The 61,907-nt window shown below is 34.0% G+C and overlaps 3 protein-coding genes across 6 annotated transcripts; 2 read left to right on the forward strand and 1 right to left on the reverse strand.

The window, feature by feature from the left end:
• The first annotated feature begins 9,208 nt into the window (after positions 1 to 9,208).
• LOC112035567 (tetrahydroberberine oxidase) lies at positions 9,209 to 10,865 on the forward strand. The gene has a single exon (XM_024068393.2). The coding sequence runs from the start codon at positions 9,209 to 9,211 to the stop codon at positions 10,796 to 10,798; it is 1,590 nt and encodes a 529-aa protein (XP_023924161.1). The 3' UTR covers positions 10,799 to 10,865.
• Positions 10,866 to 13,533: 2,668 nt separating this feature from the next.
• Positions 13,534 to 15,548, reverse strand: LOC112005344 (cytochrome c6, chloroplastic). 2 transcript variants are annotated; one of them, XM_065768479.1, is made up of 7 exons: positions 15,356 to 15,548; positions 15,123 to 15,264; positions 14,500 to 14,597; positions 14,383 to 14,414; positions 14,121 to 14,184; positions 13,873 to 14,029; positions 13,534 to 13,792 (listed from the first exon to the last, which is right to left on the reverse strand). In XM_065768479.1, the coding sequence occupies exons 1-6, from the start codon at positions 15,422 to 15,424 to the stop codon at positions 13,889 to 13,891; spliced, it is 546 nt and encodes a 181-aa protein (XP_065624551.1). In that variant the 5' UTR covers positions 15,425 to 15,548; the 3' UTR covers positions 13,534 to 13,792; positions 13,873 to 13,888. The 2 variants fall into 2 exon arrangements, with proteins under 2 accessions (XP_065624551.1, XP_023893364.1); XM_024037596.2 differs by having other exon boundaries at positions 13,534 to 14,029.
• A 2,178-nt stretch (positions 15,549 to 17,726) lies between these two features.
• On the forward strand, positions 17,727 to 39,814 carry LOC112035564 (peroxisomal ATPase PEX1). 3 transcript variants are annotated; one of them, XM_024068386.2, is made up of 18 exons: positions 17,727 to 18,103; positions 19,852 to 20,025; positions 20,454 to 20,553; positions 21,907 to 22,392; positions 22,695 to 23,432; positions 24,205 to 24,296; positions 25,075 to 25,148; positions 25,337 to 25,559; positions 27,722 to 27,815; positions 27,929 to 28,083; positions 31,940 to 32,170; positions 34,249 to 34,449; positions 35,737 to 35,862; positions 35,941 to 36,002; positions 37,410 to 37,527; positions 38,344 to 38,628; positions 38,726 to 38,810; positions 39,165 to 39,814. In XM_024068386.2, exons 1-17 carry the CDS (start codon positions 17,915 to 17,917, stop codon positions 38,762 to 38,764), a joined length of 3,387 nt encoding a protein of 1,128 aa, XP_023924154.2. In that variant the 5' UTR covers positions 17,727 to 17,914; the 3' UTR covers positions 38,765 to 38,810; positions 39,165 to 39,814. The 3 variants fall into 3 exon arrangements, with proteins under 3 accessions (XP_023924154.2, XP_023924156.1, XP_023924157.1); XM_024068388.2 differs by having other exon boundaries at positions 17,990 to 18,103; positions 19,871 to 20,025; XM_024068389.2 differs by lacking the exons at positions 17,727 to 18,103; positions 19,852 to 20,025 and having other exon boundaries at positions 20,454 to 20,549.
• Positions 39,815 to 61,907: the final 22,093 nt, after the last annotated feature.

Consider the following 61,907-nt stretch of genomic DNA (forward strand, 5'->3'; position numbering starts at 1 on the left):
AACGACTTAGCAGCAGTGTGGATAGAGGGAAATTTCAATATTAAAGGCAAGTAGAGAAATTTTAATCATAGTAGTAGAATAAGCAATATCCACTTCCAATGAGCTATTTCAAGCTCCCAACGGTGTTGTGTGATTAGTTAAACTTAATGATATGTACATTTTGGTGGGGACAAAAAACAATGAAAGAGGAGTTCATTAAAGGGGTAAGTTGTGTGATTCAAAAGACGAAGGGAGATGTGAGTTTCAGAATTTATAAGCAACCTAACATTATTAGTGAGAAAAGGACGGAGACGTATACAAAATACTCACTCTTGTATAGAGTATGTAAAGTGAAATATTATTATCATTCGACTTCATGAAAGCTCTCACCTAAGTGACAACATTTCTTTTGCATGGAAAAGTATTATGAAAGCAAAAGGTGATCAATACATGAACCGGATACCTACACGTACCATCAGTGTTTAGAGTTACCTCTCTAAGAAGAGTACTAAATAAGGATGCAAGGGTTGAAGTTCTTATTGACTTAGAGACAATAAGATGGAAATCGGAGCTGTTCGTGGCCCAAGATGACCAAGATTATTTGGATTCCCTAGTAGCGAATCTCATGACAGAAATCCTACTACAAAAATGTCCCTCCCAAATTAGGGGTCTTATAATGAAGTCATCACTTAATTTGTTAAAAAAATAATAAAATAATAAAAAAAAAAAAAATAGTGTGTGTTTGGATACTAATGAAAAATTAAAATTATTTTACTATTTAGCTTATTTTTGCTACTAATCAGGGGTCCACTGCACTTTTTAGTACTTTTTATGGGCTCCGCTGTACTATTTCAACTAATTTTTACTTTTATCTACAGTACTTTCAGTAATAAGTTTTCAGTTTCAACAAAATAAACGGTATCCAAATAAACCCATAATTTGATAGTTGGAATGAGAGTATTTAATTCTAGATGTTTCTGTTGAAAAATAACAAGAAATGCTAGTTGAATAACAAGACTTTTGGTACGAGTTAAGTTCAACTGAGAAAACTTGTCAGAATTGTATTAACATTTAACAAGAAAGAGTTAAATGTAACTTTTATCATAAACTGGATTATGGAATGAGAAAAAGACTTTCTCCGATTATATGGTTTATGATTCTATAGAAATTTCTTATGGGACAAGTAATTTTATGACCTAAAAAAGTTCAATAGAAAAATAAAAATAATTAAGGGGAGAATTTAAATTTATAAAGTTCTAAACTATTTGAAATTATTTTTTTCCATGACATGGGAAAAATAAATAAAAATTGATATTTTATAAACTTTTGAGAATAATAGAGAGAACATGAGAGCTTGTAACTCACAATTATAAAAGAGTTTTAAGAGCTCTAAAGCTCTTTTTGGAAGGAAAAAAAATTGTAAAATTGGGGGTAATCCGCTAAAAAAGAACTTAAAAAACTCCTTAAAGTTAGAGGTTAAAACTGAAATTTGAAATTTTTAAGAAAAACCAAAAATAAACTCTACAATTTACTATTCATGATTTATAAATCCAAATCTTTAAAACACTATTAACTGAAATTTGCCAAATACTTAAAACACCGAAGAACTTTTCAATTAAAATTATATATTGAAAGCTCTACCACTAAAACTCTACATATAAAACTCTATTTCCTACAACAATGCTAAAAAATAGTTAACAATACCTATGTTATTTTCTTTTCTTAGAGGCGTCAATTCGCCCATCAACACCTCTATAAAAACTAAAACAATCTCTTTGTCAATTAGCAATTTGTTGTAGAGTAGATTGTCCCTTCCTTTGCATTAAAAGTTGTGTCTTTTTGTAGTAGGATAATTAAAGAATCTGATGCCCTCATTAAATTGACTTGAAAAATTCCGTGTACAATTTGGAAAATTTTGAATACACAATGTGAAGAAGATTACCGTATTTTTCTTATCTTTGGATGCATTAACAAAACTCTTAAGAACTGCTACAATTTTCAAGTTTGTTCTTTAGTCATTGTTGTAGACTGCTTTAGACGGGTCTGCTTTGGACACCTTATTTTCATTAACCTTATCTTGCTTAAAAAAATGGTCAAAATATAGCTGTAAGAAAAAAAAAAAAATGAGACTTTAATAAGCAAGGACATAAGGATTTTTAAGTTTATATATATATATATATATTATGGGGATAAAAGCCCAAATTTATATATTGGGCTTTGGGCCTTATTTGAAGATATGGATACATTCGAGGAGGAGCAAGTGATTGGAAAAGGCCTCGAGCTGAAGAACCATGCAAGGAAGTGATGAAAGAGTATAGTCCGAGGAGTACATCATTCTTGGATATGAAGAATATTGGTGAAGCAAATATCTAGGGGGCTTGGGCAATCTTCCAAGAAATTCCAACGATAAGAATGAGCCTCATACACGTATAAAGACAATAAGAACAGAGAAATATCTAAAGAAAAAACTGCTACTACCGTATTAAATGCACTGCAGCAACTTTTCTAATCGCATTAATGTGGAGAATACCCCTGAATAGTGCAGTCTCAACCACCATCATTCACAGAGAGCCAAAGAAAATGCCTGATGGGACATATACTCGAGTGAAGGATTAGATGATTAACAAGTGTATAATCAAGATGTTTTGAAAGGGAACTATATAATGTAAAAGACCTCTCATAAGAGGGGGATCGGATGATATAGAAAAATAGGAGAGAAAAAGATTTACTGTACCTCTAAGAAGTATATAAACAAAAGTTGGTCTCCTCGGACAACAATTTATACAAGTTTCAAGCCTATTCTTGCACTTATTTATCTGTTAAACCTTGATTAACTGTTGTTTAATTCACAAATAGCTCAATTCTTTTACCCACTCTCTACAAATTCATTGTATTGGACTTATTGGGCTCATATTCCATACTTCTTGGGTTTGGGCCACAGATTTTGACCCTACATATATATATATATATAAGTATTTTGTATCAAATGATACCATGTCATCCGTATCAAAATCCAATAAACGAGAGGCATGTGTGCAAAAATAACTACTTACTAATATATATCTTTCAATTGTTAATGGGTTAGTTATTTTTTGTTGACATGTCTCACACTTACTAGATTTTGATAACACTGACATGGTATCATTTGATATCAAATACCTTCTCATATATATATATATATATATATGTTTTGGTTCAAGTTACAATTGGTGTAACTCTAAATACATTATACATCCAATAACTTATTATAGCATTTACATTTTGAAAATCCTATCATTGAATTATACGTTTTATATGTTCTTAACATGGATGTCAATTTTCATGTCAATCGGATGTAATTTGTCATCTGATCCATAAACTCATCTTTTATGAATTATTTTAAATTACAAAAACTTGAATTTAAGCAATTGATTGATGACATGTCCATTGATCTTTGATCATCTTTAAATTTTGTAAGCATGGAAAATATATGAAGATAATTTAATTTAGTGATAGATTTATCAAAATTCACATTTAATTAAAAAATATTAGATGGTGTAACTTATTTGAAATTTATGGTGTTCACTCCATAATAATTGTTTTTTATTATCAAGCTAAGATATCAATAGATTTGTTTTTAGTGTAAGCGGAATTTTGAGCCCAAATCCAAAGAATGAGATTTTAAAGCTTGATCTAATTGGAACTTGTGAATTTTAAGCTTATTTTAACACACCCTTTCTTACAAAGAGTTAGAGCATTCGCATCCAGGTATCTAAATGCCATATCTAAGCATATTTTAGCATTAAGGCATTAAAAGTGTGCAACATTTGGACTTGTAAAATTGCAAAATTGTAAAAAAATTTACAATTGTGCCATAGTACCATCTTAATGTAAGATGGTACTGTAGCTCATTTCTAAAAATAATATATTTTTTTTTATTCATCTTTTCCCTGATTCATCACATCACTCTTTCAGCACTCTCTCTTCACTCTTCACCATTTTTTTTTTCTCTCGTCGCCTACCCATCTTCGCCGACTTGTTGGTGGTTATGGGTTGTTTGTCAGTTTGGCTGGGTTTTGGGTTTGATGGGTTTCAGGGTCTAATGGGTTTCAGGATTGGGTCTAATGGGTTGATGGTTGTTGATGGTTTTGGTTGCAAAATCGGTGTGGGTCTGGTGCGTTGGTGGTTGCGAGATCGAAGTGGATTGGCATGGGTGGTGTTGGCCGTGGGTGATGGGTTTTGGTTGTGGGTATGGGCGGTGTTGGGTTTGCTTGCTGATGGGTTGGGTTTGCTTGCCATGGTTGATGGGTTTGCTTGCCGTGGGTGGTGTTGGGTTTGCTTCTTTCTCTTTTTTCTTTTTCTGGTGATGGTGGGTTTGATGAGTGTAGATGTGGTTGGGTTTGTGATTGATGGTGGTGGTTTTAATGGTTGTTGATTGCTTGCTAATTTGTTGTGGTTGTTTAAATGTTTAATTTAGCTGCTTGAAAGTTTAGTTTTTAGGCAATGATGTAGTGGTGATTTGTTTCAGTTTGGTAGCTTTTATTGGGTTTGTTCGTGGTAGGCGTGGCAAAAGTTGGTGGTTGCAGTGGCAGGGGAAGAGAGATGGGAGAGAATAGAGATAGATTCAGGATATATTATGTTAATATATTGTATGGGAAAATAAAAGTTGGGATGTTGAGTGTGTTATAAAATGGTATGGTATAAACAATAAAGTAAGTTTTGAGGTGATAAAATAGAATAGTTCTAAAATACCGGATGCGAATGCTCTAAGAATAGCTCCCGCTGTCCTAAGCTTGAATTAGGCTTAAAATAACAAATTATGTTAGGATTGAGAGGTTTTGACACGATTATTTAATGGGTCTAGTTAGAATTGACACATGTAGTCAAATTCTCTTGCCTCACATTACACAAACATGACCCTCTAATATGAATTGTCACCCCACGGGATTGGGGGGTGGGGCCTAGGTGATAGAGAGATGCAAATGTACAAATAGTAAAGAATATGTGTCTTCAACACTAAATGGACATCTACCATATTTACAACTCAATGTCTAACTATGCTTATCTAACTTTTTAACATTTGTGTAGATAGCTTTTTGACTATATTCTCATGTCTATCTACTGTGAATAATTATTTACATGGCAAATGACAATTATGACACTTGTAAATTACAAGGGTCCACCAAGCTTGCTGCATAAGGGTGAAAGGCGGTTTTGGGTTTGTGAGAGAGAGAAAGAGAGAGAGGTTTCTATTATCTCGAGGTTGGAATTGTTATACATTTCCTGAAAAAGGAAAGTGATTTTGGTTTGATCACGTTTTTCAACCATGCAGCCCAAATACCTAAAACTGATGAAAATATTCTCCAAAGAATGTTTTGTGACGAAACAAACATAACTTTCACATATGGAATTTTACGTCTACTTAAGGCTTGAGCGATGTTTCTTATCTAAAAAAAAAATGTTAAGCCATGGTAATGGTGCTTCTTATCCTCTTTGTCATTTTACTGAATTTCTTTGTGAAATTACAATGTAAAATTCATGAGTAGTCTATGTCCCTTCGAATAGAATTCAAAATTTATCACACTATTGTGAATCATTTGAAGAACACTTAAAAAATAATTTACTTTTTTATTTCTTAAAATAAATTGTAGAGAAGGGATTCAAATCCAAAATCCAAATGTTGACTGTTGAGCCACAAGACCCGTAGCAAGAACTTATGGTATACTTTACTTCCAAAGAAATAATGAGCATATTAAATCTAGAAAAAAAAAAATCATGAAATAAGATAGATAGATCTGCTGTATTTGCTTTTGGCGGAAGCAACAAAGTCTTGCTGAATAGAGCAGGAAGAAAACCAAGAAATGGAAATTCACTAGTTTGCTGCTATTAGTGGGATGATTAAATATTGGGAATTTTTTATTAAAAAAAAATTAATTAATTTTTGTTATATCACTAATCTTTAAAACTTCACCTTTTTTCGGTATAAGTAACTATAATAAACTTTTTAACAAAAAACAATAAGCAAACTAAATAGGTTGGTGTCAAACAAAAATGGGAGGTGTATTCTTATATTAAAAGTATGTGATTCCCAGTTCCCACATAACATCTGAAATGAGTGTGCTATTAGTTTTTTCTTTTTATTTTTTTAACATATTTGTTTATGTACCATTTTTTAAAGTCTCACTTTTTCTAAACATAATTATAGACATAATTATACTTTAAACAAATAAGTAAGAAACTGCATCAAAAAGCACACTTTCATGTAGGAATTAATTATGAGTACACCCGTAGGAAAGAATGTCATATCTCTTTGACTATTATGAGTACCAGATAATTGAGTGAGCTCCCTTGCGTATTTGACAAGGGCCATAGGATGACCGGTTGGGAGGAAACACTTTCATGTAGGAATTAATTATATCACCTTAATTATCACTCTGGTTAATAATGCATCTTAATCACTCTGATTAATGCATCTTAATCATTATCTTGGATTGAAACAACATGTTTGCCATGGTGAAAAAGCCAAAGTACCATTAATTTTGATTATAACATGATTAACATAGGAAACAAAGAAACATAATCACATTAGATGGACCCGCTATTTGTTAAATGTAGAAAATTTGATTTTATTACATAACTAACATAAGCACGTGTACTTCACTTTCAAATCTCACATTAAGATAATGGGTTCTAATTAGTTTAACTCGTAAAATCTCTTGTTATTGAATAAGAAATTTAAGGTTTGATTCATGTTTACACAAAAAACCAATTAGTGTATCGGTCTGATAATAAAGAGCGTTCATCAAGAGCGGACTTCATAAGTTGAAACAATTTCTATAAAAAAAAAAAGTCTCACATTAAGATCACATTAACCAAAATAAAAGTCTCACATGGAAAGGTTGTATTATAAAGTCTTAATATGATTAAGTTTAAAGGTTCTTTTCTTATACTAATACATTGTTAATTGGTTCAATCTAACTTGTGAACGCATAATTAGCTACAAAATTCCTAAAACTGATAATTACTAAAATTAGGCGCATAAAACATAATAAGAACCACTATATTAACATAATCATATCCAAAAAATAAAATATATTGTATCTAATCTAATATTATAACTGTAAAGAGGAATCATTAGGGCTTTTTTTGGGACATCCTCTTGTGTTGCCACATAAACTTTTGAATGTTTGTGTTTCTTTAAATCAACAGTTTAGTTCTTTAAGTTGTAATAAAGACTATTAAATTGTTGCACATAAGTTTAAACCAAGAAGAACAGCTCATCTACAACATGTTTTATTGACTAGGTTGAGTGGTTAAATCCTTTCCATCATGTAACTTAGTCTTTGAACCTAAACTGGGAGACATACATTGGGTGACTTATTGGCAATTTTTTTTTTTTTTTTTTTGCTTATATTGTAATTAAGTAGGATCATAGCGATGTAATTTTTATTTCTTTATTAGTTGTAATTAGAATTTAATGCCATGTAAACTGTCATTTTTGTACCAATATAGTTAATTTTCAATTTAATGAAGTTGAGGTTTTCTTAGTTGTTATATTATATTAAAAAAAAAAAAAAAAAAAAACAAATAACAGACATTTTCTCTCAATAAAGAAGAAAAGTCATGTTATCATAAAAATCAATGGCCCTTCTGTCCAAGCAAAACCTTTAAATAATAAAATGGTAGTAAATAAAAAGGCCCTCGAAGCATTCCCCCACGTGTCACATAAGAAGCATAAGATTTATAAATTAAAATGGCAAGATGAATAGGAACTTACATCTATGTCAAATGGCCCAATCCAACATCAGTTTACCTAAGCCATTGATTTGACTATTCTAACTTGGATTTGACTATTCTAACTTCTACGCCTAATTACTAATCCCGAAAAACAAAAAAACATAAAAAAAAATTGTTTTAGTTTGACAAGGTCTTTTACCGCGAACATGGTTTAAATCTCAACTATACCAAAAAGAAACCAATTAACTTTTTAATTTGACAATAAAAACTAAAGAATAATTATGATTAGTAGTAAAAATAAGTTGAATAGTAAAATAATTTTAATTTTTCATTAGTATCCAAACATACACTATATATTATATTTAAAAAAAAAAAAAAAACAAATAACAGACATTTTCTCTCAATAAAGAAGAAAAGCCATGTTATCATAAAAGTCAATGGCCCTTCTGTTCAAGCAAAACCTTTAAATAATAAAATAGTAGTAAATAAAAAGGCCCTCGAAGCATTCCCCCACGTGTCACATAAGAAGCATAAGATTTATAAATTAAAATGGCAAGATGAATAGGAACTTACATCTATGTCAAATGGCCCAATCCAATATCAGTTTACCTAAACCATGGATTTGACTATTCTAACTTGGATTTGACTATTCTAACTTCTCCGCCTAATTACTAATCCCAAAAAACAAAAAAACAAAAAAATTGTTTTAGTTTGACAAGGTCTTTTATCGCCGAACAAGGAACATGGTTTAAATCTCAACTATACCAAAAAGAAACCAATTAACGTTTTAGTTTGACAATAAAAACTAAAGAATAATCATCATGGAGTAGCTATTGAAATTTTTAAATCCTTCTGAATCTATTATTAAAAATAATAATAATAACAAGACCCTTAAAAATCCAACACATTTCCACTGCCAACTCATGTCTAGCTTCTAGATGCCTTCACTTTTTCTTAGAGCTGTATTTTGACCAAACTAATTTCTAAAGCAAGATAAAAATAAGGCATCCCACAGAATGCCTGAAGGACAAAGTTGAAAATTGCAGCAATTCTAAGAGTTTCGTTAATGCATCCCAAGATAATTAAAAAAACCGAAGACTATATTTGCGGCCAAGAATCTTCTTCGCATTGTGTATTTAAAATTTTCCACATTGTGCATAGAATCTCAAGTCAATTTAGCGAGGGCAACAGATTCTCTAAATATCCTATAAGACACAAACTTTCAATTCAGGCAAGGGGCACCATACTCTACAACAAATTACTAGTTGACAAAGAGATCATTTTAGTATTTATAGAGATGTTGATGGGAAAATTGACGCGTCTACGATAAGAAAATATTATAAGTCATATGCCATCATTGGTCCAAGTTATGACTATGAACTTCTCACATTTACTTTGAACATTACTACAATTCAACTTTCATGTTCGTCTCAAGCACATAAATAGATAGGCACAAGGCCTATATATGGACAACCTCAGAATTTTTTGTTAAGAATGTTATCAGAGAGATAATATGTCAATTCCAATACTAAAAAGCCTTCTTCCATTACTTTTCTTACTCATTCTCCCAGTTTGGTCCTCAACTTCAAATTCAACTAATGAGAGCTTCCTGCAATGCTTTTCATCTCATTTACAGCATTCTAATTCAAGTTTGGAATTAGTCTTCACCAAGAATAGCTCTGCTTATTCATCCATCTTAGATTTTACCATACGAAACCTAAGATTCTTGAACTCTTCAAAACCACAGTTTATCATTACTCCGTTTCATGAATCCCACGTCCAAGCAGCTGTAATTTGTTCCAAGAAATATGACATGCAAGTAAGAATCCGAAGTGGAGGCCATGACTATGAGGGCCTTTCTTATGTATCTGATGTTGTTCCATTCACCATCATTGATCTTGTCAATCTTCGGTCTATTAGCATCGATATAGAAAACAAGAGTGCATGGGTTGATTCTGGTGCAATTCTAGGAGAGTTATATTACAAGATTGCAGAGAAAAGTAAGGTCTATGGCTTCCCAGCAGGGAGTTGTCCCACTGTGGGTGTTGGGGGACACTTTAGTGGAGGTGGATTTGGTACCATTTTCAGAAAATATGGCCTAGCTGCTGATAATGTTTTGGATGCAAAGATAGTTGATGTTAATGGTAGACTACTAAACAGAACATCAATGGGAGAAGATCTCTTTTGGGCCATCAGAGGAGGGGGAGGGTCAAGTTTTGGAGTCATTCTCTCGTGGCAAATTAGGTTGGTTCCTGTACCACCAGTTGTAACTACTTTCAATATCCGAAAGACCTTAGAACAAGGTGCAACTGAGCATTTCCAGAAGTGGCAAACCGTTGCGAATAAGCTTCATGAAGATCTTTTCCTCCATGTAGTTGCAGAAGTTGCTAATGCAGATTCAAGTGGCAGAAAAACTATTCGACTTTCATTTACCTGCTTGTTTCTTGGACCAGTTGAAAAACTCCTCGCTTTGATGCAAGATAGTTTTCCTGAGTTGGCCGTGGAGCGCAACAATTGCACTGAAATGAGTTGGATAGAATCTGTTCTTTACTATGCTGGCTTCTCAACTAAGGCTCGCTTAGAAGTTTTGCTTGATAGGAGCCCACTAACAGATATCTTCATGAAAGCAAAATCAGACTATGTACAGGAACCCATTTCAAACACAGGGTTGGAAGGGTTATGGCAAAGACTTATGGAAAAAGAGCAATCACAGCTCATCTTAACACCTTATGGAGGAAAGATGAGTCAGATTTCAGATTCAGAAACACCTTTCCCACATAGATTTGGAAATTTATATCAAATCCAATATACAATCACTTGGGATGATGACAGAGAAACACAGGAAAACCTCAGGTGGATGAGAAGGCTTTATGCCTACATGGCACCTTATGTTTCAAAGTCTCCAAGAGAGGCCTATTTGAACTATAGGGATCTCGACTTGGGGGAAAACAACAAAAATAATAATACAAGCTACGCACAAGCAAGTACTTGGGGTTTGAAGTATTTCAAGAACAACTTCAATAGACTAGTTCATGTAAAGAGTCTCATTGATCCTAGTAACTTTTTCAAGAATGAGCAAAGCATCCCAGTGCTTCCATCTTGAGGAGAAAAGAAAGGAACTAGGAAGTGTTTCGTGAATAAATAAAGATCTTGTTATGAGTTTGTATGAAGTTAAAGGGCAAAATAGTAATATTCATATGGTCCAAATCATGCCATCCAAACAGAAAATAAGTCATTTGCCATACAATGATTTAAGAATCTTCTTTGCGTTGTGAGTTGCGACAATGAACTTCTCACATTTACTTTGAACTTTCCATTCTTTAAAACAGTAATCATTACACTTCAACTTTCTTGTTTGTCTCAAGCACATAATAGCAGGCACACGGGCTATATTTGGGCAATCTAAAAATTTCCCGTTACAAGTATAGACAGAGAAAATATGGCAATTCCAAACCTTAAAAACCTTCCATTACTCTTCATTCTCATTCTCTCAGTTTAATCTCAACTTCAAATTCAACTCATCTTAACTTCCGGCAATCTTCACCAAGAGTAGTTTTGCTTATTCATCTATCTTAACTTCTACCATATGAAACCTCAGATTATGGAAAAGGAGAGATTCAAGCTGATCTTAACACCTATGGTGAAAAGATGAGTAAGATTTATAATTGAGAAACACCTTTCCCACTGGAAATTTATATAAAATCCAATAGTTAGTCACTTGGGGTGTTGACAAAGAAACACAGGAATACAGCAGGTGGGTGAGAAGGATTTTTGCGTACATGGCACCTGATGTTTCAAAGTCTCTGAGAGCGGTCTATTTGAACTATAGGCATCTTGACTTGGGGAAAACAACAACAATAATAATAGAAGTTATGCACAAGCAAATACTTGGGCTTTGAAGCATTCAAGTACAACTTCAAGAGACTAGTTCATGCAAAGACTGTCATTGATCCTGGAAACTTTTTCAGCAATAAGCAAAATATCCCAGTGTTTCCTTCTGGAGGAGAAATGAACGGGAACTAGAAATATTTCTGAGAATGAATAAGGATCCCAAGTCTCTCCATCTTAGGGAAAGAGGAAATAGGACAAGAAATAAATTATTCAGGCTTGGGTCCATTTTTCAGAAGTAAATACAACTACCTTGCTCTTTTTGTCATGTCAAGCACCTTGCATCATGTAGACAGTTAAACTGATTGTTTGCTTTATGTTTGATATTATACAGATTATCATGCACACTTTTTTGCAGAACAAAGAATATATATATATATATATATATAAGTAAAGCATCTGATAATTCTAGAACAAAGAAAACTGTAAAATTGTATTAAAATTTGGCATGGACATGCTTAAATATTAATAAAACATTAAAAAAAAAAGTGAAGGGGGAGGAGTGGGGTAAAGTGCCTGGTCATTTAATAACACCTTTAAGAATGTGGGATGCCCAGGCAGAACAAGAGAAGAGATATACTGATGACAGTGTTCTTGGAATATCTTCTGTCATTAAACAAGAAGCTTCATCAAAAAATTCTCATGAATCATTCTAGCTTTAGAATGTCTAGTCTTTAATAGTTTGACTGCTAGGTGATTTGCCTCTTCTATGGTTGTAACTTTCATTAAGTTCAAGCTCTGCATCCTATCATTTTATACTCAAAATTTTCTTCATATGAATTCAAGATATTGAAATTTTAAATTATTTTAGATAAGATAACTTGATGTTCAGCATGCACACATTTTACTTTATTATTTTATTTTTAATTTTAGGAGTGGATAGCCTAAGATACAACTCTCTAGACAGACTAAAATTGCAATTTAACAAATTTTTCCTCAATATTGATACATTACTTGCCTGTGTGCAGTTAGAAAACTACCATGAGGATATTGGTAAGACATAGGTCTGCATCCCTGTAAGATTTTCTATATGTTCCATGGTAACATAACCATTTTAGACAATCGGAATCCTCCACAAAATCGGAGATAGCATTTCCGAGGTAAAATAATTTCTTATTCAGAAAAGTATTTTCTGCTCACAAAGATTTCCTCTGTTAAAAATAAAAAAATAAAAGTACCTTGGATTATTGGATTAAATGTATTTTGACTAAGTTATGCCTATCATTAAGTGTCATTATTATTCAATACAGGTAGGCACTTACTTACCAAATATAAATAATTAAACAGAAGTAGGCACGAATTTCCTTAGTGGCATTTGGTAAAACTGTAAAAGGTCATTGTAGACTCCTATGGAGGCAATATATACCCACAAGTGGTTGTGGGATGTTTTCAGAACTACACCAGAATATTACCAAAGGACAATGCAACATAGGAGCTGTTCTACCATGAGAATTACAACAGTTTGGAAACATGTGGATCATCTACTTTACACAAGGGATGCTAATATTTTGATATTCAGTTTCACCAAATATTCACAATGATGCACCCCTATTAGGCAAACCCTCTTACTTTAGGCCAAGGCCACCAAATTTCCAGAATACTACATATTTATAAAGTTCCAATTCATTATTCCTTGTTCAGCAAATACTACCTATTTACAAATTTCCAATTTATTATTCCTTGTTAATATAAAATTGATACGTTATCTATATCCTAATAGTTATAAGGAAACCAACAATAATGAATTATAGAAAATATTCTCCCTACAGATATGATAAACATGCTACATGGACAAAGTTGAGTCGTAAGCCAATTAACCATTCCTCAACATCTGAATGATGTGGGCTAAGATTCTAGATCGTGCTTCAAGCATTAAAAGGCAGGGCAGTTAGCAAACACCACAAGGCCTACAACTGGACCCTTACTCAATTTATAATATAATGATAAAAATATGTAGAAAATCATATCTCTTGAAGTTAAAGAATGGATATCTCTCACAAGTGTTTTTCAAACAATTTGACAATATATTAAATTGTCAACTATCTCATTCCATTTGGATAACTCTGTTCTCATACTAATTCTATATGTGAGGAAGTAATTCAGTAATGTAAGTAATGAGCATATGGAACTACAGGAGGATTCTGCATCAAGTCATGCCAAGAAGAACTAGTTTTGAATGATAGCTTAACTCTGAACAACTGAGCCATGCCTGAAGGTATTAATTGAATGTGATACAATGCAATAAGCTAATATTTGAAGAATTTTAGTCAGCTTAGTAACTACTTACACCTTTTAGTTGCTGGAGTCAATCTTCTTCAGTTTCTACATTCGGCCACCCTTGATCAGCTTGTAACTTGACAAACTTGGCCAAAAGCTTGATCTCTTCTTCCTGCAAACGGGCTCCAAATGTGCATTGGCCCCTTGGCGTGCAGTTCTCTCCAAAGCCCTGCATAGAGACGTAAGACATTTTATATTGGATTAGAAAGATGCAAGGGAGTAGATTCTGCAAGAGATGTAAATTACAGGAAGAAACTCACAGGCATTCTTCCCTTGCCATAGTATGTCACACGGTATATCTCCTCTTCAGTGTCAACTCCATTCCTGTAAAACCAACAACATAATCTGTTTATACAGCTTCTGATCTAACATATTCAATATCTTTTTTGGATTTAGGGAAAATAAGATTTTAATTATTCCTTGATATTCTTTCATATTTTTCTGTCTTTATGCTCATTTTAAATTGCATTTATCATGAGGCATGCTATTTCCAACAGAATAATGGATTTCGGATTAGATTACCTTTGAAGATCTTTTGTAAAAAGTGTTGCTCCCTGGGAAGATGAGAAGCAATGTATTAAAGAAGTAACAGAATTAAAATAATAACCATCTGGATTTCATGAGTAAAGTGATTATCACCGGCTGGATTATATTTCCGCCTGCATCATGACACCCAATGCAAGCTCGACGAAACAAAGACGCTCCTCTTTGTACGTCTATGGTTTGTCCAAATGAAACTGCACCAAATGGGAAACTAAGAAAAACCAGGGAAAATATGGACACAAAGCTATACAAACCAATCTGACACAAATGAAAATTTTCTGAAGAGCTTCAATTAATCTTTTTTTGTGTCAAAACAACCCCAATAGTTAACACAATCAGCTGAGGACCATGCCTTCTGAAGCTAGCTTGAATCTCCTGTTCCCCTCCCATTGGAACACCAAAAACTCACTTATATAAATAATTAAATAATCCCTGAAGAGCTATCTGTTGGAGTAGTTAATATGTTTGGGACAAAATTAAAGATATAGCAAAACAGTCCTGAAAATAATAACAAGTAACTTATAGCGTGCTGCTTTGCCACAGCTAGGAAAATTGAGTAAAGAACACACTAAATGATTAAGTTGGAGGGCATGCAATAATGTTTAAATAATTCTCTATGAGAATAGCTGTAATAGAATGTGTATAACAATGAATCCTGTGACAAGATTGTTTTGGTGTGTACTATTAAATACCTTTAGATATTGATTGGTTGGACTTACCTGGGGTATGGCAGATAGGAGATAAGGCTACAAGTGCGGCCATTATTAGTGGTGGAACCAAGCTCTTGAGATGGAAATACTGTACTTGATGTTGTTGTTGTTGTTGCGGTTGTTGCTTTTTGGGAACTGGGTTTATGTTTCTCTTCACAACAAACACAATTCAATGTTCAATGTTCTTACAAACTTTTAATTTGAAAACCATATTCAGAGAGAGAGAGAGAGAGAGAAGAGACCATTGAGAGGCAAGAGGCAGCATTATTACAAGGCGTAGGGGGTGAAGTTAGAGATAAAAGCAGCTGCATTTCTCGCTTCTAACAGTAACTGACTTAACTGATTTGAAGAAGAAAAAAGGAAAGTCTGGGGGAGTGGACTCTGGACTGGAGTGGTTGGTTTGGTTTGTCAGCGGTTGCCACAAAGCTCATTAGATCCCCCTATCAAATATGGCCATGCGTTTCACAGGCCTTAAAATTAAAAATTAAAAATTAAAACAAAAAGTTTGTCGGGTGAAGGTTGGTTTTTTCAGTGCAGCCTATCAATTTTTTAGGGAAAAAATCTACTACCACAAAAAATTACATAACTTCTTTACCAGCGTGAATTACGAAGAAAAAATAGTAAGTACACTTAAACGATAGACAATCATTTACATTCTGTCATGTTATAGTTGTGATAAAAGTTATAAAATAACTTATGATCTTCAAACAATTCATTTTTTCTTGGAAAAAAAAAACATTTTTGACAAGTGCTATCAAAGCTTATACGGCTTCTCATTTAAGCTTGTAATTGATATCATTATTTTATTAACTACTAACAAGGTATCAAATTTTTTTGTATATAGATTTTATCCTTTTTCTTTTAAGTTAAAATGGTATTTGTTTATTAGTTTTTACCATTTTTCAATATAGTGGAACCCGCTTGATTTCTCCTTAACCCACTTGTATCTCAACTAATTAATAAATCCCAGTATGTTCATGAGATCTAAAGTTCGAATCTCCCCTCCTCTAATAAACTACACTGATAATTCAAAAAAAAGGAAACAATGTTAATTATTTTATTCATTTGAAAGCAAAGTGTCATTTATTGAAAATCGTGTATAGAGATTGTAACTTTGCTGAATCACTATATCTCAAGGTTGTCAACATAATTAACCAAAAAAATTTCCTTCTTTTTCTATGATACTTTCATTGATTAAGAAATTTACAAAATAGATCCAAACATTCAATTAATAGTGATTCAATGTTATCAAATTATCCAAATAAAAAATTAGATAACTAAAAAAGTGCTACATAACTAAAAAAGTTCCAAGGTAAGTCAAACTCGAGCTTGAAACTCAAGTTCCAAAAATATGCTGCATAACTAAATAAGTTTGGGCAAAAGCTTTTTAGTTAATTTGTATGCAAAAACATAGTATTTGGCATAAAAGCCCTTACTCACGCAATTCCATATGTACCCAAGGTTGTATTTCTCATAGAAAAATGAATAACTTGTCTTACTTGACAATATGCTTGATGTCCAACATCAACAAAATGAATTCTTCATATAATCTTGTAGTTTTGATGTGCTTCATCTTTTTCATCGAATCCCTATCAAGTAATAACCAAAGTTTAACAAGGAATGAATTGATCATTTAACTCCTCCTTTAATGCCTCCTATTAAGCAATTTCCTATTGCCAGTATTTTGATAATCTTCCACCTAAGTCCACCAAAACTAGGCATACTTGATAAGGTACATGTTAATGATGGTAACTTTTAAGAGTTCGTTTAGAATCCGCTTATTTTGCTAAAATTGAAACTTTTTGCTGAAAATACTGTAAATAAAGGTAAAAATTATCTAAAATAGTATAATGAAACCTATGAATAATATCAAAAAATGCAGTGAAATTCATAAATAATAGTAAAAATAAACTAAATAGTAAAATAAGTTGGCAAAAATAATATTTGCCAAACATACACTAACTATCTTAAACGCGAGTAACTTTGAAATACTACTCTATGTCCCATAAAAAAAAATCCTCCAAATATTAGACACTTCGATTACCGTTAAATGAATTTGGTTTGAGAATTTTTGCCTTCATGGACACTTCCCCTCCACTATAAAGTCCACTAACAAACGAATTGGGTCGAGTACAAGAACAAGTTCAATCCATTTAGCTCGAGTTAAGATCGAGTATGAGTTAAAAACTTATCAAGTAAAATGGATTGTTATTTCTATTAAGCATATAATCTAATACTTCGTTCGGGTTCAGGTGGAATAATGGATCAGCTCCAATTTAACCATGTTTAGAAGAGGAGTTGGAGGGGATAAGGTGGAAAAAAGAAATTTGGAGAAGGGGATTCAACCGTTTAAGTCACCAAGAAGGAGTTTTGCAATAATATACACTTCTTGTTTTTTATTTTTGTTGATTTTTTAGTTTTAATCTCATTTCTTATATTTTATCTTATACTATACAAGATAAAAATTATATTTTAACCTAATCTAAGTATACTTCAATTAAAAATTACAAGTATCTTTTTATTAAAAAAAAAAAAAAAAACACTTATTATTCACCAAGTTTATTTATTTATTTAAATGTGATATTATTCCTCAAGTTCTTGTGGCAGTTCATTTTATTTACTTTGAAAAACGAACAAGCCATTTGGACTTGTCCTCATCAACATCTGCGGATCATTTCATTTGATCACTCTCTCTCTCTCTCTCTCTCTCTCTCTCTCTCTCTGTATTCAAAAACCCGAAACCCAAATCTTCATCTCTTTCTCTTTGGTCGAAGCGTGAATTGGGAATTGGGAATTGGGGGATGGAGTTGGAGGTGAGGTTGGTTGGGGGAATAGAGAATTGCTTCGTATCGCTCCCTCTTCCTCTTGTCCAAACTCTCGACTCCTCTTCTGCTCATCTCCTCACTCTCGAGCTTCGCTCTCGCACCGGCCACCGCTGGTTCGTCGCCTGGTCCGGCGCCACCTCCACTTCCTCCTCCTCCGCAATTGAGGTACTACTCATTTTCTCTCACAAACCTCTTTTTTACAGTCACAAACTGCCACCTAAGAAAAACACAATCCCATTTTGATTAGTTGCTTTGATATATTAGTATTGTATTGACTACCTAATACTGGTTCATAAATGGGTCTCCATTAAAAATCGAAAAAATTGAGCTACTTGAATTGAACACGAGAGTTTATTAAAGACAAATATATATATATATATATATATTTGTTGTGGTTTTGACATTTGAGAGACACATGTTGGAATGTTTTTGCACAAAAAGCACGGACATGAGTACGGGTACGACACAATTTATGAAAAATGATAACATGATATGGCGGGTTTTGTACATGGGTACCCGGCGTACCCAAAATGAAGTGTCTGTGCTTCCTAGGTATTTTGCAAGTTTATTCATAATCAAAATTAGGGTCAGTTACATGTATTCTTTTGTGCAATTGAATCCTAGCCAAAATTATATTGGCACATTTTTTTAGGACTTCTACTAATGTTATTTTAGTTATTATTTTTCCATTACCTCGACTTGAATCAACTCATTTTGCCTTACTGGTGTATTGATTGCGCTCATCTGTACTTGACCAAACCATCTTTAGTGATCCTATTTCATCTTTTCATTGATGGGGGTGGTCTGTATTGATGATATCTATTTGAATAATGTTTGTCCCACTTTTGAAGGTAATTAAATTTGACTCCTTTTTCTCAAACCAAGTGTTCATAAATATTGTATCATATGTTGTTGCAAAGTGTAGAGTAGTATTTCCTGATTCATTCCTTACTCTATGTCCTTGGCTTTCATGAATTCTTCAAAAACCCCATTCTCTTCTTAAACGTGACCATTGAGGCCTCGTCCAGTAAAAATCTTTTCCCTATTAAGGTAGCTCTTGAATTAATTTATTCATGTCCTCCCAAAATTTTGGTTTGATGGATTCTTCCAACCCCATTTGAGGAGCGTTTGCACTAACGATGTTATTTGCGTCTTATCCTAAAAGAAGTTTTATTAACTAAATTTTATCCTTTATTCTCATAACCTTAATCCTTGCCCCATTTATATTTGTATCTTTTCCTGTATACCATAATTTATATGCCATATGTTCAATTTCTCTATATTTCTCACTTACCTAATTAGTCTCCCGAAGGTGCACTAGGTTTATTCTTTTTCTACCCCATATTCAGAGTGCCTATACGTATCCTATTCTTCTAGGATAATTTCTTTACCCACATCTCTCCATCAAAGTTCAAGAGCTCTTACCCATTTCTCACTACCCCTGAACACTGATGTAGTGTGTTGCTTGCAGGGCACACCCTGGCTAACCTTTGCCCACTTTTCAATGCATCTGGGGTTTGATGCAGTGCTTTGCTAATAGGGGACGACCCAACTTGTATATGTAGTGTATCCATTAACTGACTATATTTTACACTAGCGATCAACCTACATTAACCCTCTTCCATTTTCTGAGCGTAGGACCAACTCTAAAAAAATGTATGACACTATGCACAGATACAAATGGAGTAATTGTATTGTAATGTTATATTATCTTATAAAAAAAATGTTATTTTACAAATTACTGTGAATAATCCATGCCTTAAAGCTGCAATCTATTGCTCTATTTTTCATAGCATGTCCAGTTGAGAATTAATTTGTGGTTCATTGTTATAAATTATTTGCTAATGGCTCCTTCTTGTATTCTATGAATTTGTCTTCGGAAAAATTATTGTTGTTTCCTAACTCCACTATAGGTCTCCCAACAATTCGCAGATTGCATTTCATTGCCAGATCGTACCGCAGTTCAAGTTCGAGCCATTTCCAATGTGGCAAAGGCTACTCTAGTTACTATAGAACCCCATAGTGAGGATGATTGGGAAGTTTTGGAACTTAACTCTGAGCATGCAGAGGCAGCTATATTGAACCAGGTAATTTTCTTCTGTTATGTCAATCTTCTATTTTAGTTTCCTTGCTGTCCAATTAAATCTGCATAGTTCTTTTGTTGTGTTTAGCCTTTTATCATGTGTGTGTGCGTGTTCATCTATATATTTTTTGATTGGTAAGTTTCACATGCACTCAGTGGGTCTTGAACCCACGACCTCACCATTCATCTCATTGTCTTGGGAGGAAGTACCGGTTAAGCTTTAGCTCATTAGAGTTTGTGTGTGTATTAATACATATTCTTTTTTTAATTTGCCGTTTGAGTCCTATAGTCTTAAGAATGGTTGCACAATGTTTTCTTTTCCTTATTTATTTTTATTTTCATAAAGCGGTTTTTCAAGGTATTTGCCCATATAGGCTCTTATATCCATATTGGAGTTCAATTATTAGTCATTGCCTCCTTTACTAAATACAGGTCAGGATCGTCTATGAAGCAATGAAATTTCCTTTGTGGTTGCATGGTCGCACTGTCACTACAGTCCGTGTGGTTTCAACCTTTCCCAAGAAAGGGGTGGGTAAGATGATATCTAGTATTTCCTGTTCTCACTCAAATGGTAGTACTATTTGGTTCAACTGAAGTTTGAAAAACTTTGTTGGTACTTAATTGGAGTATTGCTGCCATTCCTCACCCGTGAATTAAGTAACTCTTGTTTAACATTTTTATGTATTTTACTTCTTATTTACTGAAAAAGGGCTAATTACCCTGAATGCTTGAGTTAAATCACTGATTTGTTTCACTCTCATAACATTTGAACTTGATGATCTTCTAAATTTTTTGAAATTGATATTGCTCTTTTTAAATTACCAATTGTCCCAAAAGCTTAAGCTATTGGGATATGGTAAATTTAATCATTTAACTACACAATTCTAACACTCCCCCTCACATGTGAGCCGAAACTACCTTTTAATAGGTGAGGCTCAACATGTGAGAATTTAAATGGGAGGTAGAGTGGAGGAGACAAGGATCGAACTCAAGATCTCGTGCTCTGATGCCATGTTAAATTACCGATTGTCCCAAAAATTTAAGCTATTGGGATATGGTAAATTAAACCATTTATCCACACAATTCTAACAGTTCCAATCCTAATAAAATTTAACAATTTAAATATATAATACATCACATGGAAAAGTACGTTCTATAATGTAAAAATACTTATGTTGTCATATAACACAAGCACGACTGTGTAAAACCAACCTTCTATTATTAATACAAAAATTCATAGTGGATGATAAAAATAATTTAAAATAAATAATGAGAGTTCTTTTAAATTTCTATAAACTTTTGGTAGTGGACTTTTAATTGAAGTAGTGTTTTTAAACTTCTTGAAACATCGTCAATAGAAATTCTTTTAGAACAAACTATGTTAATAATTTTAATGTATTCATAGTGCGTCACATGGCGAAAGCATGTCATACAATGCTTAACAGTTATGTTGAGTCTCAGGATTCAAGTACCACATTCAAGAACCAACTTTTAGGATAGACTATTTGAGGTGCCAAAGATGTATCTTGGATATAGTAACTTTCTGGTAAAGCTGTCTTTCCATGTTTAAGAAGTTCATTTATGTTTCCCAGTGTTTTCATGTACCTATTTTTTCTTTAAGATCTATATTGCATTTCCAAAATGCTTGTTTGTAAGTGCCTAAAATGACAGAGAAGGAAATAATGTTCCTTGGTTCAGCATATGTACCATGTAGCTGAAAAACATACTTAGGTTACAATGGTAATCTATTATGTGCTCATGTTGTTCACTGTATGGATTAGGAGAATTGCCTTCATTTTTATTTCATATGGTTAGTAAACCATGATAATTGAAGATATATATGTTCGTCTGCTGGAACTTTGTCTAACTTTTGAGGTTCTATCAGTGCAACTTGTGGCAGGAACTGAAGTTGCAGTTGCTCCTAAGAGACGCAAGAAAAATGGGAATGCACATGAAGGTCCTTACATGCAATCTTCTATTAAAGAACATCCTTTTGCAAGGGCACTATTGCGCATTCAAGATCCAGACAGGAGATTTATTCACAAAAGTTATGTTAATGGTGTTGAGCTTGGTGTAGTGCTCACTTCTGTTGCTTTTATTCACCCAGAAACTGCTCAAAGCTTCTCATTGGATTCTCTTCAGTTTGTTGTTATAATTCCAAGATCATCATCAGAAGAAAGCTCAAAAAATTCTGATAATGATTCCTTTAGAAAAAGAAGCAGTTCACCTCCAGCTAACAATGGAAATTTAACTGAAAAGAAGAAAATCCGTCAAGCAGTTGTTCATCTTTTAATTTCAGAATCGGTGGCTAAAGGACATGTAATGTTTGCAAAGTCTCTTCGTTTGTATTTGGGAGTTGGATTGCATTCATGTATGTTACTGCTTCCTGATATCCAATTAAGTTCCTTACTCTACCTTCATTCCTGAAAATTTCTTTTTATGTATATTGACTTACAAAGCAGAGTGTCTTCTTACTTCCAAAAATGTGTTTATTTTAGGTTTGTAGATGTTATTCTTGTACTATGCTTATAAAAAAAAAATCTGTCTTTTCTAATTACTTACTTGTGCCTATCAGATCATTAGTAATAAACTTAAAAAGAGGAAAAATTTGAGGTTCAGGCATTTGATTAGTAATATACTAAAGATACCTAAAGGGATGAGATATGCCTGCAGGGGTTCTCCTAAAGGGATGTGATGTTAATTTGAAGAAGGATATCCCATCTCTTTCACTTTCTCCTTGCCACTTTAAGAAGCTCAGGAAGAATAAAGCTCTCGAGGAAAATGGTCTAGAAGTGCTTGACAGCCAACACAGTCGCGAGGTAAAAAACATGCTTCTGAAAACTAGCTCAGGCAACAATGTGGATCATGTAGATTGGTCAACCCATGATGAAGTTGTTGCTGCTCTTTCATATGAATCTTCTTGTGAAGAGGATGGGGAGGCTGCTTGTCAGTCCAATGGTGGAAAGGGATTACAATCTCTTCTTCAGGCATGGTTTCTTGCACAAGTCAATGCCATTGCTACAAATAAAGGATCAGAAGTTAGTTCATTGCTTTTGGGAAATGAAACTTTGCTTCAATATGAGTTGAAATGTTTCAAGCGGGGGATTCATGGAATGGTACTGGCTCCATCCAATGGTTCTTTGGAAGACGGAAATAAGACTACTGACCTGCTCATCGATGTATCGTATTTATTGATTATTTCTGATGAATCTCTTCAAGGTGGAAGAGTTAATGCATATGAGATTGCTTTTGATCAAAGGAACAATAGTTTGGAGGGTGCCCTTCAAAATCTGAATTTGAGGAACCCTGTATCCGTCTATTCTGTGCAAGAGAAAACCTCTGACAAAGACATTAGTTCAGATCTATCTTCCTTGAGCTGGATGGGGACAGCTGCATCTGATGTTATTAATAGTAGGTATTTTTCCTTTTGAAATTCTTTAATATATAATGCCTTTTGTTGATTCTTGTGTGAGACTTCAATTGTCTGTTGCTTGTAAAATATACCAATTTATGTTTCGTTATAGCTGTGTATACTCAAATACACATGTACATGAGCCTATGTGACAACAGGGACAATAAAAGGTTGGGTTGGAGCTTTAAAAAAGACTCATATACTGTCTTCTTGTCTATCAACACATGGCAGAATCTCAAAGGTTGATTCTGTTGGTCCAGAAATCAACCTGATGAATAATTCTAGAAGTTGAGTTTTAAAATGTGAAAAATTAGGAGGAAGGGAGAAGAAAGAGGAAGAGGAAAAATTGAAAATAGAGGCTGATAGAAAAGAAGGAAATCAAAGGTTTAGTGCATAATCAATTAGGACCACACCTTAGCACATATTTATATTAGAGTGATATAGCAAGACTACAAGAATACCTTCATGCTAAATATAAAATAGTAATTGAATAGAAAAATAACAACATTAACTCTAACACTACCACTCAAGCTGGAGCATACAAATTAAACAAGGCCAGCATGAAAGACATTCATTGAAAGGAGACATGAGCTAGCGACTTCGTGAAATATCACCCAGTTGATCATCAGAGTGGAATTATTAAATTTTTGTTTGTCTAAAATTGTTTTTTCACTGATATGTATTTCGCGTATGACTATAAGGATGGTGAAACCCTTTTTTTCCTTCCCTAGAGAAAAGCTGTCTTTACCTGATAATGTTTTCCAAATGCAGGGATGGTGGTGTTGTTATCACCCTCTTCTGGGATGTGGTTCAGTTCTTATGATCTTCCTCTCCCTGGACATGTTCTAATATATGGACCTACGGTGAGTCCTGCTTTTGAGTTTTGGTCTCCTTTGTTTGATGATTTAATAATTGAAGGGTGAAGGAAGCTCTTCACAGTTGGTAGATTAGATGTTTTGGGAATGGGCAAAAATGACTTGCATGCTCTTCCGTTTATGATGCCCATTTATTGTCGTTTTACATGCTTCCTGAAGTAATTCTCATTTGTATTAGAAGTTTTGCCTAAAATAGGTTAATTCGCTCAAAAGTACTAAGGTTTGGACATTAAAATTGAAACACATTCATTCAATGTCGTCCGTCATTTTGTTTAGGTACCTACAACAACAAAACTTTAGTTACAAAATTTTGGGGTCTGTGTAGGGCCCTCAAGATTGGAAAATAGTTTCAAGGTTTTCAAGCATATCTTTTGAAATTTGTATTAAGTTCCGAGGCATGCATAATTTTGAACCTGTTGGTACTTATGTGAGTGAGAGAAAGAGTCCAGATTGATATACAATTTTCCTAATTAGGTTCTGTATGACCATGTAACAAGAAGTGGTTGTGTATTTATGTATAGAGTTTGAATTATATGTTTGTTTTCTTAAACCATCTATTTAAAACTCAACATAGTTAATACCAACAAAAAAAAGGTGGTGGCTACGTGATTCTTTTTTACAGTCATTAAAATGCCTGTGTTTTTTTATATTTGTTAAATTTCTAAGGAACAAAGCTTCCTCAAGTTTTGGGATATCAAATAATAAGATTATTATTTATATCAACAGCACCATTAATACTTTAACTTGGCATTTCTCTGACTAATAGGGTTCTGGAAAGACATTATTAGCAAGAGCTGTTGCAAAATCCCTGGAAGATCATGAAGACCTTTTAGCACACATGTATGGGCTTATTTTTATAATATTTTTCCTTCTTTTGATGGTCATTGACATATTCGAAATTTTGATTTTAAGGGGGAATGACTCTATGGGTTAAGCTGCTTTCTTTGTCCCCAAAATGTTAAATCAAGACAGGGATTTTGTGGAATGAAGTGTGTATAAACTATTCTAATGAAGCTTCGTGTTTGCAGCGTTTTTGTATGTTGCTCTCGTCTTGCTTTAGAAAAGGCCTCGACCATTCGACAAGAACTTTCCAGCCACATATCTGATGCTTTAGATCATGCACCATCAATTATCATCTTTGACGATCTTGACAGCATCATTTCTTCTTCTTCTAATTTGGAAGGATCTCAACCGTCAACCTCTGTTGTTGCATTAATGGAATTTCTAACGGACATTATGGATGAATATGGGGTAATGATTTTTATGGTATTTTAGTTCCGCTTTCCCTAGAATGGTGTTTTTTCTTCAATAATTTTTAGTTTATTATATAGTTAATGTTTTTATCTGCTGGAATAATAAATATAAATATGGACTTTTTAAAAAATATTTTTCTTAATGATAAGCACTTCACCTTATGAAAATTGAACCCATGATCTCGTCCACCATCCTTTTCTTGAAGTGGAGGTGCTATTTGCCCTAAAGATCATTTAGGCTGCTATCATCAATTGAAGTATACAGTGTTTGAGGTATCAATTAGCAAAGTAACAATCAAACTAGTGCAATTACTTTTTCCCCTAAACAAATCTTAATATGGAAAGGAGTTACAAGGATAAATTGTCTATAAAGCACAACACTGGGAAAAAAAGCCAGTAAGGGTACGTTTGGTACACTGAATAAGGATTACAACAGGAATTGTAATCTTTATTACTAGAAATAAAATGTGTTGTAATGTAATAACTAAACATATTCATTAGTTTGGTTGTGAGTTATAACATTAGAATGAAACTTAACATTTATTTTAGGAAATTTCTTACTCATGCAATTATATCTTCTTAAAAAATTCTATTTTTAAATTTAAGAGAGATATGTGCTATTTTTTATGATTGTTTATTTTTATAATTGTTTATTTTTATAATTGTTAGATGTATATGGAAAGTTTGTTTATTTGGGAATATATTAAATTTTGAAATTATTGCACTTATTAAGGAATAACTAATACAACTTTTTGAAGATGAATAATTATTCCTCATTTTGAAGAATAGCTATTCATAAGGAATGATTATTCCTTGTAATAAAAACATAATCAAACTAAAGAATAATTAATCCATAGGAATAACTATTACATTAAAACACCTATTACAGTCTACCAAACATGTCATAAATAATGAAAGAAATAAAAATGGTCAATCCGAAGTGGAAGCTCCTGTGAAAACACTCCTTTAAATGAGCTCTGCATTTGCTAGACTTGAGTAATCATCTGTCATAAAAAGCTTATGCTGCTAGGAAGTGGGCTAATAATGTATTTAAAGTTGTCATACACAACTTTCTCCCTCACAATTAGGCCCTCCTAGTAAAATTTAACCATTCGTGGGTCTTGCACGTGCAAAATAGTAGAAATTACCTGAAAGTGTGGTAACAAAGACTTGAACAATAACCTCACTTAGAGCCTCGCACTAATGCCATGTTAATAATGATATGAAAGGTTAGGCTATTAGGGGTGTTCGTTATACCTGAAAGTGGTGCATTGTACCCTTAGTATACTTCCTGTGTCCTGGGGTGTTCGTTTTTTTATTAATAAAGTTCTGTTATTTATCAAGGAAAAAAAAAGAATAAGAAAGGTTAGGCCATTAGGAAGTAGGCTAGCAATGCATAACAAGCTGATTGACACACTAAGTTGGTGATGAAAATATAGGGTGCTTCGGCTTAAGGAAGGTGATAGAAACACTGGGTTTTTCCATGGAGGAATAATTATATTAGTAGTCTCAAATTGGGAGATGAAGTAACTTCTAATCAAGATGAGATCAGGATTAGAATTGAACAATTCTATCCAAATGTCTATCATGAATTGGTGTGGAAATCTTGTCTTAAAGATGTATTTCTTGAACCGTTTAGAATTGCAGTAGATAAGAATACTTCAGTTGCACCCATCTGTTTGAATTTGAGATTGTAATTATTTAGGAGTGGTTGACCTCTTATTGCGGTGGTGGAATTGGTTTGGGAGGCACTCTTTGGAGATATGGAATTTTACTTTGTTATGCGTGATGTGGCAGTTGTGGAGGGAGAGGAATAATTGCACTTTTGAGGCTAATATAGATCAAAAAACCAGCTAGAAGATTTGCTAATTCCTACCTTGTTTGATTAGTCCTGTGTGTGGGGTCTTACAAATAGTATCACTCTCATAGATTACATACTCATTTAGTTTTTGTGCTAAGTTTTGTAATTCTTTTAGGTTAAAAAGTGCTCATCATCGTGAGCTTGTGTAACCTCTTTCATTAATAGATCTGATTGCTTATCCATTTTTTTTTCCAAGAATGATGGAGTTCTGAAAAGAGTGGAGAGTCTAAATGCCATTGTAGTTATAGTTTTGCTGTCTTAATAGTCAACTAACAGAATCTTTTTGGTACACTGAACAGGAAAAGAGGAAGAGCTCATGTGGAATTGGTCCTATTGCCTTCATAGCTTCTGTCAAGTCACTAGAGAATATACCACAATCATTGAGCTCTTCAGGTATGTGTCTTCTTGCATGCATTATGGGTACTATCCTGTATTTGCAGTGGAGCTGAAAGAAATTGTGGTTTCATATTCTGAATTATTGCCATTGTGAATTTGGTCATTATCAGGTAGGTTTGACTTCCATGTTCAACTTCCTGCTCCTGCTGCCTCAGAACGCGGGGCTATATTGAAGCATGAAATTCAGAAGCGTTCCTTACAATGTTCTGATGACATCTTGTTAGATGTAGCTTCCAAATGTGATGGCTATGATGCATATGATCTGGTATTAAGCTTTTTCCAAATTTATTAATCAAATGGATAAGTTTCATTGTTTATATTTTTAAAAGCATACTCCATTACAAACCATCATTATATTACCCCAGATTTCAACCTAATGTGTTGCTCTTTGGCACTTCGTATTATGTGCTCACTTTAAAATAGTGCTTATATAGGTGACAACTTTGGAGTATGTTTACCACTCTTTTCTTATCCTGACTATTATTACAAACTACAATTAGAATTAGGGATAAGGTCAGTTTTAAGAGTAAAAACAGTCTCTACCTAGGAAGCCAAGCAAAGAAGCCTTATTATGTCTTTTCTCATTTGTTTTTAAACTAAGGCCAATTTAGCATCTGGGCTAGGGATGGGGCAAAAAAATATCATGGCAATTTTTCCTATGAAACACGCGTGGAAATTTTATGCTATATAGTGGCTTGATGAATTGTCTAGATGTTAGAGAGTGTGGATCCAGCATACTTGGATTTACTGTTTTTTTTTTCCCCAATAAAATTTCTCTTATTCCTTAAAATATATATATATATATATATGTATGTATGTATGTATGTATGTATAAGAGTGTTGAACCAGAGAACAGTTTAATGTGCTTACTACTATTCAATTCAAGGGATTTTTGGTTGTTAGTTAGTACACACTCTGTGTCTTTCCCTCTTTTTTCTAATAAAGTTTTACTTATCAAAAATAAAATAAAATTGGTCAGCAGTGTTTTTGCTTTATGGTGTCTGGTGGTTGATGCCTAGGACATTTTGAGTTTGTTAGGATTTTTGAGAGTGAGTTCTGGATGGCATAGAAGCAGTATGACGTGGAGTGGTTTTTTTTTTTTTTTGATAGATAACAAAAAAATAGCCAACCCAAGTACATTGGGGACCTGGAGTGTTGTACAGCTTGTTTTATATAGTTATATGCCAAAAAGAAACTACTCTTCTATTTCCTTGATTTCATTCAATCTCAGATTCCTAGGGGTGTTGGGTGTGACAGTTCCCATTGGTGTCTTAATGGGAATGGCAAGTTTGATATTTGGTCCTATTACAATAAGATCCAAGGTGCTTCTATACCTAGTTTTCCTTGGAAGGGAATTTGGAAAGTTAAGGTTCCTAAAAGGGTGGCTTTTTTTATGTGGACAGTAGCTCATAGTCGGATACTGACCTTGGATAATCTGATGCTCTGGGGTCTCTCTTTGGCGAATCGGTGTTGTATGTGCTGCTAAATCTGTGGATCATCTTCTCCTACACTGTCCTGTACCTCACTCATTGTGGATACAAATGTTATAGGTATTTGGGATCCAATGGGTCATGCTAGGTTCTGTGGAGAGTTTGGTGTCTTGTTGGAGTTATTGGCTAGGGAAATTTACTTCGGACATTGGGAATATGATTCCTGGTTGTTTGATGTGGGTTGTTTGGATGGAAAGAAATCGGCGCTCTTTTGAGGCTAAAGAGAAATTGTTTGTTCAGTTACAAGCTCTATGCCAGGGTACTCTGTTTGATTGGTCTAGGTGCTGGAGTTCTTTGACTTGTTCTTCCATCATTGAGTTTCTTTCTTCCCTTAGTATTATCCCCTAAGCTGGTTTTTCTATCTTTGTTGTTGTTTTTTGCTTTTTCTTGTGTTCACCATCATGAACACCTTGTACTTGCTTCATTCATTCTTTCATCATGATTAATACTATTATTATTACTTATCAAAAAAAGAAGAAACTGCTCTACTATTGGCACAGAGCTCTTTCAGATTAAGTTTAAGCTTCTTCTTTTAAATTGCTTTATGATTGGATTCTTGCTTTGGCATATCCCCCTTTCCTTTTTTTTCCTTTTTGATATGTTATTGGTGGCAACCTTAAGAAGATCTTTTTCATACTCCTTGTGTACTTCGACTGTTCCTTTTCTTAAAGTTGAGTTGCAAAATATGGAAGGGTAAGAAGAAAAAGGGAGAGAAGAATAAACACACACACACACAGATTAGGATTTAGGTTTAGGGATTAATTAATAAGTCCATTCATTGTAGCATATATTTTTGTTACACTAATATGAAATGATTACATGAGTACCCTAAGCTAATATAAGAGTACATATAAAATATGAGTCTAACGCAATCACTTCACCATTTATTTACTTGTCTGAATTAATTTCATAAGTCTATTCTAATACTTTTGAAGAAGAATGATATCCTGTTCACTTTTTGTGGATATAACTTATTTTTATTTCCCTGCAGGCTATATTGAATTTGTTCATTATCATCATAGTTTTACTATTCTTATCGTTGTAATGTTTTTACAATAGTACTTCCTCCATCCAATTTTCTTTGTCCACCTTAAAAATTCAAACTTTTTAAGTGAACATAATCTAATGCATTTTCTTTGAAATAAAAAAAATTACTAGTTTACAAAATTACCCCTCCTTAATATAAACTCAAATAAAACATAGAAAAATAAGTAATGATTTTTCAAGTAAAATAAAGGATAAGTTAGAAAAGTTGTGAAAATTGTGTCTATTGACCTCTCAAAAGTTGACAAGTATTTTGGGACATCCCTCAATGGAATAGTAGAAGAAAATAATGGGATGAACAGAGTAATTTTACTTTAGATTATTGGGTATGTAATTTTTGTGAATTAACTCACAGTGTCTCACTCAAATGTGAAATCTTGCTGGAAATTCTTTTCTCAAATAATCATTTCTTTTGAAATTTGTATTTCTTAAATTTAAGTATATTTTTAAGTCTGGCTGTGGAGATATGGAACAAAGAGAGATGGCCTTTGGAGGAGGGTCATTGAGGCTAAATATGGGGACAGATGGGGTGTTTGGTGTACAAAACCGGTGTCATGGACCTATGGTGTTAGTGTGTGGAAATCCATTAGAAGTGATTGGTTGGATTTTTCTAAATTTCTTCAGTATGATGTAGGTGATGGTACTAGTGTGAAGTTTTGGGAGGATGTATAATGTAGGGATTGTTCTCTTAAAGAACAATTTCCAGAATTGTATAGTATTAGTCGGGCTAGGGAGTCTTCTATGTCAAAGGTCATGTGTTTCTCTATCGCAGTATTGGGAGTTAGAAGCGTTGGCTCTATTTTTGGATGTGCTTTATTCCACGGATGTGCGGGGTGTTGGTGCTAACAAAGTTTGTCAAAAGCCAGCAATGAGAAGAGGTTTTGAGGTTTGAGGTTTTTATCAATCTTTATCCCCTTCTTTTGTCCTTTCTTTTCCTTGAAAATTGGTGTGGTAATTGAAGGTTCCTCGTAGAGTAGTTTTCTTTTATTGGACTACTGCATTAGGTAATATCTTAACTACAGATAATCTTCGAAAGAGGCATGTTATAGTGCTAGATTGGTGCTATATGTGCAAATGGTGTGGGGAATTAGTGAATCACCTTCTTCTTCATTGTCCTATAGCATATGAGTTGTGGTCTATGGTATTCAGTTTGTTTGGTATCCATTGGGTTATGCTATATAAAGTTATTGAACTGTTAGCTTCTTGGCAAGGAAAGTTCGGTAGACATTGAAATATAGATTTCTGGAGGTTTGTACCACATTGTTTGTTTTGGTGCTTATGGTGAGAGTAGAATGCTAAATACTTTGAGGATTGTGAATGGCCTATCCTTGATGTAAAAGTATTTTTTCTTCCGTACTCTACTTGATTAGAGTTAAGTTTTTTCATCTTTTTTTTGTGTGTCCCTCCCTTATCTTATTGATCATTGTAATTTGGGTTTTTTATTTTTGCCACTGCAGTACATTTCCAGTGTACTTGGCCTTTGGTTCTTAATAAAATTTCTTACATAAAAAAAAAAGAGTATATTTTTAAGCCTATGTATTTTACACTGCTTTTGAAATTATATATTAAACAATCTCATTCTTTCAGGAAATACTGGTTGATAGATCTGTTCATGCTGCCATTGGTCGGTTTTTGCCTCCCCATTCTGCATTTGACAAGGACGAAAAGCCTAGGTTAGTCAGGGAAGATTTTTCCCAGGCAATGCGTGAATTCCTTCCAGTTGCTATGCGTGACATCACAAAATCCGCTCCTGAAGTTGGACGCTCTGGGTGGGATGATGTTGGTGGTCTGATTGACATTCAGAATGCTATTAAAGAGGTGAAGTCTTTAAATTTGCATTGTAATTTTCTAGTCATAAATTTACATTAGTATTTTCACTGCGTTGTATTAGATCACAAACACGCTACTCTTCTTTCTGAGTAAATAAATAGTGGTTTTCAGTATGAGTTTATAAATAAATATTCTTTTTTAACTTAGGTTGTGTTTGTTTCGGGTGAAAAACCCTTATGAGAGAGAGAGAGAAGCTCCAGCCGAGACATCATCCGACGTATTTCCGGAGTATATATATATATATTTTCTTGTAACAATTTTATGTGCAAACCAAGCACTAGAAACCATTTTTTGGCGCATTTTCCAGAACGCAACCAAACAACTGAAATATTTTTCTTTTCAAAAAATATTTTCACCTGAAAATATTTTACACTCGGAAAACATTATACATTGACCCAAACACAGCCTTAATCATATCTGGTTTCCTAAATTCCACGAAAGCAGCAATTTCATAAAATATAGTGAAATATGTCTAGGGTAAACTCGTCTAGTTTGTATTTATCCACTTCAAGTCTATTTTTCATGAATATATGCTTTCATCAGTAGCATGTGCTTTTGAACTAAAGAAATTTCAATGTTCTTTTTCTTTTAGAGGCTTTTCTCATATGTATGCATTTGATGTTTGTGCTTCATTTCTAGATTTCCTTTTTCCCCTTTTTTTATCACACCTCTTCTTTGTACTGTGATTCCATTGCTTGTCTGTTGGTAGGCCGTTACATTTATAAAATGATCATAATCATTCAATTTGGGTTCATTTCTTAACACTTAATAGTGAATTTGTGATGTACTTCAATGATTTCTCAAGGCCATAATTGAATCAATGTGAATGATTTTGTAAGATCATAATTGAATCAATGTGAAAACTAAGGTTCTCTAATCAGACCATGGTGTTCAGTGGTGGACGTGTATTGAGAGGAATTGCATATACTTGGATGTTATTGGGATAAACAGCAAACTTAAAGCATTGGATACAGATTTTGAGGCAAGAGCACACAAGAACGGCTTTTTTGAAAATTTAATATAGCCTAGACTATCACGTCACCAGAATGGCTGTATATTTATAACCTTAGAGGATGTAATAGTTTATAATATTTGATCTAACTTCTGATGGGAAGTATGTGCATTTGTAATTGAAACCTTATTTACATATTAATAAGGTGATGTTGGTCTTGTGGTATCCCATGTAATTCAGAGTGATGACTCATGTTTAAACCACCTCTGATGGGGAAACTAAAATTTTTCAAAAGAAGACAAACCCTTTCAACTATTCAGTCATATCTGCAAGTTAAGAAGTCAAATGCACAGGTTTTTTGCTGGAATTTCTTCTCAATTTGTAAGCCCACAAATTTGAAGGGGATTAGCTGTCCCCACTCACAGATCTTGTATCGTAGGTAAAATACTCAACATGGGGTAGCAGAAGGAATTAATGACACCATCTTAAATTCACTCAAGTAGAAATATTTACCAACATTTTAAAATGATTATGCTTGCTGCTTCTGACTTTGTACTGCTTCCTACATGCAATGCGTTGATGTTTACGCTTCAGAATCAAGTATGAATGTATGCAGGGGAGTGTGCTTACCTCCAGTCTAGGGGGGCAAAAAAGGGATATGTGGGGAAATGAAGTTTGGCTTCAGGAAAAAATATAGAAAAATATATGAGAATGTCAGCATGTCAACTCTGTCATAAGAAGACTAAACATTGACTCCAATAATTACTCTGAATTGCTTGGTCTCTTTCATTATTTCCTCTTATTTTCCAGAAGAGAACCTTATCTAAATTTCTATTGCTTTATGGAACCAAAATGGTTTAGAACTTCTCACCTATCTGTTGGTTCAATAATATTATTAGCAGACCATGATAGGGGAAAGGAAAAATCAAATCATTAGCCTATAGATAATAACTGGTTTGTACTGGTGCTGTCTCTTACTTTCATTCAATTCTATCATGCAACTATCATTTTGCTTCTTTTTTTTTTTTTTGCCCTTTTCCTTTTTCAGTTCCAATCCTTTGTTTGTACTGTATGTTATATTCTCTTCTATTGTTAATTCTACTATCAATGTCAGATAATTGAATTGCCTTCAAAGTTCCCAAATACCTTTTCACAAGCTCCTTTAAGGTTGCGGTCAAATATTCTCTTATATGGGCCTCCTGGTTGTGGCAAGACACATATAGTGGGTGCTGCTGCTGCTGCTTGTTCCTTACGATTTATATCAGTGAAAGGGCCTGAGCTGCTAAATAAATATATTGGTGCTTCTGAGCAAGCTGTGAGTGTCCAATTACTTCTTGCCTTACAAATATTTTTTGTATACCAATTTTTCGATGATTTTCGTGTTTTTGTAGTTTCAAATTATAGCAGCCAATGCTTTTTTGATCCACATAATTTATCAGTGTGGAATTTTGTATTAGTTCTCACTTCTCTTGATTTATTGGTTGTGCACTTTTGCTTTCAGTGAACTGTTTTCTGGGATATTATGCATGCTTCATAGTAACCATTTTGTAATTGTGTATAAGTGAGTGAAGTGTGGAAAGGAGATTGAAGTGTAAGAACTGTAGTTATTCTCTCAACAATTTTTTTTGATACAGGATATTGTATGGTATTTTAAGATGATTATTATGATGCCAATGATAAGAACCACAAGAAGAGTTATCATCTTCTTCTTTTTGACCCATATTGTTAGTTTCTTTATGTAATGTTTGACTTTTTTCTGTTCCCATTATTTCCTATGATATACTACTATTCCCATGTAGTTGGTACCCTCCAAAACTAATGAGTACCTAGGAACACTGTTTTAATACTAATTCTGAATGTATATAAAATGAAGAGAAAAGTATGAGCTAACATAGCAGTAGCAGCATATTTTTTTATAGTCGTGCTAGGCTTTTGGAACCATTGTGGACTTAATTCTCTGTTGAAACTCATAGGTGGATGGCACAGTTAGCAGTACACAGTCTCAAGGCCTTTGCAGTTTGCATTACCTGACTCTGCTTGTTCCTTGAAGATGTTGAGCTTTCCTTGTCTTAGCTGAAATTTCTTATTTTGTGTTTGCTTTATGAGAGGATGGAGACATCTGGTGGATCTTTTGATGATTCTAGCTTTATACCATGATTATTTTATGTCTCTTTCATATACATCATTCATACAATGTACTCGGCTGATTCACAAACTCCCATTCAATTCTTAATTATTATTGTTTTTTTACTTCAAAAAAAGAACAATTGTTCAGTATTTGTTTATGTTTCTTATATAAACATCATTCATACAATGTATTTGGGTGATGCACAAAATCCCATTCAATTCTTAATTATTATTATTTTTTTCACTTCAAAAAAGAAGTGATCAGTATTTGTTTAGTTGCCTCCTTTTATTGTAGCTTTTTAACTGGGATTTATGATGCATGTGTAGCTATACAATGTGCATAGAAGATAAAAACATGTATGATCATCCTTTGTATCTTTTAATGGGTAACCCTTTTTGGAAATATGTTGAATGACTTTCTAGAAGTGAAGTGTATTGCATAGTCCTACTGCTGATGCGTATATTATGATTTCAGGTTCGAGATATTTTCTCCAAAGCAAATGCAGCTGCTCCATGCCTTCTCTTTTTTGATGAATTTGATTCTATAGCCCCAAAAAGAGGGCATGACAATACAGGAGTAACTGATCGTGTTGTTAATCAGGTCAGTCTCTTGTTTGCCAGTCCCATCTTCCATCCTCTTTCAATTAATTTTCTAATAATCGCATTTCCCTTTTTGCAGTTTCTGACTGAATTAGATGGCATTGAAGTTTTGACTGGTGTATTTGTGTTTGCTGCTACAAGGTCAGTTTCTGTTCACAATAACCATAAAATTATTGGAAAAATATGTTTTGTCCCTGTGGTCAAGTTGTAAAACACAGAATCCTCCTGAAATTTTGTTTGTGATGGTAAACTCCCATGGTTCAGATCAAAGTGAAGAAACCTTTTAGCATGACCTCCTAACAAATAATATAGTGCCACATCTCTCATCACTTTTACATCTTCAATTTACAATTTTCTCCCTGTTCATGATGAAAGAATAAAAAAATAATATATATATATATATATATATTTTTTTTTTCTGTATGGGAAAAAATAGGGTGGTGGGGGTAGGTGTGTGGGGGGGTATGTTGTGGGGGAGTGGACAGGTTGGTGGTGTGGAAATTACATGTGAATAGGTTAAATGCCCACTTGACCATCGGTACTTGTATCTGGTGGTTTTGCCAGAGTGATGGGCCTGATGAATTGAACCACTCCATTCAACTTCTTCCCATGCTATTTCTCTAGCATTACAGTGTGGATTTGGCTCCTTGGCTGTGTCGTTGCAGTGGACTGAATTTGCGTTGGAATTGTTATTCAATGAAGTGAAGAAGAGTATGGTGGCCTTTCTTTGATGTTAAAATAAGGGATTATTAGTAGTGGAAAAGAAGGTTCTTGCAAACCACTACTAATTCCTTTCACAAGCTCACAAACTCGACCCATGCGACCCTCTTTACTACTGCCTTCCAACAAACCAAAGACTCTCAATACTTTACACTAATGACATGACTTCACATTTGATCCCATTCTGCACCATATCTCGAAAGCTACTTTCCTTATAAAAGCCTTAATAAAAGTACTAAATTTTATTATACCCAAACCATCAGCTTTGGTAGGGGCACGAATCTTATCCCAGTTCTCTAATAACTACCTGTGCAACAGGATAGGCTCCCCACAACTTGGCATGACTTGGCAGCTTCAAGTTAATAAGCCTGTGCAAATTGCTTTCTTAGGTTTATGTCTAGTGCCCATACTTATACGCAAATCCAATATGGACAAATCCGATAACCAGTTGCTCGCTTTCTTTAGTGGTTCCCTATTTGATTGGACTAGGGCTTGGGGAATCACCTCTAGTGACTCTCTCCCTTTGTTCCTTAATTCTCTGCTCTGTACTTAGTTCTTTTGTTGGCTTATGTTTGTTTTGTTGTCTTTTCTTGTTGTTTGTTTCCTTCTCTGTACTCCTTGCTCTACCTTTTGTTTTTCATGAGGTAGCTCTTTGAATATACATCTTTTTACTTATCAAAAAAAATTGTACACAAATTGAGGTCTCAATCATGGAATGTTTCTTTTGTCTTTGCATTTTCATGATTTTGGATCTTGTTTTCTACATTGATCTTTTTATTGATTACTTTGTCTGATGGTAAACTAACTTAAAATTTTCGTGTCAAGCAGTAGACCGGATTTACTTGATGCTGCTTTGTTGAGACCTGGTAGGCTAGATCGGCTTTTATTCTGTGATTTTCCATCTCAACAGGAGAGGTTGGATATTCTTACAGTACTTTCTAGAAAGGTTAGTAAGATAATCAAATTAATGCATTGTTCGTAACTTTTATTTAGTTATGCACGTTGGTATTTTAATATAATTTGAATATTAATTGCTTACAATTATTTTAGTGATTTGTGAGGTCCAATTTGAGGATAAGTTCTCGTATGTCTTATTACTTGAAACACCCATCACCACTATAAATAATGGGTATAAATGATTGCCTTGACAAATGCCCTGAACAAGCCATAACTTGATACCAAATTCTTCTTTTCAAGTGCTGACCCTAATCAATCATATGATAGGCTATTTCAAACTCAAGTCTATTTGTTACCCTAGTTTTGTTGAATCATCATAACTCAGAACATTAATGAGCAACTCAATTGCATTTTGATGTACAAATGCATCCATTCCCCCTCAAATTATTACTTTTTTTATGAAATATTCCGTTCTTAAAAAAAATTTCTAAATAATAGGCGAGATGACTCTCCCCCTTTGAGGTTTGTGGATGAATGACACTCCATCCTTGAGATTTGTATAAAGGAGTAGGAATATTTTTTTTAAATGGAATATATTCTATTAAGGAAGTAACGACGTGAGAGGGTATTTATAAAAACCTCAAGCCTGGGAGTGTCATTTCTTGAAACTTTTGGAGGGTAGTGTTGTTTCTAGACACAATAATTTATTATTACTTATTTATTTATTATTGTATTTTTAGTGCCAAACTTGTACTGTGACTCTTCAGTTGCTAGTGCGACTCATAAATCATGAAGCTTTATTTTATGTCTACATGTTTTTTCAGGTTAATATATAATAATGTTATGGTTTTATCAATTGATACAGCTGCCATTGGAAAATGATGTTGAATTAGATGCCATAGCTCATATGACCGAAGGATTTAGTGGGGCTGACCTTCAAGCTCTGCTTTCAGATGCACAGCTTGCAGCAGTTCATGACCTTCTGGACAGTGCAGATACCTGTCAGCCAAACAAAAAGCCAGTAATAACCGATGGTCTTTTGAAGTCTACTGCCAATAAGGCAAGACCCTCTGTTTCAGAAACTGAGAAGCAGAGACTATATAACATTTACAGGGAGTTTCTGGATTCAAAAAGATCTGTTGCTTCACAGGTGTCTCTCTCCCTCCATGCATTTTTATGCCAATAAAGTATCATTTATTGATATCTTCCTAGAATGAAGCTTCTGACCTTATATGGTTTATTTGCAGTCAAGAGATGCCAAAGGAAAGAGAGCAACTCTAGCATGATAACAAGAAAGGTCTTCTAACCAGGGAAAGTGGAATGTGCTATATGGTAAACTGTTCATTATGTTTTCTGTTGTACATTTCTCCCTTCTCTCTTTTTTTTTTTTTTTTTTTTTTTTTTTTTTGTTTTTTGAGAGGGGGTGGGGGGTGGTGGTTGTGTTGGAAATGCACAAATAATATGGGAATCTGCTAAACAATCCTGTAGCTGTTCAAAAAGTTGCTCAGCTGGATGTGATCCTGTTTGAGAGCTCATCATAACGTTGGTGTTCCACTATAAATTTATGGAAAAACACACAGAAGGAAGCCCTTACGATTGTTTTTATGATTTAGCCGAGCTTTTAATATGGCCAGACTTGTGTTCTTTGGACTAATTAATCTTCTATGGCGAATTTTGATCTTGCAGGTGTGTTAAACCCTCTCAAAGAAGGTAACAGAATCTCTATATCTAGGTGATATTGTCAAGCCATGTCAAATTTATGGCCTATTCAGAGAGTCGTTCAGGCAGATATACGTTGCTCCACAAATTTCACAACAATGGCGTCAATCAAAACAGGTGGACATGCACTACACTGCGATTTTGAATTTTTACCAAGTATAATACAAAACCAAGACCAAAGGCATAAGCCTAAAAATGTAGTCATTGGATCAAAAACAGGCAAGGGTTATGCCACAAAGACAATGTATGTGATTAAAAAAAATCAACATTTTGTTTTAGTTGTATATTTCGAAAGAGATTCGGGTCGCTTGATAAATATTTGAGGTAATGATCAGTGACGCTTTTCATGTTAGGCATACGGGGTTAGGCTTAGTAGTTGATCTTGGTGAATATAAATGATGCTTTTCATGGTGGGAAATAAGGTTGTGACTATATTAGTAGTTCTCAAACCGCATTAAGATGATCCGGTTTGTTTTTCAATTTGTTCTACCTGTTTTGATCTTAAGATCTCTTGTATATTTTAAAATCCAATCCATCACAAAACCAAATGGATTCGAACATTCAACCATATGTAATCTATAAGTTCATGATTATTCATTTAATTGTTCTTTAGATGATTTAGGGCTTTCAAATTAATCGAGTCAAAGTGAATAGTAAGAGTTTAGGAGTAGTTTATTTAATTTTATTTTGAATGCCAATTGAGCTTGAGCTCATTGGCAATTTAAATTATATGTTCAAACTTGAATAATTTTTAATAATTGATAATTAAATTATAATTGAAATTATATTATTTGAGTCTATTTGATAGAGTAATTTTCGTGTATGAATTTGTAAAAATTAGATTTACTAACCTTGTGTTATTTATTATTAAAAAGTATATAAGTTTTATAATGAAACCGATTATTTATTATTAAACAATTATAATCATATGGCCCAATCAGTATTTGGTTTGCTCACATTTACTGATGTAACAATTTATGTGTCACATTCCATCGGGTGGATCAATTTATGCTTAGCCCAAATAATTATACGTCAATGGACCCCAAATATGACCCAACAACAAGAAGGCCCGGCAAACTCAGCCCTAGGTCTCACAAGCTTATCTGGATGTGATTTTGTGGACAGATTCATCTGTCTATATTATCTATGTGATAATCTGAACTATACTTTTCCGAAAAAGTAAAATTAAGTTATCTTGGTTTCAAGCTGAAGCAATACTTGGTCTCAATAAGATTCCAATTTTCACTATATACATCAATAGGAATTGAGTAAGCAGGAAAAACTTGAAAAGGATTATAGAAATGAACATCTAAATAAATATAGGTTCGCTTTAATAAGTAAAATAAGCACATATTGTTAGCCGCAATATTTTTAAAAAACTAGCAATATAAATCAGGAATTAACAAAAAAAGTAGTGCTTATATAATTAAATAATTGAATGAAATAACATTTAAAGTAAAAAAATAAAATAAATACCATTGCTACTCATGGATTTGATTGAATTGAACATATCACTTATTTCAATTCACTTAGGTCTATTTTGTTTTATTTCAGTTCACTCAGTCCATTTCAATGCACTTACTTGAGAATGAGAAAAGATAGGGTCAGGTTGAGACTCGAGAGTATCTACTCTAAATCCAAATTCTATTGAAAAATTATAAATCTCAAACTCATTCCAAATTCTATTAAATTTTAGCAATTTAATCTAATATTTGTTCCACATATTTATGAATCAAAACTCATTTCAAACACATTTATTTATTTATTTATTTTTCTTTAAAAGAGACAATTTAATATTACTTATTGTTTAACTTCTAAAACACTATTAGGTCACATTCAAACCTTAGAATCACTATATTTAGTCTTGAGACCTAACATATATTGCTTGATATTAATCTATAATTATTTGTTGAACATTTTGTGGTTATGTCTATCAATTACTATTACCATTAGTAATATTTAAACCATCTATAATATTAATAATCCAAAGAACATTCCGATCATACCTCAAAGACTAGGAGAGAAATAAAGAAATGGTAGATAAAGTTTGTCATAAATAAACTATAATAAGGTGAAATACATAATAACATGTTATAATCAACCCTTAAATAATTGTACTCACTTAATAAAATAAAATAAACTGCAATACATGTATTTATTTATTAAGTATTAGTCAAAACTAATATCATTTTGCAAGGATGATGTATAGACTCGAGAAACACAACATTATCAATTCTTCACTAATTTCACTACAATTGCAGACAATGATGCTAGGATTGCAAACAATGACGTGTGCCCAAAGCCTATTTGTAGAGCCTAAATGTGGATAAATTGAATGTCTTGGGGGTAGATAATGAATGTTGTACAATTTCGTCTATTAGTTTTAATTTGATTAAATTTGTTATTTAATTATGAGTTCTAGATAGTTTAACTTGTAATATCTCGCATATCATAACTCGAGAGTTTCACATACATATAGACTTAAATTAAGTTAGAGTAGAATTTTTATTTTATATAACAACATATTACTATTGTTTGAATCTTGAAGTCATATATATATATATATATATATATATCACTTTGAAGAGAGGTTTGTGTATAGGGTAATATTCAGATAAGGACCCAATGAGTGTAATCTTGAGTTTAAGATAGTTTTGGATATTATATTGGTTGCCCAATGAATTGAAGATCTTGGGTCTAAGAAAGGTTGATATATAATAGATTTTAATTCAAAAGTAGGTGCAATGATTATGTTAAGTTGCCAACAAATTTCATTCTAAAATAAAGTTTAACTTAGGGCTATCCAATGACTCGGACAATCCGACATGCCCGACCGTACTTGCCTAACTCGAAGGTCCACGAGCGGCTTTGAATGCAAAGCTTGGTCGGTCACTGGATGTATTTTAAGAATAACTGAATAATCAGTTTGGGTTTCAGATTATAAAATATTTCACCCGAATAACTCGAACTGAACTAATTATGAATGAATATGTGGCTTCGGTAATTGGGTAACATAAAGCATGAGCAAAAATAAGTTCAGACTTTTTTGACACAAGTTCCCAATTTTCAAATACAATGTTTAAATCAAATCAAGATTCAAAATCTACGGTCACAATTACACCCTACAAACTCATTTGAGTCATATCAGTAAACTTTAGTACAAACTCATATCAGTGATTCAGGGGCACAAATACCAAATTTACAAATCGACCATTAAAATCAAAATTAATAACAAAATCAAACGGTCACAATTAAGGCTCAATCTTTTGATTTGATATCTCATATCTCTCAGACTCACTCTCTCTAATCTCTTCACTAGTTTACTACAAAATCTTCACTGTTTACTCTTTAAGCTTTGGTCTTCTCACCAATGAACAGACTAGACTCTCAAACTCTCAGTTCTCACTTCACCTCTCTCTACCCCAAAGTCCAAACCCTAGCTTCTCACTAGAAGTTCAAACCTAGTCACTGTCGCCACCAACACCCACTCCTCTCTTTGCCGCTGATCAATATGGGTAGAAAATATCCTCCTTGTTTTTCCACCCCACTCAGCTCTTACTCCAAATTGTTTAAGGTAAATATTCTCCTTTTTTCATTTTTTTTTTTTTTTACTCTCTCATTGATTATATCTATTATGGAAATCTATTGTTAAAATAAAATAAACCCAAAGTTTTATAATTTGAAACCCTAACTATAAAAAAATTGAAACCCTAACCATTTTACTTTTGTTCTTTGTTCATTTGTTTAATTAATTTTGTTCATATCCTAATTTCATTTAGGAATTGAAAGTTGTCCAAGTGGGGTTTTCAGTCTTCAAATTTGAAACTCCAACACCCATAATTTCTTTCTGATATGATTTTTTTTCCCTTTGTGTTTTGTGTTCAAAGTTGGGATTATGTTCATTTTTTTTTTTTTTTTTGGTTAGAGTTGATGCATGTTACTTATGCTATTGCGGTGGTTGTTGTTATGGTTTTGTTGTTGTTGTTTATTAAATTTTGAGCATCAATGTTTCTGCTTTTATTATTTAATAAAATTTCAAGCGTCATATTGTTTGTATCTAGGTTCTATTTAGTTTTGTGTTTTATGTTTTGTGTTGTGTTCTTTTTTTTCTTTTCTTTTTTTTTTTTTTGCATATGTAGGATATTGTTTTTCCTTTTTGGTTTTTGTGGTTATTATAATTATTAATTGTTCTTGTTGTTCTAGTTTGCTAATATTTATATTTGATTTTTCTAGGTCATAGAACCCTCTACTAATGCACCCTCTGTCCAAACACCAGTTGCTACACAAGCTAATGGTTCTAGTACCACCCAAGCTGATGATGCTAGTGCCACCCAAGAGATTGTTGTTGCTACCCAAGCTAAGTTGCTGATGCTGAGTTGGCCCCAATTCCACCTAGCAAAGTAAATAAGACTAGTACTGGTAATGGTAGGAAAAAGTCTGTAGTTTGGAATCATTTTGAAAAAATAAAGGTAGAAAAACATGTCACTAAGGCTATGTGTAATTATTGTCAAAAATCACATCATGCTAATGGTAAGAGTTGTGGTACTAGTAATTTGCTAGTTCATGTGTCAAATTGTCCCAAGAACCCTAATAGAAAAGATCTAGTTAAAGAGCAAAAATACCTTAGCTTTTGAAACCAAAAAGGATGGAGAAGAAGATTTCCAACTTGTGTGAACAACCTTTACTGTTGAGGCTTCTAGAAAGGCACTTGTTGAAATGATTATAATTTATGAATTGCCTTTTAGGTGATTTTTTTTTTTTTTTTTGGTTAGAGTTGATGCATGTTACTTATGCTATTGCGGTGGTTGTTGTTATGGTTTTGTTGTTGTTGTTTATTAAATTTTGAGCATCAATGTTTCTGCTTTTATTATTTAATAAAATTTCAAGCGTCATATTGTTTGTATCTAGGTTCTATTTAGTTTTGTGTTTTATGTTTTGTGTTGTGTTCTTTTTTTTCTTTTCTTTTTTTTTTTTTTGCATATGTAGGATATTGTTTTTCCTTTTTGGTTTTTGTGGTTATTATAATTATTAATTGTTCTTGTTGTTCTAGTTTGCTAATATTTATATTTGATTTTTCTAGGTCATAGAACCCTCTACTAATGCACCCTCTGTCCAAACACCAGTTGCTACACAAGCTAATGGTTCTAGTACCACCCAAGCTGATGATGCTAGTGCCACCCAAGAGATTGTTGTTGCTACCCAAGCTAAGTTGCTGATGCTGAGTTGGCCCCAATTCCACCTAGCAAAGTAAATAAGACTAGTACTGGTAATGGTAGGAAAAAGTCTGTAGTTTGGAATCATTTTGAAAAAATAAAGGTAGAAAAACATGTCACTAAGGCTATGTGTAATTATTGTCAAAAATCACATCATGCTAATGGTAAGAGTTGTGGTACTAGTAATTTGCTAGTTCATGTGTCAAATTGTCCCAAGAACCCTAATAGAAAAGATCTAGTTAAAGAGCAAAAATACCTTAGCTTTTGAAACCAAAAAGGATGGAGAAGAAGATTTCCAACTTGTGTGAACAACCTTTACTGTTGAGGCTTCTAGAAAGGCACTTGTTGAAATGATTATAATTTATGAATTGCCTTTTAGGTGCGTTAAGGGGTATGGTTTTAAGAAATATGTAACTACATTGCAACCTAAACTTCATCTAAAGGATATTCCATCTCGTCAAACTGTGGCTAGAGATGTGATTGACATTTATAATAATGAGAGAGAGAAGCTAAGGAAATCCTTAAAGGGTTGTAGGATGTGTCTTATTATAGACACATGGACTTCTGTTCAAAATTTGAAGTATATGTGTCTCACATGTCACTTTATTGATGATGCTTGGAAGTTGCATAAAAGAATTTTAAATTTTTGTCAAGTTGAAGACCACAAAAGGGAGACTATAGGTAGAAAGATTGAGATATCTTTGTGTGAATGGGGTATTGATGGCATATTCACTTTGACAGTGAATAATGATAGCTCAAATTTAACCACAATCAAATTTTTACAAAGAGTAACGAAAGATTGGATGGGACAATTTTAGAAAATGAGTTCTTGCACACGAGGTGTTGTGCGTCCATATCCTAAATCTCATTGTGGGGGAGGATTTGAAAGAAATTGATGCATTTGTTGCTAAGGTGAGTGAAGCTGTGAGGTACATGAAGTCCTCACCCAATAAAAATCAAACTTTTAGCAGTTTTATGGAAATGTTAGGTATAAAGTCCAAGAGTCTTCTTTGTCCAAACGTACCTACTAGGTGGAACTCGACTTACCTCATGTTAGAAACTGCTGAAAATTTTGAGAAAGTGTTCCTTAGAATGGACTTTGAAAATAATGGTTATTCGTCATACTTTAGGACCAAGAAAGATAATAGTGGTTTAGGATCTGCATGTATAAGTGATTTCCAAAATTTTAGGGCGTCTGTGACTTTCTTGAGGCTTTGTATGTTACTTCAAATGCCTTCTTTGATGAGATCTTTGTTATCCAAGAGAGTATTTCTCATTTAGTTAAATCCCAAAACTCCCTTTTGAAAAACACAACCACAAACATGCAAACTAAATTTAAAAAGTATTGGAGGAAAATGATAAAATTAATCCTCTTTTGTATGTTGTTAGGGTTCTTGATCCATGAAAAAAAATTGAGGTTTTAGAAGTTTTCTTTTTTTTTTTTTTTTTTTTCTGAAATTTATGGGAATACAATGGGGAAAGTGATAGTTGATAAGGTGAAAAATCTTTGATTAAGTTGTATAATTTTTACTCTTCTATTCATTCACCAAATGTGCAAGAATCATGTGGGAGTAAGAGGACACAAATGGAGGGTGATGCTAGTGATCCATATGTGATGGTTCACTCTCGATATAAGCAATTTGTAGGTTGTAGTAATGAGGTTGAAAAGCATTCAGCTGAAAATTGTGATGGTAGAAAAGATGTGAATTTTGAGGTATTGGAGTGGTAGAAAGACAATTCTAATAGGTACCAAGTGTTGTCCAAAGTGGCTAAGGATGTGCTGGTTGTATCAATTTTTACTATTGCATCTGAGTCAGCATTTAGCATCGGAGGCCACATTGTTGATCCATTTTGAAGTTCTCTCTCTCCTCTCATGGTTCAAAACCTTGTATGTGCACAAAATTGACTTCAAGCCACAATTCCGATTTCTTATCGCTGATAAAAGGATGAGGTAAAGACATTGGATAAGGAATTTCATGATTTAGGTAATATGTTTAAATTCTAAAATTTATTATCTAGTACTAGCTCAAGTAAGGGTTCTAGCTTAGGCAAATGACCCTTAATTAGTATTGATGATTGATAATTGATTTGGTATGTTATTGCCTTTGGCCACTTACTGTTATAAACTTGCTATCATTTCTAGTTGGTCTTGTATTTGGTAGTAATGTATTATTTGTTAAATATTTTTGTTTAGGTGTAAATGCAGTTTTAGTCCCGACATTTTGCACTTTTTTCCCATTTTGGTCCTTACATTTTATTTTTACCACTTTTAGTTCCTAAACCAATTAACGCATGACATTTAAGTCTTTTCCGTCATCCAACTAACAACAAAAGCTGACGTGGCTGACAGTGAAATAAAAAAATAATATAATCACACACATTAGTTAATTAAATTAAAAACAAAGATTAAAATTATATATATATATAAAAAATATAAAAAAAAAAAAACTCATTGGTTTTTGGGAAGAACATGAAGATCACAAGAACTCAAACCCAGACCAAAGAACTCAAGAACACAAAAAGTATCTAGGCATTCAACATCTTTCCTAGAAAATTTCTTTCAAACCAAACACTAAAAAAATTCACATCTAAAAAGCCGATGCATCATAACATTTTCTTTCCACCCAAAACCATAAATTTTCTTATAAAACAACACACACACACAAACCCAGCCAATTTAGCTCACAATAACAACAAACCCAACCAAACTCATAAATTTTTCTTGAACAATCTACAACATTTTTCCCAGAAAATCAAGATTTTCTTTCAAACTAAACACTAAAATTTGTTACATTTAACAAAGAAACATAAACACAAACCCAGCAAACAAACTTAAACACATACCCAAAAATTTTCTTTTCACCCAAACCCAAACCTAGAAATTTTCTCTCTACCCAAACACAGAAAAATCCAGCCACCACCTCCACTGATCAAACCCACCACCACAACACTTATCAAACAATCAAGAGAGAGAGAGAGTCGGGTTTAGATAAAGAGAAAGTCAAAGATTAAGAGAAAAACAACCCACCACCACTGATTGAACTCGAACCCATCAAACTTGCTAGAAAAGTCATTTGATCTCCAAATGGTTACCTCACTTTGACTCGATCTTGGCTCGCACCCAGCAAAGCCATAGTTAAGCCTAGGACTCAAGCTACGATATCGACTCAAGAACGGTCTTGTCATGGAGAAGCTCAAGGTTGTCATCACCCTTGTCGAAAGAGTAAGATCGAGAGGTAGAAATAGAGGTTTGGAGAGATTTGATGAGGACTGTGGAATAGCTCAGAGAGAGGAGAAGAGAAATTTTTTTTTTTTTTTGATAAGTTGAGAAGAGAAATTGGTTTATGTTTGGTTTTAGTTAGGAATTGTAACTGGAAATGAAATTGGAAGAAAGAGACGGTCTTGAACATGTTTCCAACCAAAGATTAGGGAAAAAACATGTTTTTCAAAATATTCTAATGAAAAAGAAAATTTTCCAAATATTTTGTTTTTTAAGTTTTGTCAAGATACTTTTTAGATCTTAATTTTTGTGATTTTTGGGTTTTAATTCTGTTTTTTTATTTAGTTAAAATTAATAAATTATTTTTTAAAATTTATATGCTCATGTGGCATTTTTTAATAATAAAATAAAAATTATTATTATTATTATTTTAATGTTTTTAAATAATTTTTAATTCTCTCCATCGCCACGTCAGCTTTTGCTGTTAGTTGGGTGATGGAAGGGACTTAAATGTCACGTGTTAATTGGTTTAGAGACTAAAAGTGGTAAAAATAAAATGTAGGGACCAAAATTAAAAAAGTGCAAAATAGATGAATTAAAAGTGCATTTATGCCTTTTGTTTATTATAGGTGTAGGGATAAGGACCCAAAATCATATGTTGGGCCTTGGGCTTTATCCGAGAACGTTGACAGGTCCGAGAATGGACAAATAGTTACGAGGGATTTCAGTTTAGAGTCTCATAAATAAGGAATGAGTGGAAGGCGGTCTAAGGAGAAACTCCTCGAATATGATAAATACAGCTCGAAATATGTATTCCAGCAATCAAGGTGGCCTTCCAAGAGGCTCCATGATAGGGACGTGCCTCATGAACATACGAGAAGGAAGGAAACTCAAAAATATCTAAGGAAAAGTTGCTACCACCACATTAAATGTGCTGCAGCTACTTTTTTGGCCGCATTTATGTGGAGAAGACCTCTGAACAATACTGCCTTGGCTACCACAACTTACAAAAAGTCAGAGAGAGCGTCTGATGAAACAAATACTTAAGTAAGGGTTCAAATGACCAACAAGTGTAGGATCAAAATGATCCAAAGGGAGCTATATAATGTAAGGGACCTTCCTAGAGAGAGGGGGGGAAATTAAGAGAGAAACACTGTAGCAATTTAGAACTAGACTTGTAATCAAACTTCAAAAACAATACATAAGAATTAGCCTCCTGGGATTGATCTGAGGGCATTTTTCCTCAATAAAAGTTCGTTATTTTCCTTTCTTTGTCATCAAGACCTGTTTGTTTGTTATTCAATTCATTAAAGCCCAGTTTTCCAACCTATTCTCTACAAATTTATTATTTTAGGCCTTTTGGGCCTAAGTCCTCACACCTTTTGGGCTTAAAGTTCCAATCAGGTCCTTACAATTAGCACCAGGTGTCTAACCTGACTCAAGTACCCCCTGCATTCTTTCATCTCTCTCTTCGATTTCTCCTTTCACTTGGCCGACGACTAATCTTGAGTCTGAGAACATCTTTACTGCCTTTCCACCCATTCTTTGAACTATGGTCATTCTCACCAGTAGAACCTCATATTCAACTTCGTTATTTGTGGCTGAGAAGTCCAGTTTCAATGACTTCTCTATAATGAACATACGAGAAGGAAGGAAACTCAAAAATATCTAAGGAAAAGTTGCTACCACCACATTAAATGTGCTGCAGCTACTTTTTTGGCCGCATTTATGTGGAGAAGACCTCTGAACAATACTGCCTTGGCTACCACAACTTACAAAAAGTCAGAGAGAGCGTCTGATGAAACAAATACTTAAGTAAGGGTTCAAATGACCAACAAGTGTAGGATCAAAATGATCCAAAGGGAGCTATATAATGTAAGGGACCTTCCTAGAGAGAGGGGGGAAATTAAGAGAGAAACACTGTAGCAATTTAGAACTAGACTTGTAATCAAACTTCAAAAACAATACATAAGAATTAGCCTCCTGGGATTGATCTGAGGGCATTTTTCCTCAATAAAAGTTCGTTATTTTCCTTTCTTTGTCATCAAGACCTGTTTGTTTGTTATTCAATTCATTAAAGCCCAGTTTTCCAACCTATTCTCTACAAATTTATTATTTTAGGCCTTTTGGACCTAAGTCCTCACACCTTTTGGGCTTAAAGTTCCAATCAGGTCCTTACAATTAGCACCAGGTGTCTAACCTGACTCAAGTACCCCCTGCATTCTTTCATCTCTCTCTTCAATTTCTCCTTTCACTTGGCCGACGACTAATCTTGAGTCTGAGAACATCTTTACTGCCTTTCCACCCATTCTTTGAACTATGGTCATTCTCACCAGTAGAACCTCATATTCAACTTCGTTATTTGTGGCTGAGAAGTCCAGTTTCAATGACTTCTCTATAATGATCTTTTCGAGGGATACTAGAACTAAACCAGCTCCAAAACCCTTCTGATTTGCTGCACCATCAACATATACCTTTTAGGGTAAGGAACTTTGCTAAGAGATCAAGCCAACCAATTTTTCATCCATGTGTTGTGTTGCTGCCTCTTCTTCCAACAAGGATTTGGCAAACTCGGCCACTAGATCCGCGAAGACTTGACCCTTGACGGAGGTACGAGGCATGTATTTGATGTTGAAAGCCACCAACATTTTCCCCCATTCAGCAATTCTCCTCGTGTAATCAGTACTTCGAAGTAGAGCTATGAACGGAAGCTAAATTAAGACAACTACTGTATTTGCCTGGAAGTAATGGGGGAGTTTATATGTAGCATGTATCACTACTAGAATGGCTTTCTCTAGTGGCAGATAACGGATCTCAACCTCATGTAGTGACTTACTTACATTATAAACTAGCCTTTGTATGCTACTATCAACTCGTATTAAGACCAAGCTTACGGCATGGAGAGCCATAGCAATATAAGCAAACAGAACTTCATCCACCTCGAGACTAGACATGATAGGTGGCCGTGAGAGATAATCCTTAAGCTATTGGAAGGCTAAAGCGCACTCCTCGGTCCACTTAAATCCCTTCCACTTATTCATCAATAGTAAGAAGTGTCTGCATCTATCCTCTGATCAAGAGATAAATCGGTTCAAGGCAACAGTCATTCCAATCAATTTTTGGACTTCCTTAGGATTCCGAGGTGGTTGTAAACTATTAATTTTCTTAATTTGGTCGGGGTTAACCTCAATTCCCTGATGAGTTACCATGTAGCTTAGAAATTTGCCTAATCCCACACTGAAAGAACATTTGGAAGCGTTAAAGCGTAACTTGTGCTTCCTCAGAATTTCAAAAATGCTCTTGAGATCTCTCACATGCTCGGACACTACCTTACTTTTCATTACCATGTCGTCTATATAGACCTCAATAATCTGGCCCAATTACAGTTTGAACATCCTAGTCATCATCCTTTGATAAATAGACCTTGTATTTTTCAAAAGAAATGACATCACTTTGTAATGGCAATTTCCAATGGGAGTGATGAAAGCCATTTTTTCTTGATCTTCCAAGGCTAGTGGTATCTGGTGGTACCCTTAAAAGGCATTTAAGAAGCTCATCTGAAGATGACCCACAGTTGCATTCACCAGCTGGTTGATCCTAGGCATAGGGAAAGGATCTTTTGGGCAAGCTTTATTCAAATCTGTGAAGTCTACACATACTTGCCATTGACAGGTCCGAGGAAGGAAAAATAGTTATGAGGGATTCCAGTTTAGAGTCTCATAAATGAGGAATGAGTGGAAGGTGGTCCGATGAGGAACTCTTCCTTGGATATAAAAAATACAGCTCGAAATATGTATTACAACAATCAAGGTGGCCTTCCAAGAAGTTTCATGATAGGGATGTACCTTATGAACATACGAGAAGGAAGGGAACTTAAAAATATCTAAGAAAAAGCTGCTTCCACCACATTAAATGCGTTGCAGCTATTTTTCTGGCCGCATTTATATGGAGAAAACCCCTAAACAATGCTGCCTTAGCTACCACAACTCACAAAAAGCCAAAGAGGGTGTCTGATGGGACAGATACTCAAGTAAGGGTTCAAATGATCAACAAGTGTAAGATCAAGATGGTTCAAAGGGAGCTATATAATGTAAGAGACATTCCTAGAGAGAGGGAGGGAAATCAAGAGAGAAACACTGTATCTCTCTGGACCAGAGAAATAAATGGTCTTGTCTCTCAAAAGTCAAAACCCCACTTTTTCTCCTCGGATGAGAGGGAAAAACCAGAGTTTTAAGGGCCTATTGTAGGGATAAGGGCCAAAAATCATATATTGGGCCTTAGATTTTATCCAAAGATGTTAACAAGTCCAAGGAGGGACAAATAGTTATAAGGGATTCCAGTTTAGAGCCTCATAAATAAGGAATGAGTGGAAGGTGGTCCGAGGAAGAACTCCTTCTCGGATATGATAAATACAGCTCAAAATATGTATTCCAACAATCAAGCTGGCCTTCCAAGAAACTCCATGATAGGGATGTGCCTCATGAATATACGAGAAGGAAGGAAATCTAAAAATATCTAAGGAAAAGCTACTACAATTGCATTAAATGCGTCTTTTCTAGCCGCATTTATGTGGATAAGTCCCTTGGACAATGCTGCCTTGACTACCACAACTTTCAGAAAGTCAGAGAGGGTGTCTGATGGGACAGATACTCAAGTAAATGTTCAGATGACCAACAAGTGTAGGACCAATATGGTCCAAAGGGAGCTATATAATGTAAGGGGCCTTCCTAGAGAGATGGGGGAAATCAAGAGAGAAACACTGTAGCAATCTAGAACCATACTTTTAATCAAACTTCAAAAGCAATACATAAGAATCAACCTCCTCGGATTGATCCAAGGATGTTTTTCCTCAGTAAAAGTTTGTTATTTTCATCTCTTTGTCATCAAGACTTGTTTGTTTGTTGCTTAATTCATTAAAACTCAGTTTTCTAACTAATTCTCTGCAAATTTATTGTTTTGGGCTTTTTGGGCCTAAGTCCTCACTTTTTGGGCTAGGAGTTCCAATTAGGTCCTTACAGTAGGAGAAATCATTTATTTTGCAAAGGAGGCAGCCTTTTGGGAACATTTTGGAAGCCTTTTTGGATGTTGCTTTTCTAACAATATTTAACTCTTATAGAAAAGAAATCTTAGTTCATAGGTTTTCTTTTATATAAGTTATAGACTTATTAACTATAGAGTATTTGTCATTCAATGCTTTGGAAAAACTATTTTTTGGAAGTACCTGTGATATTTTATAATTGTAACTAATTATATTGCTGGAAACATTATATAGCTAGCAGGCTTGCTACCTTATTGTTTACTGCCTTAAAAACTTGCAATAATCTAATTGTCTTCTCTGTCTTTATGGGTTACGAAGTATATATCCATTTATATATATACATGGAAATATTGCAATGTACTCTTATCTATTGCTTATGCTTGCTGTAGTTGACTTATTTACTGCTAGAAATATTACTTGTGTGATTGGCAAGTTTAACATAGGTGTTAAGATTGGCTTTTATGCCTTTAGGTTTTCTTGAATATATATGACTTGTTGTATTGAGCTACTGGCTTACTGTCCAGGTGCTTGTATTGTGTGGATGTTTAACAGATCACAGGTGGTAAAAGTAGGCATGTTTGTGTGTTGTTATGTTTTGCTATTTTGTCCAGGTTATACATTCTTTTTTGTTGTTTTTATTTTTTGGTAGTCAATGTGTGGTTGTTTAACAGGTCACATTTCATAGGTGGTAAAAATAGGATTTTGTTTGTGTTGTTAGTTGTGTTGTGCTATTTTGTCCAGGTTTTACAACCTATTTAGTTGTGTTTATTTTTTGTAGTCAATTTGTGGATGCTTAACAGATCACATGTGGTAAAAATAGACTTCTTTTGTGTGTTGTGTTGTTATGAACCCGATGGTTCCTAATGAAGATGGATAGGAATTGTAAGGAAATTGACTTAATTCGAGGTAATCACCCTTTGTAGAGAAATATTGAGAGAGAGATTAAGAGAGAAAGAGATACACTAATGCATTAAGCAATTAGTTTATTCTTTCATGATGGAAATGTGATTACAAGTAGGTATTTATAGAACCATAAAACTATTCTATTGGCCCACATGACCTTATCCTAATGGTCCTATTATTCCCCATATGCATTAATAATTCCAACATGTGCTAAATGTGATTAACATGCTTGGAATTGTAACTAACTAACTAAATCTACAACAATTATTATCCATATACTTATAGCATTCCTAATATGTGTTGAGCTATTTTGTATAGGATGTTTATGTCTTGGAGGGGCGATGGATTTATAAGTAGTGTAGTTGCTTAATATAAGTTTAGCTTAAAGGCACATTAAACATAAATTAAATAAGTAAAAGGGAGGCCTAATCTGTTTTATATGGAAAATTAAAAAAATATGATATCCAAGTAATTTATAAAACTATTAAAGTCCTTAATTTGGGCTAAAAAGGCCGAAAAAATAAAACTAAAATAAATTTCAATGAAGTCTAGGAAATTTGACCAATCTGTGGCCTAGACCCGCCTAACCAACAACTCCAACCCACCCAACCGATGACCTAAAACACTGGGTTTGAACCAACTATTCAGTTGAATAAGGGACCAAGATCCAACCACTTGACCCAATTAGGTTGAGTTTGGTTTAGGCTCAAACCCGAACTAGCCTGACTCGTGGATAGGCCTAGTTTAACTCTAAAGGTGGCCATGTACATGGCCTTATGTTTTCACTAGGGATATAAAATCCTAGGTCTAGAATACATTAGCTTCTACCTTTCTCATAGCTATATGAGTTAAGACCAATGCAAAGAAACATTATTCCTTAGAGAAACTTTGCATCAGTGACAAAATGTAATTAGTTTACCAAAGTATAATTCTCTTGAATTAGTTTGTCATAATTTGATAAACTTTATCTTTTGTGAAGAGTATTAAGTAATTTCCATGGTTGATTTTAGGTCCTATTCAAGAGTGTTTTGAGACTATTTGAAAGTTGTTTCAATTGAACTTTCAGATGGATTCAAATGTTGTAAGTAATTATGCATAACATACACAAATTTTGTTCATTTTTATACTATTAAATGAGGAAATTCGACTTTTAAATAAGATCTTGAACCTTTGTCACTTATTTTAAAAATTGCTTTTAAACAAAATTATTTTTAGAAAACAACTGAATTTTTAATCTTCCTTTTTTAAAATAGGTTTTTATTCTTTGAAAATCTATTAAAAATCAAGTGATTTTCAAATTTTGTTCCTATTTCTCCAAAAGGTATTTAAAATGTTTCTTTTAGCCAATCGAGTTTACAAACTTACTCATGAATTGTAAAATAATTTTATAAACTCTTCAATTGTTATACATTCCCTAAAAGAGTCAAGCATCTTGTGGTTTATGCTCAATTTGATATTGTGATCTACTATATGTTAGTGTGTTTTGGAATTACTGTTAATATTATGCAAAAATATTTTAGTTTTGCATAAACTTTATTATAGTGATATGTGAATCGTTGAGTTTTTTTTTAAACTTGATTAGATATATGTGTGAACCTGATCACAGGGTTATTTGTGAGATTATGTAATGAACCCTCACCAACAAGGATTATATGTTGGTATCTGCTTACAGGATTGTATGTGAAAATATGTGATATATGTATATGTGACACTGTGCTCTGATAAATTATTTGAATGTGTTTTTAATTGATTATGAGATTTAATTACATATGTTTATTGGTTCACTAAGTGCTTTGGAAAACAAATCATTGGGTTGATTTGTGAATTCAAAATACTCGTGTCTTCTTTTACTCCATTTTGTGTTGTGTTGTGTATAATTACTTACTAGATATGTGGCTCATCCTATCATTCAGGGACGGAACCAGGATTCAAAGTTTTGGGGGGGGGGGGGGGGGGGGCAAATTTAAAAAAGTGTGAAAAGAGAAAAGGAAAAAGTAAAGTTTAAAAAAAGTGTATATAAAGTCTAAAAACTGAGTTTTATAGTTTTAACAAAACAAACTCAAATATTGTGAGTTATATATATATATATATATATATACATGCGCGAAAATAATAGAATTATAGAAGGAAAATAATAAAATTTATTGGTCATTGGCCAATTATTGTTCATTGGCCTAAATGTCCCATGAACAATGCAAGAGGCACTGAAGAAAAAAAAAAAAAAAAAAAAAAAAAAAAACCGTTGAAACGCCATACGCATGAGTTTTCAGCCGGATCCAAATGCTACCATAGCACCAAAACTCAGAAAGTGATAGGTGCACAGCACAGGAGTGTTTGTTTTTGTTTTCAAAGAGCTATTTTTAGTTTTTAAACAATATTACACGTATTTTTACAAATTTTTTCACCCACACATATTTTTACAAATGTTTTTAAATAACAATTTTCATTTTTTAAACACATGTATCAAATGGGCCCAACCCAAGTGACAATAGCTCATTTTTTAGGTTGTTGCACAGGCCACCTAAAGTCCGAGAAAATACACAATAAGTCTGAGAAAATACACAATACATTGGATGCATGTTTTCTGGATCTCACACGTGATTGGAAAGAAACATGCATCTAATCAAAAAAAAAATTCTAATGCATGTATACCACCTCCTAAAGTTGGCCTTTCCTTTTTTAAAAAACATAGCTGTGCATGAGGGTTACGCCATATCATATACACAAGAGAACCAGCACGTGCAAGCTTTGAGAGAAAAAAAGGAGGTGATTTTCTTTGCTGAATAGACATATGTAGGGTTAGGAAAGATTAGGGCCGTTGAACAATAGATGTAATTGATGCACTTGCTTAAGGTAAGGTCGGCTGAACAATAGATATAATTAATGCAATTGCCTAAGAACCCCGAATAAAATAAGGTCCCACTTGAAATATATATATATATTATATGTATGTGTGTGTAATATTAATCTATATATTTTAATTAAAAAATATTTTAATCATTTTATTAGTCAGTAAAATGCATTAAAAAGTCTTATTGTATCTTAAAATGCAAAAATTAAATAGGAAAAAACAAAAATAGCCAAACTTTAGCTAACAAAATTAAATTTGAAGAGACGAATTCATTATCTCATTTTTAAAAAATGCTAAAATTAAAATTATACTAGACAAATTTATTAATAATACAACATAATTATCTTGAAATATACTAAAATAGAGATTACAAATTTCTAAATAAAAAAAAAAAAAAAAAACTCTCATCTTTTTTTCTCCCTGCCTCTCTATCTATATTCTTTCCTTTTTTCTTTTTTTTTGGTCATGATTCCTGACCTTTTTCTATATAAGCTCAGTCATTCATTTTAAGTTATATTTTTTAATCTACTTAATTGATAGGACAAGGACAACACGCTAAGTCTTGATTCTTGATCTTTTTCTATAAGCTCACACTCCACAGCACTAATGCCACTGCACAATGACAATGCACAATGCACAAGCTTGATATTTGTTAGGCATAGTTCGTATGTTGTATAATAAGGGTGCTGGTATGTATGTTGTATAATAAGAGGGGGCTGGTGCTGGGATGCAGTGAAGGCCGTGATGATGCAGTGCAGGCTGTGATGTAGTGACGCAGGCTATGATGCAGTGCTGTGCAGGCTATGATGCAGTGCTGTGCGGCGGTGATGCAGCAGTGTCCATACGTGAGATAAATTGTCCATATGTGAGATACATTAGAGTCGGTAAAGACTGTGCAAGTCAGTTAGAGGCAGTTAAGAGACTGATGGGTCTTGACAGTTGTGTTAATGTTGAATAAGACCAAGGAGTTGTACAGTAGACAACCAAGCAAAGTGTATTCTTCTATGCAACCTTTTCTTTTCTTTTCTCTGTTATCTTTTCTCTCTCGTAGGCCTAGCTGACCTCGAATCCAGCTACACCATAAATCCACCATTTCAATCCTAACAGTACTTGATAAAATGACAGGACTTAGCACTGCACAGGCACAGTGCAGTTGTTGACTCTGGGGTAGGTTGAAACCTCCAAAATTGTTGAACAGACACTGGAAAGATAAATTAATTGTTTTCTCTTAGAGGGATTGACACATATGACATATCCTAAGGATATTGGTTAAAAAAGTTTTTTCGAAAAGAAAAAAATAATTAATTTTTTAACAATTTTTTATATTTTCTATAAAAGTAATATTAAATTAAAAAAAAATATTCATTAACATATATTTTAAGGACATTAGTTAATTAGACCAAAAGTATTTTTTGTATTGATTTCACTGGGTACTCTCAATCTCTCTATGGTGAGATTGTATTTATTTTACTTTCCCATTTACGCAAGTAGAAGCACTTATCCTGTCCATTAAAATTACTAAAATTTAGGTTCCTTTTGAATTAGATTTTTCTTTTATCTTTGGACTTTGGAGTTGAATTTACCTTTGTATTTAGTGTTGTATTCACCTTACTGGGGAAATCATCAAAAGTGATAAATTTTCCAACATTTTCAACCTCAACAGCCGTATGAGTCCTGCTCTTTCCTGCACCAAAAATTGAGCATCATCTTTCATTGATGCTAATCAAGACTAGATAACAAGATTTTGTACACCACGTGGAGCAAAATTCCACAAAACAAAACCATAGACAAACTATACTTAGCATGACTAAAATAATAAAGTGGCCTAAGTTTTGTTCCAGGACATCAAAATGTTAAACCACGACTAAACACCCTAAGTTGAGCTTTCCTTAAAGACAAGCACAGCTTATCCAACCAAAATTATGATTACTGGTCAAAACTTATCTTTGATCATCACATTCAAGCAACTTCTCCTTCTCTTGTAGTCACTAATGGTTAATATCCTCCCTAGCTACTTTTATTTTTTTTTCAAGAGCATGCCTCTTCCCATCATTCTTTTGGACTTGGCATCCAACGGTAGCCTCATTTTTTTCGTTCAATATGTCCGGAGACACCCGATTTCTCACTCAACTAATGTATCAAGCTACGATTGTTGTTTCCTAACCAAGAACCCTTGCTGATGAGCACCTGAGGTCCACCAAAACTCTGAAGTCCAGCCAATGACATAGGCAGCTTAAATTTGTATAGCATATTTGACTCTCTCCTATTTACAGGAGCGCTAGCATAAACAACTTCCCTGAGTGCAAAATTACTTTCATCATTTAAATCTTCATTCCTAAAGTCACTTCCACCATCAGAATACAAAACCCTCATGACGACTTGCGGTTTCTCCCTAATGCATTGGTACTTCCTGCCGCCTCCATGAGCAAATTTGCTAAGTCTGCCATGATTTACTGTGACTTCCTATGTGCTGTGATAATTTCTAGTTACCCTGAATAGTTGGAAAGAATTAATCAACCTGCAGTTCAACGGTCAACAATTAAAGGAAAATGAACGTACGCACAAGGCATATTATATATCACACTATTTATTTTTTTGTAATTGGTAAAAATTGTTGAATATTAGCTCTGATACCATGTTAAATGGAGAATATTATCAAACGCAATGTGTTATACCATGTTGTGTATGCTAGAGAGGATGCGGAAGAGAAAGCATAGGATAGGAACATCAAGAACACGAGAGTTACGTGGTTCAGCCTTGACGGCTTACATCCACGGAGGAATCCCTTAAGGGCTACATCTTTATTGTGTAGGAGTGTAGTACAATAACTGTGTTACAATGAACCCTAACATGAGTATATATAGGCGACTAAACCCTAGACTACTAGTACAAGTAGGACTGGGCTTGGGCCTATTACATTGGGCTAATATATGTCTAATATATATCTCTAACACCCTCCTCAAACTCAAGGCGGAAGCTCGATGAAGGCTTGAGGTTGGATAAGCATGAGAAGATCACTTGAAGATGCCTTGAAGAATGCCTTTGAAGAAACCACAATGAAGAATGTGCCAATTGACCAATTTTGGAGCTTCAAATGAAGAAACGGAGTCCAAAATCGGAATCTACGCGAAAAACTGAGCAAGATAGGCCCTTTCGGAAATTTTGACTTTTGGTCAAAGGTCAACGCAAAAAGTCAAAGTCAACTGGTCCAGGGTCAAAGTCAACGGATACTGGTCCGGGTCGGTTCGGGTTTCCGGTCGGGTCACGGATCGGGCAGCAAAGCCGCTGACGTCATCCTATGACGTGTCGCTGACGTGGACTAGGGCTGATGTGGCAACGGCTTGCGTGGCGCTGACGTGGCAGGATGACGTCATCAGATGATGTCAGCAGCAGCTTCAGGCGCGTGTGGCGCGTGAGATTATTCCACCGGCGCGTGGAGAACTCCGGAAGGCGCGTGAGAGCGCGTGCGACGGATATTGATGCTCGGACTTCGGGTTTGGCAGATCGGCGAGCTACGAAGCCGTCATGGTGGCGCGTGTTGCCGGAGGAGGATCTGTTACTGAGGAATCCGAGGCGGCGCGTGAGTTACAACGGAAGCGCGTGGTGGCGCGTGAGGCTGCCGTTGGTGGCCGTGTTTCTGGGTTTTGTCGCGGGAGGTCGTGGAGCACGTCTGTGGTATTGGTTTCATCAGGCGAGGCATGGATTTGCACAGATCTGAAAAGTTAAGTCAAGGCTTTGCTTGGGTTTGTGGATTTTGGACACAGCACTGAGCCATGATGGCTGCAAGATGCCGTGGAGTCTAGATCGGCAGACAAGCATGTGTGACTTTTGATGGTGGTGTGCACGTGAGAATCTTTTTTGCTTGCTAGAGATGTTTGTTTGATGCCAAGAACGAAGTTTGGCTCTAATACCATGTTGAATATTAGCTCTGATACCATGTTAAATGGAGAATATTATCAAACGCAATGTGTTATACCATGTTGTGTATGCTAGAGAGGATGCGGAAGAGAAAGCATAGGATAGGAACATCAAGAACACGAGAGTTACGTGGTTCAGCCTTGACGGCTTACATCCACGGAGGAATCCCTTAGGGCTACATCTTTATTGTGTAGGAGTGTAGTACAATAACCTGTGTTACAATGAACCCTAACATGAGTATATATAGGCGACTAAACCTAGACTACTAGTACAAGTAGGACTGGGCTTGGGCCTATTACATTGGGCTAATATATGTCTAATATATATCTCTAACAATTAAAGGAAAATGAACGTACGCACAAGGCATATTATATATCACACTATTTATTTTTTTGTAATTGGTAAAAATCATTTAAATGGCTGACATTAATGAACAAATATAGTTTTGCTACCTAATGTTATTAGGGGCTTGCTTAAATTTATGACAACAAACGACAAATGTAATAATCAGAAATTACAATTCAAGTAGAAGGACATATTTAAAAAAATAAAATAAAAAAAGATATCAAATGAAAAAAAAGGACTTCTGAAAAACACCTCCCACCACATTTCTTATCGAAACCCTTAACCAAATAGAGAAAATAACATTTGGGTAAGGATAATTAAATGCACTAAAAACAGCCAATATAAACTCCCCCAAAAAAGGACTTCTGAAACAACACCAAATCTTATCAAACTCTTACCCTCTCACTTAACAACACCCCACCCAGCGACTAAACAAAGAAATAACATTTGGTAATGATAATTAAATGCACCAAAAACAACCAAAATAAACTCCCCAAAAAAGGACTTCTGAAACAATACCCATTTCTTATCCAAACCCTTACCTCTCACTTACAACACCCACACGGTGACTAAACAGAGAAAATAACATTTGGTAATGATAATTAAATGCACCAAAACAGCCAAAATAAACCAACCCCACGGCCCGCCCCCTCAAAAAAAAAAAAAAAAAAAAAAAAGGACTTCTGAGACAACACCCCCTCACCACACACACACTCATCCAAATATCAAACTTGTAACCAGATTTGGGCTTCATTTTTGGGATTTTTTCCAATTAGTTTTTTTTTTTTTCAAATAATAAAATTAACCAATTTGGAACAAATTATTAGACTTTGGACTTTAAAAATAACCTTAAATGGCCTGATACAAGAATAAATATACTACAAATCATTGCATAAATATTCACAATCCATTTGCATAACATCAAAAATTCATCTATTAGAAGGAAAAAAAAAAAAAAAAATCCTTTTCCAATTACTATTCACACAATCACCAACTAGAAAACTCATCTACTAATACCATAATTAGTCCACATCTACAATACATCAAAATTCAATACAAAATTCATTAATTAAAGTCGAAATGTAATACACACTACAAAAAACGCATTTTTTAAGTTGCGTTTTTCAAAAAATGTTTTTCAAAAAATGTAGCTCACGGGTTATTTGGGATAGCGCGTTTTTGGAAAACGCTGGCCACTCTGAAGCTACGTTTTGGGATGCGG

This window comes from Quercus suber, unplaced genomic scaffold, assembly GCF_002906115.3.
Source record: "Quercus suber isolate HL8 unplaced genomic scaffold, Cork oak 2.0 scaffold_947, whole genome shotgun sequence".
NCBI classification, from domain to species: Eukaryota; Viridiplantae; Streptophyta; class Magnoliopsida; order Fagales; family Fagaceae; genus Quercus; species Quercus suber.

Bases quoted from the DNA above. Each gene is read 5' to 3' on its own strand.
- LOC112005344 (XM_065768479.1), bottom strand. From the start codon at position 15,424: ATGCAGCTGCTTTTATCTCTAACTTCACCCCCTACGCCTTGTAATAAT. The intron at 14,598-15,122 runs GTAAGTCCAACC...CATTTGGTGCAG, and splicing joins TCCTATCTGCCATACCCCAG to TTTCATTTGGACAAACCATA. The intron at 14,415-14,499 runs GTGATAATCACT...TCATCTTCCCAG, and splicing joins GCGGAAATATAATCCAGCCG to GGAGCAACACTTTTTACAAA.
- LOC112035564 (XM_024068386.2), top strand. From the start codon at position 17,915: ATGGAGTTGGAGGTGAGGTTGGTTGGGGGAATAGAGAATTGCTTCGTA. The intron at 20,554-21,906 runs GTAAGATGATAT...AGGTTCTATCAG, and splicing joins CTTTCCCAAGAAAGGGGTGG to TGCAACTTGTGGCAGGAACT. The intron at 35,863-35,940 runs GTCAGTCTCTTG...CCCTTTTTGCAG, and splicing joins CTGATCGTGTTGTTAATCAG to TTTCTGACTGAATTAGATGG.
- LOC112035567 (XM_024068393.2), top strand. From the start codon at position 9,209: ATGTCAATTCCAATACTAAAAAGCCTTCTTCCATTACTTTTCTTACTC.